General features: G+C 50.6%; 2 long non-coding RNA genes across 3 annotated transcripts in view; one reads left to right on the plus strand and one right to left on the minus strand.

Moving 5' to 3' along the window:
• The window catches only part of LOC127493919 (uncharacterized), a 10042-nt gene extending 8714 nt beyond the window's left edge, over positions 1-1328 (minus strand). The window contains exons 1-2 of the long non-coding RNA XR_007924452.2: positions 1279-1328; positions 466-622 (exon numbers count right to left, since the gene is read on the minus strand). This is a non-coding gene — a long non-coding RNA (uncharacterized lncRNA). The remainder of the gene's footprint in view (positions 1-465; positions 623-1278) is intronic.
• A 25671-nt stretch (positions 1329-26999) lies between these two features.
• Positions 27000-49808, plus strand: LOC108177937 (uncharacterized). 2 transcript variants are annotated; one of them, XR_011388224.1, is made up of 4 exons: positions 27018-27231; positions 31541-31642; positions 33009-33476; positions 49514-49808. It is a non-coding gene; the product is annotated as an uncharacterized lncRNA (long non-coding RNA). The 2 variants fall into 2 exon arrangements; XR_001794599.3 differs by lacking the exon at positions 33009-33476 and having other exon boundaries at positions 27000-27231.
• The last annotated feature ends 4090 nt before the right edge of the window (positions 49809-53898 follow it).

Consider the following 53898-nt stretch of genomic DNA (forward strand, 5'->3'; position numbering starts at 1 on the left):
GACACCCCACGGCCTCCATGGCTTTTTCTCTGGTGATGCAAGTGCTTGGACCCCTGCACCCAGGAAGAAGCTCCTGGCTCCTGGCTTCAGATTGGTGCAGCTCCGGCCATTGCAGCTCTCTGGGGAGGGAACCAGTGGATGGAAGACCTCTCTCCTTTGCCTCTGCCTCTCTGTAACTCTGCCTTTCAAATAAATAAATCTGTAAAATAAATAAAACATAAGTTTATTTTTGGTGCAAAAAATAAAATCCATGCATAGTTTTTTTTCTCTCAATCTGTACTTTCTCTGAACTTTTTAAAGAATTTCCTGTCCGTACCCCTGTCATGTAGATTGGGGTCCTGGTTTGTGCTGGCTGCGTGGCTGGTTGTGCACACTCACCTGTGCCTCTGGGTGTGGGCTGTGCCCGGCTTAGCCAGGCTGAGTCAGGAGCCTTCGGGGCCCTGGCGCGATCTTGCTGTGACTAACCTTTGAATCACCCCGTCAACTCCGTCAACTCGGGGATCAGCTCAGGTGGAGGGGATGGCTCTCTGTCCAGATTCCTCATCTGGTCACTCCATCCGTCCTTCTTGGCTCCCAGACAGCCCAGGCATTTGGCAGGTGAAGCTTGACTGTTCTGAAATGGCTTTTGCAGAGAATTAGCCTGAACTAATCAGCCGCTTCCCGAAGCTTCCACCCTCTCAGGATGCAGTCCATTGCCTCCGGGCCCCCCCGCCCCCCGGCCCCCGTATTTTTCCTTCAGAAATTTCTAACCACTAAAACACAACTCAGGAAGCTGGAGAGTGGTTTAAATAAAATGGACTCAAAAGAATATTCTGGCTACCATGTGTTGTCAGCTTCCCACTTGCTGAGACCAGGCTCTCCACCTGACTCTAATTTCCAGGCCCCTCTGCCTGCCTGCGGTACTGGCAGGGACCTAAATCTAAAAGGTTTCGATTTTAGAATCGAAAATTCCTGCAAGAAAAAGAAGTGCACCAATCCTAGACACTCTAGCGTGGAAAGGGGAATGCCAACTATGGAGTTAATTAGCATCGCATGGCTCCTGCCACCCTCCCAGGGCTCCTACTGGGGTTCCAGTCCCAGCTGTGTGTGAGGTGGGCAGCTCCAAAGGAGAGGCCCCTCTACCCACCACTCAGCCCAGCGCCTCTGTCCTTTCCCCTGATCCGGGAGGAGTACAGCTGGCCTGGACCAGAGGCTGTGTTTGCCAGCTGCTTGCTAATGCAATCCAGCGCTTCCACCCACCACCAGCCTCCCCTCAGCCCTTTGATTCTAAAGCCACACCTCCTCAACCTGGGAGGCTCGCTCAGCCCCGGCCTGGAGTGGCTCTGAAGTAGGCGGGCACACAGGTTAAAATCATTAGGTTTGTGAGATCGAAGACCACGCCTTCGCCACGCCCCTGTGTGACCTCATGCCCCTATCTGGCCACACCTGGGTGCCCACCAGCCAATCAGGTTAATTAACCACTCCCCTTTGGAAGTGGGTTAAAAGCCTGGGACGCAGTGTGTCCTCCCCTCTCCTTTTCCCTGGCCTCTAGCCAGGAGGGGGCTGGCTGTAGCCCTGTGTCTCCTGGGCACGTGGCCTTCTGGCTACCCAGCCTAGGCTTCCTGACCTAGATGCTCCTCCACGTGGCTGGTTCCTGGTGCTCAGTGTGAACCCAGATTTACCTCTCTCTCTTAAATAAAGCTCTCACTCTCCTATGCATTTTTCGCACTAAATAAAAGCTAAAATGTACCATGCTGCCTCGTTTATTTATGCTGGTATTTAGAATTCTTCTCTAAATATTAGGCAAGAACCCTCTCGGGCTTATTAATATTGGGGCTTTATTAATAAGCATATGGTGATATATGGCACCCCAAATTCTGGTAACATGTGGCACCCCAGACTCGACCTCTGGGGAACTTTAAGGGGCCACGTTTTCATGTAGATTTTAGGGGGTCATTTCTGATATCGGCTCCAGGGACCTCCCCCAAGTCTCCAGGGGCCTGAAGGTGAGCCCGCACTTGCCCAGATCAGGAAGAGACTCGGGGAGGCCGCCGACCCAAGTTCTCGCAGCACGGCCTGAGGAAGGGCACTTCCTCGCTGACCTGGCCTTTCTTCTACTCTTACCGTCATCTGGATGCTTCATAGATGTCGCTGCCTTACCCCAGCCAGTGCCATTACAACTCTCCTTTCACACTTGCAGCGACTGGTGGACGGTGGAAGTGAGAGGTGCAAGGTGGGACGCATCTAAGGGCATCCCTGGATCTGTTTTCTTCAGAACCCTGTGGCAGGTGTCCTGTTCCTCGTTCCTCCCCAGCCAAGAGGCGGATACTGTGCAGCTCTGACGATGGCATGAGCGTGGTCACGGGCATGGGGTTTTGCAAAGACGGGTAACTACCAAATGTATCCCAGAAGGCCCTGGTCAGAGGTGCCAAGTGTTGGCGGCAGGGTCTGCCCTATGGGAGCAATCACATCTCACACACCTAAACCTGAGGTCCACCAGGGAGTTCTGAGCCCTGTGGTGACAGATATCTTAATATTGGTATCCATGTCCCTATGCGTGCATCTCCCATCCCAAATACTCTTTTTTTTTTTTAAAGATTTATTTATTTATGTGAAAGTCAGAGTTACACACAGAGAGAAGGAGAGGCAGAGAGAGAGAGGGGTCTTCCATCTGCTGGTTCACTCCCCAATTGGCCGCAATGGCCGGAGCTGTGCTGATTCGAAGCCAGAAGCCAAGAGCTTCTTCCGGGTCTCCCAGGTAGGTGCAGGGACCAAGGGCTTGGGCATCTTCCACTGCTTTCCCAGGCCATAGCAGAGAGCTGGATTGGAAGAGGAGCTGCCATATGGGATGCGGCACTGCAGGCAGCATCTTTACCCGCTATGCCACAGAGCCAGCCCCCAAAGTACTCTTTTAAAAATCTTATTTATTTGAAAGGCAGAGTAACATAAGGAGAGACAGATCTTGAATCTGCTGGTTCACTCCCCAAATGGCTGCAACAGCCAGGGCTGGGCCAGGCAAAAGCCAGGAACCAGGAACTTCTTCTGGGTCTCCCACATGGGTGCAGAGGCCCGAGGACTTGGGCTATCTTTTGCCTTCCCAGGCACATTAGCAGGGAGCTGGATCAGAAGTAGAGCAGCCAGGACTCGAACCAGCTCCCATATCGCTCCGAAATACTCTTAGACTGTGACCACGTCTAGTCCCACTGCAAGGCGGGGTGTGTTCCCCTCCCCCTGCACCCTGGGTGGTCTTAGAACAGGAGGGTTGTGATGCAGCGTGGCTCCAGAGGCTGGCTTCCAGAGGGTTCTGTCCCAGGCGAGGAGCCCAGGGAGAAGCCCCTCCAAGCTCACCCACGTTGCTCAGGGCTTCGCTGCTGGCTGGAGACGGCAGTTCTCGGCCACGGGGACTGCTCCACACGATCACGCGCAACATGGAAGCCTGCTTCCCCCCGTGAAAAGAATCCAAAGAGCAGGCCCAGAGGCCACCATCTTTTTTTAGCCTAATCTCAGAAGCAGCCTCCCCTCACCTCTGCCACGATCCGCACGAAGTCATTCACCAGATGCGCGCCCCATCTACACAAGAGGAATTACTCGCACAAGGGTAGGAACCTCAGGGGCAGGAGCCCTGGGGTCTCAGCAGGGGCTACAGCACGTGTTCCCTCATGGATCCTCTCACCCGGTGCTGCTGTGCCCGCTGCACAGATGCACAGTTACACATGGCAGGCAGGCAGTGCAATCTATTTCAATAAAAACATTCTGGCTCTGTGCCTCCTTGGGAATTTCAATTCTGGGAATGATTTTCTGCAGAGAATGCAGGAAAGTAGTTTCAGCTCTTCATTCTGCTGAACTTTTCATTTAGTTCCAAGACTCTAGGTTTGTGCGGATGTTCCCTGACTTACGCTGGGGTCAGCTCCTGAAAAGCCCGACCTACGCTGAACATGCCTGGGTGGGAAATGTGCAGGGCACCAATGGAGCAGCCCACATCCCAGTGCGTCAGCGCAGCGCTCAGCACCTTCTGCCAGGACGGCGGGGCTGCCTGGGCCCAGCAAGGGCAGAGAGGATTGGGCCACACAGTGCTAGCCCAGGAAGGATCCAGACACAACTCCCCCAGGGTGCTGCCTTCTGTGTGCGCTTGGCTGTTGCACCGTAGGAAAGTTGAAATAACTTGGCCCATTGGAGGTCAGGACTGTCAGTCGTGAGGTCCTAAGTGCTCCGGCCACCTTTGGGAGCTGGACCTCTGGAAGGCAGCTTTCCACCCAGCTAGAGTGGAATTCCAGAGGAAGACAAAGCAAACCCTTGACCTTTCTCTTTCCGCCTCTCTGCTCTCCCTCCTCTCTCCATATTGTCGGCTTTATTTTTTTTTAAAGATTTATTTATTTTTTCGATAGGAGGGTTAGAAAGAGACGGAGAGCAAGATCTTCTGTCTGCTGGTTCACTCTCCAAAGGGCCACAACAGCTGGAACTGGGCCAATCTGAAGCCAGGATCCAGAAGCATCTTCCAGGTTCCCCATGTGGGTGTGGGCACCCAAGTACTTGGACCATCTTCTGTTGATTTCCCAGGCGCATTAGCAGGGAGCTGGATCAGAAGTGGAGCAGCCTGGACTCGAACTGGCACCTCAGGTGGCAGCTTTACCTGTTAAACCATAGCACCAGCCCCCATACTATTGGCTTCTTTGTGATGTTTCCTGGGGCCTCTTGATTAGAACCTGAACTTCACACACATCCACACATCCAGCTTTGAATACCTCAGCCTGGAACACAGCCTTTCCCACCACGGTCAGTGACCTGGGCCTGATTTTCTGTCAAAACAGCCCATGAAGGGTGAGAGGCTCATTCTGCCCTGGCTGTTGTGGCCACCTGGGGAGAAAACCTGCAAATAGAAGATCTCTCTCTCCCACCCTCTCCCCCGTCTTTCCCTCCTCCCTTTCAAATAAATATTTAAAAACAGTACAAATAAACTCCTATAACTTTCCTTAAAAACAAATTAAAATCAATCCACATATTCTTTTTTTTTTTTTTTTTTTTTTTTTTACAGGCAGAGTGGACAGTGAGAGAGAGAGACAGAAAGGTCTTCTTTTGCCATTGGTTCACCCTTCAATGGCCACCGCGGCCGGTGCGCTGCAGCCGGCGCACCGCGCTGATCCGGAAGCAGGAGCCAGGTGCTTCTCCTGGTCTCCCATGGGGTGCAGGGCCCAAGCACTTGGGCCATCCTCCACTGCACTCCCTGGCCACAGCAGAGAGCTGGCCTGGAAGAGGGGCAACCGGGACAGAATCCAGCGCCCCGACTGGGACTAGAACCCGGTGTGCCGGCGCCACAAGGCAGAGGATTAGCCTAGTGAGCCGCGGCGCCAGCCCCACGTATTCTAAACCAGAGGCCTCTTGAACTTGAACATACATATAACACACATTTGCAGATGTGATTCTGCATTGCCTTTCACAAAGGGTTTGCTTGGGGATTTGCTTGGGATAGACACGCCTTTTAAAAAGGCAGATCCTTTGGGGGTGCTCTGGCTTAAGTTGCCCTTTCAGACTCTCTCATCCCACATCAGAGCCCTGGTTTGAGTTCCTACTGATCCAGCTCCCTGTTACTCTGCCTTGGAAGGCAGCAGCAGATGGCCCAGGTGCTTGGGCCCCGGCCACCCATGTGGGAGACCCCGAATGGAGTTCCTGGCTCCCCAGATATCTGTTGTGGCCATTTAGGGAGTGACCCAGTGGAGGGAAGATGTCTCTGTCTCTTCTTCTGTCTCTGTGCCTTCCAAATAAGTACACAAATAAATCTTAATTGAAGTCCTGATCTTTCCAAGGTTCAAGCACCCACTGAGTACATGGTGTGGTTCCTTACAGAGAGCACACTCGGAGCTCAGTGAAGATTAAGTGCGATGACTGAGTCACAGATTGGGAGAATGCACGGAAAGGCGGAACGAGCCCAGCTATCACCCGCCTTTGTATTTGCTGGGTTCCTCGCCATTGAGCACTGCAGAGCCTGACACGACAGGGCCTCAGCAGACGCCTGCTGACCTGAGCCGCTTGTCTCATGGCCCAGTCTGGGCAGCAGATGTCAAAAGAAATTGCCTCACCCTGAAAACTCCCTTTGGATTTTAGCCCAAACTCCATTTCAGCAAATACGGTCAGGATTAAAGATAGGCTTATTCATAGGAAAAAGTGAAATGGAAAGTCACTTTTTTCTTTTTGTCTTTACAAAAGAGATCTTGTGAGCCCCTCCCCTGCCGTTTCTTATCCATCAGCACTGCTGTGAAAGGCCTCGGATTAATGCTGGCACCTGATCAGGTGCAACGTCTGTTTCCATCAGACACCTTTAGACTCATGAGAGCTCACTTCAATGAGAAGGAGAAAATGCTTCCCTTTTCCCACCATCCCAGCCTCTTCTTGAGGTTCCGGCTGTCCTCCCCGCACAGGAGCTGCTGCTTTGTGCAGGGGCCGACTCCCTCCCTGTGACCCCCTCTCCCCTTGAGCGCTCTGCAGCCTGGGAGCAGGGAGGGCCGACCAGCATGGACCAGGTGGAAGGCGTGCAGAGCAGGACCTCTTGCAGATGACTTGGAAAACCTTCCCAGTTTTGTCCTGGGATTGCGGTGGGGGGAGGGGCAGTAGAGAAAAGGGGCATTAAGCTGATGGGTCATCCCAGGGCACACCCCAGAAGCTCAGCCCTGGAGCACTCTCTGAGCTCCTCCCCCACTGCTGCGAATCCTTAGCCTCTGTTGAACAAGGCTCGTGGCTCTCAAAGTGTGTTCAAATGCAGATAATAAAGATAGCTGTACCCAATATTTCTGAGCTTCGCTCTTAGGGACAGTCCAGGTGTAACTCAGTTACCTGTCAAGTGCTTTCAAAGCCCCATTTTGCAGAGGAGGCTCGGAGAGAGGAGAAAGGGTTTACCTAACCTGGCCCAGCTGGGAAGTGGTAGAGGAGGGTTTTGGAAAGCGTTTGGGGCCGGTGCTGTGGCTCACTAGGCTAATCCTCTGCCTGCGGCACCGGCACACCGGTTCTAGTCCCGGTCCGGGCGCCAGATTCTGTCCCAGTTGCTCCTCTTTCAGTCCAGCTCTCTGCTGTGGCCCGGGAAGGCAGTGGAGGATGGTCCAAGTGCTTGGGCCCTGCACCTGCATGGGAGGCCAGGAGGAAGCACCTGGCTCCTGGCTTCAGAACGGTGCAGCGCACTGACCATGGCGGCCATTTGGGGGGGGGGGGTGAACCAACGGAAGGAAGACCTTTCTCTCTGTCTCTCTCTCTCACTGTCTAACTCTGCTTGTCAAAAAAAAAAAAAAAAAAAGCATTTGGAGCCCATGGTTTGTGTTTTAACATTGTCCACAGCCTCCCTGCACCAGGCCCTGTGCTGAGCACTTCAAGTTCATGACTTACTGTTCCTGGTGACGTTTTTACAGGAAGCTGTGCTAGTGAGATGAACGGAGCTGCCTGGGGCTGTCTAACCTCAAGATGCAGAGCAGAGAATTAAGCTCAGGGCCCCTCCCTTGCACTGAGCTGACTCGGACTCTGATTTCCTTCCAGGTTTGTGTTTTCCTAGGCCGTTCCTGAAAGACTTCCTAAGGGGGCTGGCCTTGTGGTGCAGCTGTTAAGCGGCTGCCTGCGACGCCAGCATCCCATATGGGTGCCGGTTCGTGCCCTGGCTGCTCCACTTCCCATCCAGCTCCCTCTAATGCTCCTGGGAAAGCAGCGGAAGAGGCACCAAGTGTTTGGGCCCCTGCCACTCAGGTGTGAGACCCCTTGAAGCTCCTGGCTTTGGTCTGGCCCAGCCTGGCTGTTTCGGCCATTTTGGGGGTGAACCACTAGATAGAGGACCTCTCCCTATCTCTGTCTCTCCCTCTCTCTGTAACTCTGCCTTTCAAATAAATAAAAAGCATTTAAAAAAAAAGACTTCCAAAGAACACATCTGTATTTAAACATCTTTACTTATTTGAAGGGCAGGCGAGCAGGCAGGGAGTTCCCATCTACTGGTTCACTCCCCCAGATGCCTGCAATGGTCTGGGATCTGGGAACCTGTTCCAGGTCTCCCGTGCGCACGGCAGGAATCCAGCCCCTTGAGCCGTCATCGCTGCTTCCCAGTGTGCACACCGCAGGAAGCTGGAGTCAGAGGCTGGAGCTGGGATTCCACCCCAGGCATTCTGACAGGGGATGCGGGGCTCTTTTTTTTATTTATTTGACAGGTAGAGTTATAGACAGAGAAAGGTCTTCTTTCCGTTGGTTCTCCCCCCAAATGGCCTCCACGGCTGGTGCTGCACCGATCCAAAGCCAGGAGCCAGGTGCTTCCTCCTGGTCTCCCATGTGGGTGCAGGGCACAAGCACTTGGGCCATCCTCCACTGTACTCCCGGGCCACAGCAGAGAGCTGGCCTGGAAGGGGGGCAATTGGAACTAGAACCCGGTGCCCTGACCAGGACTAGAACCCGGGGTGCCGGAGCTGCAGGCGGAGGATTAACCAAGTAAGCCACAGCGCCAACCCGATGCGGGGCTCTTAACAGGCTTCTTCATCACAGGTCAAATGCACACCCCAAGAATACAGCTTTGATGACAGAACCTAGTGAGGAGCAGGAGACCACGAGGAATGCCAGCATCATGGTGCGAGGGGCTGGCTTTGCTCATCTCATTGTACTCAGACACACAATGCCCTGGCACCCATGGTCTCAGCAACCAGGGAGGGGCAGCTACCTTCACAGAGGAGCCCCGCCAGCACACAGGCCCTGGCTTCCCCCACTCACGAGTCAGAAGACCTCAGACAAGGTGTAGAACTTCCTCAGGCCTCAGTTTCCTCATCTGTAAAATGGGAATAACTACGGTACTGAGGACTCCTGGCTGTGGGGTTGCTGAGAGAAGCGGAACTAGCAGATGTAAAGGGCTCAAGTGGTGCCTGGTGAGTAACAAAAGCTCGTGTTTCCTGCTAGTGTTAAAAGGCAGACTGGAACACACTCTGGTCTCCTGTCGGACAAGCTCTCGGCAGTCTTCATGTCTACCTCATGTCGTCAAAAAGAACCCTTGCAGTCTGGGGGACGAGCTCTGTGTGAGCTGTGTAAACCCATTTCCAGGTGCGGTGGGGAAGAGGAGTCGAGGGAAACTGGCTTACAGCCCGCAGGGTGTCCCCCAGTCACCTCTTGCCAAAGCCAGCCTTTCCAATGGGTAGTCCTCCATCAAAATTCAACCCAGGGCCAGGCACTGTGGCGTAACGGGTTAAGCCACCACCTGCAATGCCAGCATCCCTTATGGGTACCGATTCCACTTCCGATCCAGCTCTCTGTTGTGGCCTGGGAAAGCAATAAAAGATGGCCCAAGTGCTTGGGCCCCTGCACCCGCATGGGAGACCCGGAAGACGCTCCTGGCTTCGGATTGGCACAGCTCCGGCCGTTGCAGTCATCTGGGGAGTGAACCAGAGGATGAAGACCTCTCTCTTTCTCTCTCTCTCTTTGCCTCTGCCTCTTTATAACTCTGCCTTACAAATAAATAACTAAATCTTTTAAAAAAAATTTAAGGGGCCAATGCTGTGATGCAGCAGGTTAAAGCTCTGGCCTGAAGTGACAGCATCCTATTTGGGTGCCGGTTCTAGTCCCAGCTGCTCCTCTTCTGATCCAGCTCTCTGCTGTGGCCTGGGATAGCAGTAGAATATGGCCCAAGTGCTTGGGCCCCTGCACCCACTTGGGAGACCTGGAAGAGGCTCCTGGCTCCTGGCTATGGATCAGCACAACTCTGGCTATTGCGACCTCTCTGTCTCTACTTCTCTTTGTAACTCTTTCAAATAAATAAAAGAAATCTTAAAAAAAAATTAAACCAATTGCCCCTAATTTTTCCTGTTGCTTTCCTGCCAAGCCCCAGTCTTAATACTCATTCTCATCAATTAATGATGAAAAAGTGAAAGTTACTCAGAATAAGTGAAAATCGTAAGGCAGTAGCAGCGACAGAACAGCGTGGCTGTCTGGCAGGCCCAGGCCCAAGTCAGTTTGTTGGTGGTGTGACCAATGATGATTTTGGTGGGGCAGGTCCCCACCCCCTCTGAAGGGTCATGGCAGGAAGAGAATTTCAGAGAAAAACGTGGATGTGCACCAAGACCTCCACTGAAGAATATTCTTTTTTTAAGTGCTGATTTTATTATTTTTTTGTATTTTTTTTATTTTGACAGGTAGAATTATAGATAGTGAGAGAGAAAGACAGAGAGAAAGGCCTTCCTTCCGTTTGTTCACTCCCCAAATGGCCGCCATGGCTGGCGCTGCAGCAATCCAAAGCCAGGAGCCAGGTGCTTCTCCTGGTCTCCCATGGGGTGCAGGGCCCAATCACCTGGGTCATCCTCCACTGCCTTCCTGGGTCACAGCAGAGAGCTGGCCTGGAAGAGGGGCAACCGGGACAGAATCCGGCGCCCCGACCGGGACTAGAACTTGGTGCCCATTTGGGATGCCAGTGCCACAGGCGGAGGATTAGCCAAGTGAGCCACAGCGCCGGCCCCTGATTTTATTTTTTAAAATAGATTTATTTTATCTGTTTGAAAGACAGAGTTACAAAGAGAGGTAGAGAGAGAGGGGGATTCCATCCACTGGTTCATTCCTCAAATGGCCACATGGCCGGAGCTGAGCTGATCTGAAATGAGGATCCAGGAGCTTCTTCCGTGTCTCCCACATGAGTGTAGAGGCTCAAGTATTTGGGACATCCCGCACTTCTTTCCCTGGCCATAGCAGGGAGCTGGATCGGAAGTGAAGCAGCCGGGACTCGAACCAGTTCCCATATGGGATGCCGGCACTGCAGGCCAGGGCTTTAACTTACTGTGCTATAGCACTGGCCCCGAAGAATAATCCTTAACTCATTGCGGTGCAGACAGCAACCTAAACTTCCACTGCTTTAAGACAGAATAAATACAATTAAAGAACACCCATACTGTGGAAAGAGGCTGCCCCGGACAGGAGGGCACAGATGCGGCCATGACCGCGAACGCAGCGAGGCACACTTTGAGATCTCAGTGAAGCTGTTTTTATACTCGGAAGTCACAGAAATGTGTGCTGGTGCACTCGGGCCATCTGCTGCTGCTTTCCCGGATGCATCAGCAGGGAGCTGGATTGGAAGTGGAGCAGCCACTCCCAGGGGATGCCTAAGCCACAGCACCACAAGGCTGGCCTGGGACTGTTCTAAATCGCTCAGTCATCATGAGACACACCGTGTTAAACTTCCCGTTTAACAGAGAGGGAAGGTGCTCCCCCCATCCTGGTCTCACAGGTAGGAGGCTGAGCCAGTGAAACCACGGAAATGCTCCAGTCCCTTGCCCCAGCTCCCTGGGATTGCTACAGAGACTCCGCAGTGGACTCCTGCAGGAATTTTGAGATCAAACAGGAAAGCACTTCAAAGGGCATAAACACCTCTGAGTAATTCTCAAGGCCAGCTGAAAGGTGGCCTGCGCATCTGGGTCAAGTTTGTTTAGGAGTCCAGGCTCCTGGCCCCGGGGCCTCCTCTGAGCACCTCAGAGCGCTGGGTGAGCCTGGGCTCCTCCATAGGGTCCCCGAGGAAGTCTGCTCCCGCCCTGCCCCGGGGCCATCGCGGGGTTCGATTGCAAAGCAGGTGGGAAACTTCAGCTGGGGGCAGACCCTGCCTTGTGGGCTGAATTCTTTCCAGGAAAGCCCCCGGATTCCCCTGGAGGCTGGCTGCTCCCGGTGCAGTGGTGCAGTGTGCGGGAGTGGCCTCGCCCCGAGAAGTGAGTGAATTTCGGGCGGCCAGCGGCAGTCACTGATGACGGTTAGTGATCTCAGTAGGAGAAACCGGCACGGGGCTGGGACGTGCAGTGCCCGCCTCCTGTGGGACCTGCTGAGTGTCAGGTGCTTTGTTTACCCTTTCTGCCACTCCCCTGCTCCCCTGGAAGGAGGTGTTAGAGGTGTTAGAGGTGACATCCGGCAGCCTGGGGAGGGGGGGCCTGACCCTCACCCTCTTCCTATTACTCTAGGGTGCTGCTCAAAAAAGGTGGATTTTTAAAAAGATTTATTTATGTATTTAAAATGGAGAGGCGGGGGTGGGAGGAATTATCTTTCACCTGCTGGTTTCTTCCCAAATGCCCCCAACAGCTGAGGCTGAACCAGGCCCAAAGCCCGGAGCCTGAGACTCCATCCGGGTCTCCCGCGTGGGTGGCAGGAACCCAAGTACTGGGGCCATCATCACATGCTGCCTCCCAGCACACATTAGCAGGGAGCTGGATTGGAAGCACAGAGCAGCTGGGATGCGAACCAGGCACCCCAGGCTGGTATGGGAGCATCCCAAGTGGTAACTTGGGAAAGCCCTTGGAATGTTGAAATAAAGGTAGCTGAGATTCAGAGGTGATAAAAGGAAAACCGAATAATATGAGCCTAGAAAATGTGGCTTTTAGGGTACAGCTCATTTGCTGGGGCTCTTATCCCTTCCACGCACACAGGACCAAAGAAAAGGGTGCCTCCTATTGTGTTCCCATCTGTTCCCTCTTGGGTCTCCGTGTGTCCCTTCATTCATGCATTCAACTAATCAGAAAATATCTACCAAGCAATTATTATGTGTCAGGCCCCGAAAGCATAACCTTGAACGAGATGGGTAAGCCCCGGCCCTCCTGGAACTTCCTTACGTGGTGTGGAGACAGATAGGCAAATGTATAAACCCTGACACGAGATAGTCTCTGGAGGTGATGAGTGGTTGGGGGCATTTAATTGTCAGGTGTTTAAGGCAGTGTCCTGGGGCGGGCATCCCGCCTACTGGTCAAGATTCCCACTTTTCACACCTGAGTGTTTGGGTTTGATACCCAGCTCCACTTCCAATTCCAGCTTCTTGTGGATGCTTGGGAGACAGTAGGTGATGGTTCAAGTACTTGGGCCCCTGTGGCCCACATGGGAGGCCTGGATGGAGTTTCTGGCTCTTAGCTTAAGCCCCAGCCATTGTGTGCATTTGGGGAATGAAACAGTGAACAGGAGCTTTCTCTGTCTCTGTCTCCCCTCCCCTCCTTTCTGCCTCTCAAATAAAAAAAAAAAAAAAGCCCTCACACAGCACATCACATACGTATGTGTGTATATCTATATGTCTGTGTAATTATACCAATTTTATAAATGAAGAAATCGATGTTCAGTCAAGCAAAATGACTTGGCCAGAGTGACAACAGCAAAGCAAGATTATGCTCCAGGTTATCTCTGGAGTCCCAGTTTTTCTCACGATATTCTGCTATCCAATTTGTACTGTCGAGGGTCCATTTGGGCCCCTCCAGCTGGGTGGAACCCAACAGGCTGGATTAGCCTATGGCATCAGGGTCACCAACACCTGCTGGGGACTTGTGCCGTGCCAAGCCTGAAGAGCTGGTTTGATCTGGCAGTTAAGATGCAGGCTGGATACCTGGCTTTAACGCTCTGCTCCAGCTCCTACCCCAGCTTCCTGCTACGGCACACCCGGGGAGGCAGTGCTGGTGGCTCCAGCAGTTGGGTTCCTGCTACCACTGTGGGACACCTGGACTGAGCTGCCAGCTCCCAGCTTGGCCTGGGGTAGCCCTGGCCATCGTGGGCATTTGAGGAACAAAACACTGGGTGGGAGCTAACTCCTTTCTCTAACTCCTCCTCTTTCAAATAAAAAAATTTTTTTTCAAACTTTTATTTAATGAATATAAATTTCCAAAGTACAGCTTATGGATTACAATGGCTTCCCCCCCATAACGTCCCTCCCACCCACAACCCTCCCCTTTCCCACTCCCTCTCCCCTTCCATTCACATCAAGATTCATTTTCTATTCTCTTTATATACAGAAGATCAGTTTAGCATACATTAAGTAAAGATTTCAACAGTTTGCTCCCACACAGAAACATAAAGTGAAAAATACTGTTTGAGTACTAGTTATAGCATTAAATCTCAATGTACAGCACACTAAGGACAAAGATCCTACATGAGGAGTAAGTGCACAGTGACTCCTGATGTTGACTTAACAATTTGACACCTGAAAGGCCCATGGAGAACTGAAGAAATCAGAGACCTATAGATGGAGAGAGGCTGCTTAACGCAAACCCTCTAGCACAACCATGTTCAAGAAGAAGTTGGTGTTGCCCGTATGTGCCCTGCTCCAAACCACCCACTCTTCGCTCCCCCTTCTAATTGCAAAGTGGCACCCAGTGCCTTTCTGGCCTCCAGCTCGTCCCTCTGGGGCCTCAGTATGGTGTCCACACTCAGGAACTTGGCTCAAACTGACCTTCCCCCCAGGAATGTGCAGGGGCGACTTCCGAATTTCTAAGGCAGCGGGGGTTGTGGAGGAGGCCTACAGACACCTCCACCAGTCACCGTCTGTCCTTGCTGAGAAGGGGTTTCCTGTGAATTGCCCGGAATACTCCGCTTGCGCGGTGCGTGTAAGCCAGAAGCGGTCTCTGTTGCTTGCAATCAAAAGAACACTGAATAATATTCGCAACTCTTGTCTCATGGTGAAACAAGCAAAAAGATGAGCACATGATTGCAACGTGTGAGGCTGTGCCCAGCAGGAAGGGGCCAGGAGCTAGGGGGGACTGACCATGGGACCACCTAGAGCTTGGCAGTCAGGGAAAAAAGTCTGTAAAAAACCAAAAAGATTGATTTTACTTAAGGTAGAATGACAATGAAAGAGACAGAAAGAGATCGGCTATCCACTCCTCAAATGATCACAACAGACAAAGCCAGGAGCCCAGAATTCCAACCGCATCTCCTCCGTGGGGGGCAGGGGCCCAAGGACTTGATCCATCTCCCACTGCCTTCCCAGGGGCATCAGCAGGGAGCTGGGTCAGAAGCCAAGCAGCAAGCACTCCAGTATGGGATCCCAGCATCGAAAGTGGCCGACCCCAGCGAGAAGGGTCTTTAGGGAGCTCATATTTAAATACATCTTAAAGATGAGGAGTCAGGAGTTTGGAGAAGGAGGAAAGACTGTCTTGGGCAGAGGGGATGCATGTGAAGATGCTGCCCACTGGGGAGACCCCAGCAGATTCCAGGAAATAAGTGGGGCTGGAGGGGAGGGTGTGGGGAGAGAGGTTTATGCTGTGATTTGGGTCCAGCGTGGTTTTCCTCCTCTTGGTTAGAGGATGAGTGTCTGCAGTTGTTTCCCTAGAAAATGGCAAAAATGCATATTGGTGCTTAGCAGTACCAGTGCGGGGGAGGCAGTAACGTGGAACCCATCTGGGGTCGGAAGTTTATTTTTCATATCACGTGGCTTTGGCACCTGCCTACAGGAGCCTCTGTAAAGAACTTGATTTCGTCAGGATTAACTTGGACAAATCTGATGGTGGAAATGTGTCCTGGGCATTCGTGGGTCTGTGGCAGTCCAGGCACACGGTGGTGTGTCTGGGGTGGCTGAAGGAGGAAGGTGGGAGTGACCGGAGGCAGCCGTTGGAGAGACTGTTGCACCTGCACACTGCCTGCCCATTCCAGGTCAGTGTAGTGTTTGGGATGCATAGGAGTTATCTACGGCCACCTAACAAATTGCCATCAACTTCACAGCGTCAGGCACCTGCTTGATAGCTCGTTGTGGGCCCGAGGTTGGGCGCTCTGTGGTCAGGTTCTTGCTCAGGGTGTCACAGGCTAAAGCCCAAGAATTGGCTAAGGCTGCATTTCTTACCTGGGTCTCAGGGTCCTCTTCTGAGCTCCCTGGTTGTTAGCACGATCCAGTTCCTTATGGCTGTAGGACTGAGGCCCCGTTTCCTGCACAGTGTCAGACAGGACCCACCCTAACTGCTGGCATCCAGCTCTACCCGTTGATGGTTCACAGCTTGGGCATTTGCCCTTCTCCAGGCCAACTGGAGAGCCAGTTATAGAAATCTCTCTACATTGAAAATGTTTTTAGGGTTAGGGTTAGGTTATGACTTTTTTTTAGGATATGACCTATCTTAAATCAACTGATAGTAACTTTACATCCGCATAAACTCTTTGCCACACAGAGTAACACAACCGCACAGGGAAGGTCACGAGCCATCTTGGAAGCCTGCCTACCCCAGGATGGCATTGCTGTTTGCCAGCTCCCAGAATCTTTGCATAGCGACGTAACAAAAGGACCTGGTGCCCTTGAGTGTGTTTTTCAAAGCCAATGTGGGGGTAAGCATTTGGCCCTGCATTTAGAACTCCACTTGGGACGCCCACATCCTATATCAAAGTGTCTGGGTTCAAGTCCTGGCTTCCCTACAGCTCTAGCTTCCTGTTGCTGCACACACCCTTGGAGGCAACAGGTGATGGCTCAAGTACTTAGGTCCCTGCCACCCACCTGGGAGACCCAGATGGAGTTCTTGGCTCCTGGCTTCAGCCTGGCCTAACCCTGGCTGTTGAAGGCATTTGGGGAGTGAACCAGTGGATGGGAGAGCTCTCTCTCTCTCTCTCTCTCCCTCCCTCTCTGTCTCCCTTTCCTTCTCCATCTATCTCTGTCTCTTTATTTCTCTCTCTCTTTCTCTTTCTCTCTCTCTCTCTCTCTCTCTGTGTGTGTGTATGTATCCGCCTTTCAAATAAATAAAGCAAATTAAAAACATTTCCTTTCCTCCCTCTCTCTTCTGCACCCATCATCCACTCTGTTTGTCTCCTGTGACTGCTGAAACAAATGACCACAAGTTCTGTGGCTTTAACCAACAGAAATGGATCTTCTCCTGGTTCTAGAAGCCCAAAGTCTGAAGTGGAGGTGCTGGCAGGGCCACACCCCCTGCAGAGGCTCCTGGAGCTTCCTGCCTTGTCCAGTTTGGTGGCCACAGGCCTTCGGGGTGTGGCTGCACCTCTCTGGTTTCTGCTTTGTCTTCCTGCCACATGGTCGTTCTCCTGCGCATGCGTCTGCACTGAACTGCCTCTGCATTGTGAGAACACAGGAGGTTGCCCTGAGGGGCCAACTTGCTAATCCAGGACCAGTTCCTCCCACAAAGTTCCTACAGAAGAGTCACTTTTGGTTGTGTATCATACAATATTCACAGCTTTTGTGCATTATCACAGGGACACATCTGTGGGTGGCATTTTCCTTGTTTGTAAATTTTTATTCATTTTCATTTTATTTGAAAGTCAGAAAGAGAGTGATCTCCCATCCTTTGGTTTACTTCCCAAATGCCTACAACAGCCAGGACTGGGCCAGGCCAAAGGCAGGAACCTAAAACTTAATCCAGATCTCCCATGTGGATGGCACAGACCCTCATCTGCCGCCTGCCAGGTACAGGAGGCATTTGTCAATCGATGTCACCCACTGTGTCCAGTCCCCGGACCCAGGCCCTGAGTGTGCCGTTAGAAGACAGTTGTTTGTGCCATCCTGGCTCGCTGTGTGTTCTGACTACTGAAGGTGCTTTGTTTCTCTCTTTGTCATGGAAAAAGAAACGAAACAACTTGATATCAAATATGGCATTTGCATTTAACTTAGGCAACCCCCCAGTCTTCTTGGCAATCCTTGACAGTCACCTCCAGATCCAGTTTTCTCCTCTTAGGGGCTTTGTGAACCTTGATCTTGTCACCTGCAGACCAGCTTTGAGCCTGGACTGCATTGGCCACGTGAGGTCTCCCAGGTCCCCAGAGCCCCGCCCCCTGGCACATTTGGTGGCTGGGACCATCTGCTTTTGAGGTTTCTTCCTGAACTGCAAAATCACTGCAAGCTGTAGGTCTTCCTGCCTTTGTTTTTTTTTATGCTTTTTTAAAACTGTACCTATTTATTATGGTTTAGTTTAAAAGCTATTTTTTAAGAATTAGAGGACCTTAAAGTTCAAATGATGCATACAGATTACTTTTCAACTCATTTCAGAATATATGATTTGTAAATATTTTTAAAAGATTATTTTTTGAGATTATTTAGAAAGGCAGAATAACAGAGAAGGAAAGACAGACAGATCTTCCATCCGCTGGTTCACTCCCCAGAAGGCCACAATAACCAGGGCTGAACTAGGCGGAAGCCAGGAGCCTGGCACTCCATCCTGGTCTCCCATGTAGGTGGCAGGGGCCCACGTGCCCGGGTCTTCTTTCACCGCTTTCCCAGGTGCCTTAGCAGGAGGCTGGATGGGAAAGAGAGCAATCAGGACCTGAACTGATACTCCAGGAGGGGCTGCTCCACAACACTGGCCACTTTTCAAAATTTTTAAAAATCTATTTCTTTGAGAAGGAGAGACAAACACAGAGAGCTTCCATTTCTGATTCACTCCAGAAATGCCCTCAATGGCTGAGGCTGAGGCCAAAGCTGGGAAGTGGGAACTCAATCCAGGTCACCCCTGTGGGTTGCAGGAACCCAACTACGGGAGCCATTACCTGCTGCCTTCCAGGGCAGAAGTCACAGCCTAAAGTCAAACCCAGGGCATCTGATAGGCAATGCAGGCAATCTTCACTGCTGGGCTAAATGCCTGCCCTCGCAAGTGTTCTTAAAATGTGATGATTCCTGGTTAAATCTGAGATCTGATTACCCATATCCACAACTGAGAAAGGTTTTATACAAAAAAGAATACTAAAAATAACGAGAGAAATGAGCCTACACGAACTGATCACTGTATGCCACAAAGCAACACATCCTCTTCGTAAAAGCGAGTCTTGCAAGGAGGGCTGAACGGCACAGGTGGGTGCGGACACCGGGCTGTGGGGGAGGGCTGGCGGCCCTGGAGGTCCTTGGAAGGAACGTGGCTCCTGGCTTGTTAGTTCACCTGTCACGGTAGCGCTTTCAAAGTTGCAGATGTATTTATTTTTATGGCAGACTTTAAAATACTGTTTGAGAAATATATCACATAAAAGGTATATATAATGTATAGGTGCAGTTTAAGATTAATAATGAAAGGAACATAAAGCATTTTTTTAAAAGAAAGGCGCATTTTTTAATAGAAAGGCTTACTAGCAGCGGAGTATGAAATATTTGACATTCTATTGTGGAAATGCCAACACACAAATTATCCTCGTTCGTTTTTATTGCTGGAGCTCCGTGTTTCCCCCTATAATGCTGTGCAAACATTTTATCAGGAACGGCAGAGGCAAGAAAACACATTGTGAGCCACGCCTGATAAAGCCGCTGGGAGCAGCTCGGCAGGCCGACGGGGCTGGCGTCTGCACTCGGAGGGGGTGAGAGGAAAACAGCCAGGGTGGCCGTACGGAAGCCCCGTGCCCTCGGCTGCCCACCTCCCTGGCGCCCCCCAACCCAAGCCCACTGTGCAGATACCCAAGCGCCTGGTGTGCTGATGACCCAGGGCTTCCATGGAGCCCGCGAGGCGCTGGGCGGATGGGTCCGGAGTGGATGAGGGAAGCGAAGGTGGGGTTCCACCTGTGCCCAGAGGAGGAAACGGGGTGAGGAGCCCCCAGAGAGGCTGGGCCGTGGTGCCGAATGGCCAGTGTAGCAGCTGTTGGGTACCCCCAGCTCTTTGCCACAGCCTACTAGGCCAGGCCTGCAGACTCTGTCCCCTCACCCCTCACCCCAGTGTCGCCGGCCATCCTTCTGCACCTCTCTCTCAGACCTTGAGGGGCTCCCTCCTAGTTCAGCAGAACCCTCCTCCAGCGGCTCAGCGCTGCCCACTGCTGCCCCTCCGCCCCGTCACCCTCTGAGGCTGCACTGGCCCCGTGTGTCAACCAACCACAGAGGAAATACAGACAGCGCGTCCACGCCGGACACAGACCGACTTTCTTCTTTGCACTGCAGTACACTATAGCATTTCCATTGCATTAATATTGAAAGTAACCTGGAGGTGATGTAGCAAGATATACTTAGGTTCTACGCAAATACTCTGGGACTCTCTGAGTAATGTGCATTTTGGTAACCACCGCGGGTCCTGGAACCAGTCCCCCAGGAATACTGAGGAATGACCATGTGAGGGCACTCAGAAAGTGTACGGAAACCCAGAATTAAAAGCTTATTTTGGTGCAAGGAGATTTTCAAATGTATGCACAACCTTTTCGAAATATGCATTTTTCCATGAGCTTTGGAAGACCCCTTGTTAACTGTAGGTCTCCCACGGCAGAGTGGGAGTGGCCCGCTTGTCTCAGCGTGTGCAGGGCTTTCTCCATTGTAACTCTGAGAGCACCACGTCCTGGGACTGAAGGGACACTTGGTCACCTGCTTGAATGTCGGTTCTTAGAGCCAGGGACTTTTGTTTTTACTTATTTGAAAGGCAGACACACACACACACACACACACACACACACACGGAGACAGACAGATCTACCATTCGTTAGGTCACTTCCCAAATGCCCACAGGAGCAAGGGCTGGGCCAGGCCAAAGCCAGGAACAGAGACCTCAATCCAGATCTCCTGCGTGGGAGGCGGCGACTCCAGTACTTGAGCCATCACCTGCTGCTTCCCAGAAGGTGCGTTAGCTGGAAGCTGGCATTGCAGGCGGAGCTGGGACATGAACCCAAGCTCTGTGACCAGGGATGCAGGCATCCCAAGAGGTCCTTTAATCCTCGTGCCAACCTCTGCCCTCAAGGTCAAGGACTTCGCCCGCTTCACCTCTATCACTAGTACTCAAAGGGTGCCTGGCACAGAGTAGCCCCACAGTACATGTTTGTGAAATGAATGAAGAGCTAAGCAGCTGGATGAAAGTGGAGACATAGTTGATGAAAGAGAGATGTGGGATTCCTACTTTCATCATCCGCAACACAGAATGACAAGGCCAAGTCAACCCCGCTGATGCTTCCCACCTAAGACTGGCCGCCTGCTTCCCCACGTACCCACTGATGTTTATATTCCCGTCTCCATAGCTACCGAGACGCCTCAGCAGCCAGCAGCTGTTTTGCATCCCAAGATCAACACACTCAAGTGTCTGGAGACGGGGGTGATCAAGGCCAGGTGGAAGTTCTGGAAGCTGCCGCGGCTGCACATGCTGTTTCCTCCTGGATGCACTGAATGCCTGGGGCCGGCTCGCCGCGGAATCAAACTTCGCTTGTCGGGGCTCCGAGCTGTCCTCAGCCTGCAAGCTGGAGATGCCGAAAGGGCTTGCAAAGAATTGCTCTAAACGACAGCAAGACGGGCTGGGAAGGAAGCAGAAGTGCTCAGCAGGGAGGGGAGAGGGGCTGCACGGTGCGCGCTCCCGGAGCCCGCGATGGTGACAAAGCCCAGTAGCTGCTTGGCTTTCCTGTAGGGGAAGCAGACACACAGAGATGCGGAAAGGGGCTAAAGTCCATCCTGTTCCCAAGCAAGCTGTGTGTGGAGGTGATGCCCTGGTGAACACGTTATTAGGCTGCTGTGTGAGTGCAAATATCAGACTTCATTTTCCCATGTTCAATACTGAATGGGGGAATGGTAATTGCTCCTCTGACTTGCTCGCGAAGACTCCCTGTTATTATGCAGTAATCAGCGGGGTCCCAGGGAGTAAGCAGCTCCCCTCCTCCCCAACGGTGAGGGATGGGGGTGGTGCTAAGTGGGCCGGGTCATTCCAGTTGAGTGAATAAATCAATTGCAGTTGACAGCCTGGTTTCCTGCTGCTCCCAGAGTTTGTGCAACAGGGCAGAATTCACTTTCTCATAACCCACAGAGACAGCTGGCGCTCAGACTGTTTGAGATTGTCCAAGGTAATACCCTAAGGAACCACGGTTATCACTGAACGTTGGTGTGCACTACTCATCCCTTTAGTTATCAGGGCAAAATAATTTAGAATCTAGCCTTGTGATTGGAGGGCAGGGGCGGGCATGGACGGTGCACCGCGCGATGGGGCTCCCCCCTACCCCGCCAGTCACAAACCCAAGTGTGGCTTCCCCTCTGAGGAAGTGCCTCTGAGGCTCCGCCTCCATGCGTCTCAGTGACACCTGACTTCTGTCTCCCTCACAGCGCCAGGCTTCAGGGTGACCCTCTCTCCACACCTTTGCTTGTCCTGACCTCCCACGAACCATTTCTGAAGCCCTTGAGGGCACAGCTTACAGGCTTCCTGCTGCCCGAGCTGTGCCCAGCTGTGCCCAGGCCTCCCCTGCCCCGGAGCACCTCCCCAGACACCCTCCTCCACCTTCATGGCTACTCTGCAAGACCTGTTTGGTCTCCTCTGACGTTATAGAAATGCACACATATTCTTTGCTCCTAAACAGCAAACTCGCCAAAGCTACAGCCTGCATGTCATGCTGTGTCCCCGGGACGCTGGCAGAGGGTGTGATGAGCACTGGAGGGCTCAATCATCAGTCATCGCATTGAATCCAAGTGGGGCAGAGTCTGAGAAATCTGTAGGCATCATCCGAGTGAGAGCGCGCCGTCCACAGTGGACCCAGCGATCAGCCGCTGTCTCAGCCTTGGTCCTCAGATGGGCGGGCTGTGCTCTGACATCAAAACTGTTCTGCATCGATGTCGTCTGTGTGTGCCTTTCATGGTGTCCTGTTTCTGGGGGTGCAGGGCTTCTCGCTGGAATCTCACTTTGTTCCAAAGCCGTTCGCAGGAGAGCTTCATGCCTGAATCTTGGGAGGTACTGAGGGCGAGGGCTGTGAAGGTTCTGTTTCAATGGTAGGGGCGAGGCAAGCAGGACTGAAAGCAAACCGAGAGCCATAGGGATTTGTTTGATCCCAACAAATCACGGGGAGGAAGAGTCTCCCATCTCCATGGAAAAACTGACACCTTCCTGCAGCCAGCTGTGTGCGCGGAGGAGCGAGGAGGAAATTTGTAATAATTTGCAAGTTTGCCCAGAGGATGAATTGTGTCATTTTTCCAGCAACAATCTGCTGCTGGCTGACAGCGTGGAATTCCTCCCCGACTGAGTTGGCAACTACTCACAAAAATAGCCAAGGAGGCTGTGCAGAGCCAAGAACGTGGCCGCGGAGGGAGGGAGGGAGGCGGCGGGCGGACGGCCACGTCACAGCTTTCTGCGCTCCGACCTCCCCTGGCGGGCGAGGCACTCTCTGATGTCACCTGGCCCCCTGGCCAGCTGGCCCGACAGTCCCTGGGCCCAGGGGCAGCCTTTTCCTCCCACCTGCACGGTGCCTTTCCCTTGCAGGCACCTGGGAGACAGATGGCCCGGGAACCTGGGAAACACGGGATCCAAGCTAAGTGGCGGAAGGAATCAGATGGCTCGGAGGGATGGAGGGATGCTGTCAGTGGACCCGCAGGGGCAGTTCGGAGCCTCCCCGATGGACCCGCATTTTAGAGGGGTGGATAGCAAGGCTGAGAGGGGCTCCTCCCAGCCACTGGCAAGCCCTCCCATTCCTGAAGTCTCGGGCCGAGTTCTCTCGGACACAGTCCCTCTAGGACAGGCTGCGTGAGCGCCGAGAGCCTGCCCTGCGTAGGCATGTGTTGCCCGATGGAGTTCGGAGGAAGTGACCGCTTGTTTTCTTGCTCGTGTTTTTTCGCGCAGGCGCACTTTGGCACCGGGTGCCAATATTGTGACTCTTGCAAATCTGCCGGAATAGCGCTGCCAGGTGAAATACAGGATGCCCAGTTAAATGTGTGATTCAAATAAAGCACGAATCTTTTGTATTAGGACGCCCCAAATATTACATGGAACCTACTTATACTAACACATTACTGGATGTCTATCTGAAATTTATTTTTTAAATTTTAAAAATTTATTTGAGAGGCAGGAAGAGAGAGAAAGAGCAAGTGCGCTGTCATCCACCGATTGCCTCCCCAAATGCCCACAGTGGCAGGGGTTGGGTCAGGGCCAGGGCCAGAGCCAGGGGTTAGAAATCCAGTCCAAGTCTCCCACATAGGTGGTAGCAAGTCAGTTCCTTGAGCCATCACCACTACCCCGCAGCGTCTGCATTGGCAAGAAGCTGGAATCAGGAGCCAGGAATAAAACCCAAGTACGCCCATGTGGAATGTGGGTGTCTAACAGCTAGGCTAAACTCCCACTCCTATCTGAAATCTAAATTGGTCAGGGTCCTGTGCTTTTAATTTGCTGGTGCCGGACACCCTAGCCAGGCAGATCCTGAGCTTCTTCATTCCTCCCAATCATCAGTCATCCGGGAATTTATTTTGCTGGCATGCATTTCTAGGACAGGCATACCAATTATCTCTTACCGTAAAAATGCTGTGTGACCAGCCACCCCAAAACTCTGTGTCTCAAAACAACAGGCATTCTTTTGGACCTGGGGGGTGGGCTGGAAGTCTGCTGGTGTAGGCTCATTTGCTCCACGTTCTCTCTTCCTCTTCCTGAGACCTGTGGTGTAGCCCAGGGGAGGGCCAAGGTGCAAGAGAGGAAGACCCAAGGCATTCGTCAGTCCTTTGGGGCATCACACAGGCCGCATTCCCTGTTGTGGTTCAGGTGTGATCTCAGTATCTCTCTCCAGGCTTGGTCTCCAGTAAGGCAATATGAAGAGATAGTGGGGTCCAGAGGTGGGGCCCAGTGGGTTTGGGTTAGGACGCTATGGGCGCTGCCTTCGGAGGGGATTATGGTTGCTCCTGTGGAATGCTGGGTTAGTTTTCATGAGAGTGAGTTGCTGTGAGTGAGCCTGAGCCCTGAGTCAGTCTCTGGCTCCCTGTCACATGCCATGTGGTCTCTCCCTCTTGCTCAGGTTCCAACTGTTATGATGGATGGAGCCAGGCAAGCCGGGGGGCTCCACAGAGCTATTGGGTCTTCCAGCCTCCACGACTGTCAACCAAATAAAGTTCTTCTCCTTATGAAGTACCCAGCCATGGGTATTTCATTATAGTAACAGAAAACAAACTAATACATTGCACTAGCCAAAGCAAGTGACATGGTCAGGTGAGAAACAAGGTCCCAGAGCCCAGGAGGGCATGGATGCTGGCAGGGAATTAGGCCTAAAGGTGTCTCGTGCTGGGCAAAGGCACAAGCAATGCCAGGAAAGCCTAGGGTGACACCCGCTTTGTCACCCACCAGATGTGAGACCCTGGAGGTCTCGTCGTCTCTCTCAACTACTGTTTCCTCACCCATAGAAAGGGTTGTGGTCGATGTTAGGTGGATGCTAAATGGAAGCGGTCATGGTCAAGAACAGGTGTAACTTGAGGAAGCCGAGGCACAGCGCTGGCTCCCTGGTTCCAGCCCCCGCCCCCGCCTCTGAGCCCTAAACTTCTGATTGTGCCCGAAGCTCCCAACAGGAACCTGGAAGAACGGAAGTGTCTAGCCCAGCAGGTGAGGCTGCTTGTCCTGGGGCCTCTCTGTGATGGGAGGAGCCCCAAATCTGCTCCTCCTCTCACTTGCGCTGTACTCCACCATTACTAATTCTTGGCTCGGTGTCGCACAGTTTAATCCACTTTTGAAAGCGATGTCCTTGCTTTCTGCTTCTACAATGACCCTGACTTGCAGTGGTACGACTCGGGATGCTTTGACTTACTGGTGAGGCAAAGGCGATGCACCTGCAGTAGAAGCCGTACTTTGAATCTGTAACTTTGATCTGTCCAGGGTTAGTGGGGTGCAGGGCAGTGCTGCCTCCTGAGGCCATGCAGGGCAGCAGCTGCCGCCCCCAGCCAGCACTGCGGCCGCCAGGGGAACCTCTGATACTCTGTGGTGCCCTGTGCTGTTGAGCGTGCCGTTTGGTAGGCTCGGCGGATTAGATGCACTTTGAACATAGGATATTTTTAACTTGTGATGGGCTTATCGGGACGTAACCCATGCATCTGTGAAGGGATCTGTTTACAGCATCCAAAGCCTTCTTTCCCAAGAGATCCAGCTCTGGGTTCAACCTTAGGCTTTCCTACTTCCCAGGGATAACCCTGGAGAAGTTCCTAAATGTCTCTATAAAATAAACCCGGTAGTAGAACCTGCCATCCAGGGGCTGTTTCGAGGGTTCGATGAATTACTGCATACACAGTTCTGTTGAGAAGGGGGCTTGTCACATTTCCTGCTCCTGACATGATCATTACCATGGCATCCTGGTCTTATTTCCAGGTTGTAATAGTGTAGCTTTCTCTCTGAAAAGTTAATCCCCTTTTTAAAGTTTTTTTTTTTCCTCTGATTCTTTGTTTTGTTTCTCCTTGTTTCACTCTCTTTTTTTCACTTTAGAAGCTCTCCTCAAAGGTCTGGTGGTCTTTGGTTCCAGGCTGTGTGGAAGGGTGGAATAGAGGAGGGCGGTATGGCTGTGGTCTTCCTGATGGCCCTTGCTGGGTGAGTGTGTGGCGCCGGGCTAGGTCACCACTGGGATGCCTGTGTCTCCTTTTGGTTTGACTCTTCCAATCCAGCTTCCTGATAATGCACACCCTGGTTTGCACCAGGCGATGGTTGAAACACTTGGGTCCCTGACACCCACATGGGAGACCCAGACTGAGCTTCTGGCTCCCAGCATGGCCTGGTCCTAGCTATTGTGGGCTATGGGGGAGTGAACCAGGAGACGGAAGATCTCTCTTTGTCTCTGTCTCTCTTTCTTCCTCGGTATATGTGTGTATGCCTTTCAAATAAATAAACTACTTTTTTTTAAAAAAAAAAAAGATAGCTCCTAGTAATTCCCAGTTTCTGGTGTATTTCCCATATTGCATAGCACTGGCCTGGGTACCCAGGGTTACAGTGCAGAAATGCTGGGTTGTGACTTTCAATGCCAAGGCGTAAAAGACGCTGCAGCTTCCACCTTGCTGCCTGGTGCAACTTGAAACTCGCGGCCATGTCATGAGGACACTCAAGCAGCCCAGTGGACAAGTCTACATGGTGAGGAGCTGAGGCCTTGACTGGCAGGTGTATGACCGGGCCCTCTCAGAAGTACATCCTTTGGGGCCAGCATTGTGGCGTGGTGGGTTAAGCCTCTGCCTGCAGTGCCAGCATCCCATATGAGCACTGGTTGTAGCTTTGTGGCTGCTCTGATTCTGATCCAGCTCTCTGCCATTGCACCTGGGAAAGCAACAGAAGATGGCCCAAGTGCTTGGGCCCCTAACACCTATGTGGGAGACCCAGATAGAGTTTCAGATCCCTGGCCCCAGCCATCTGGGGAATGAACCAGCAGATGGAAGACCTCTCTCTCTGTCTCTCCCCTCTCTCTGTAACTCTGACTCTCGAATAAATAAAATAAATCCAAAAGTGAGACAGAGAGGGAGAGAGGGAGGGAGAGAGAGGCTCCCCCAGTCCCAGGCAAGTCCTCAGATCCCTGCAGCTCAGCCAGTGTTCAGATGCAGCCTTCCGAGGGTGAGGGGCCCTGAGGGAGACCCGCCCAGCTAAGCCCCTTGGGAATTCTTGGCCTGCAGAAGCGATGAGGTAAGCAGGGTTTATTTTTGTTTTAGACTGCTCAGTCATGAGGTGCTTCGTCATGCTGCAACAGATAACTAACCCAGGAAGGGTAGTAGACTGGTGGGACGCGAGGAGCGGATCTGGGTGTCTAACTACCCCCCGCAGTGAAACTTTCCACCAGCCCTGCTTCCTAGCTCCACCCTACACTCCAGCAAGTGAAGCTGCTTGATCCCCCCAATTCTGAGACATTCCAGAGTTCTGCCAGCAAATATGTCTCCAGTTCTCAGGAAGACGTCTTCAGCGTTTGTCCTGCCAAGTCAGTTACCAATTTTCCTTCGTGTTTGCTTTTCCAAAATTTTACTGACATTGCTCACCACTGGCATCTCCTGTCTTGTTCTCCCTCTCCCTAGGGGCTTATTCCATTGTTCTCGGCTTACTGTCATTTTGCCAGGGGTAGGGAGAGGGGAGAATTAACGTGTGTGCTCTGTCAGAAGTCGAAGTGATCTCGCACCGTTTGGAAAGCCTCCGTGGTGGCTGGAGATGGCCACAGCGTGTCTAGAAGGCGGCTGCCTCGACACCCAATGTCTGCAGCACCCTGAGCCTCTTAAGATTTATTTATTTATTTGAAAGGTAGAATTACAGAGAGGCAGAGGCAGAGACAGAGAGAAGGAAGTCTTCCATCTGCTGGTTCACTCTCCAGATGGCCCAACAGCCAAAGCTGGGCCGATCTAGAGCCAGGAGCTTCTTCCAAATCTCCTACATGGGCTGATCTGAAGCCAGGAGCCAGGAGCTTCTTCCAGGTCTCCCATGTGTGTGCAGGCGCCCAAGGACTTGGGCCATCTTCTACTGCTTTCCCAGGCCATAGCAGAGAGCTGGATGGGAAGTAGAGCAGCCTGGACTCAAACTGGTGCCCATATGGGATGCCAGCACTGCAGGCGGCGGCTTTACCCTCTGTGCCACAGTGCTGGCCCCAGCTTCCAGGGATTCTTAAACTTGTGGTGTTGCCGTACAGGAAAAAATGTTTGTCTAGCTATTTGAGGAGGATCATGTAAGATGATAGCAGAGTAGCCAATAACAACTGAAATTTGATATGATGGGTGATAGGAATTTTAATATAATGGGGCTCTTCTATGTAAGTAGGCTTTGTGTGTGTGTGTGTGTGTGTGTGTGTGTAAGAGCAGTTTTATGTTCACAACAAAATTGAGAAGGAACTCTAAGAGAGTTCTCATCTACCATCCTCCACACCAACAGCATCCCCACGATCAGCACCTCACGCCAGCACAATGCACTTGTTACCACATGGTTACCACCCAGGTCCCCAGTTGACAGTGGGGTTCACTCTTGGAGTTGCACATCCTGTGGGCTTGGACAAAAGTGCAGCGACATGTATCCAATATTATAAAACCAGGCAAACAAGCTTCACCGCCCTGATGACCCACGCTCTCCCTAGTCATCCTCCTCGCCCCCGGCCCTTGGCAGCCACTGATCTCTCTCCTGTCTCCATAATTTTGCCTTCTCCAGAATGCCCCACAGTGGAACCCTGCAGTATTACCCTGTGCAATTGGCTTCTTTCACTTAGCAATGTGCATTTATGTTTCCACCCAATCCATTCATGGCCTGATAAGTTATTTGCTTTTAGTGTTAAATAATATTCCGTTGCTTGCGGTGCACAATTTTTTTCACCTGAAGAAGGACATGGTTGCTTCCAAATTTTGGCAGTTATGAATAAAGCTGCCACAAATATCCACAAGCAAGTTTCTAAATTTCTTAAAAGATTTTTATTTATTTATTTGAAAAAGTGGCAGAGAGAGTTGGAGAGACAGAAAGGGAAAGAGATCTTCCACCCACTGGTTCACTCCCAGGATGGCTGCAATGGCCGCGTCTGGGCCGGGCCGAGCCGAGCTGGGAACCAGAAACTCCATCCTGGCCTCCCATGTGGGTGGCAGGGGCCAAGCACTTGGGCTGTCACCTGCTGTTTTCCCAGATGCATTAACAGGGAGCTGGATTGGAAGCGTGGGAGCCACTTCTCAAACTGGCACTCTGATACAGCAATGCTGGCATCCCAAGTGATGGCTTAACCTGCTATACCACAATGCCAATCCCTGTAAGTAAATTTTGTGTGGACATGGTTTCAGTTCCTTTGGTTAAACCTTAGGATGCATGATTGTTGGATTGTGTGGTAAAAGTAGATAGTTTCGTAAGAAACCACCAAACTGTCTTCCAAAGTGGCTACTATTTTGTCCTCGCCCAGCGGTGAATGGGACTTCCTGTTGCTCCAGATCTTTGGCAACATTTGGTGTTACCAGAGTTTTGTGGATTTGGGCCATTCTGAGAGTTGTTTATCTCGCTATTGTTTTACTTTGCAATTGCCAAGTGATGTGATGTTGACTGTCTTAACGCTTACTTGTCATCTCAGTATCCCCCTTGGCAATGGGACTGCTCAGGTCTTTTGCTCATTTAAAATCAGATTATGCTTTCTTTTTTTTTTTTTTTTTTAATTTTTCCCTCTTTAATTTTTGATTTGGCAAAGGAAGAGACAGAAAGAGAGCTCCCATCTGGGTCACTCCCCAGATGCCTGCAGCAGCCAGGGACTGGGCGGGGCTGAAGCTGGCGGCTGGGGACTCAGCTCAGGGCTCCAAGTGGGTGGCAGAAATCCAGTCGCTTGAAACATCACCACTGCCTCCCAGGGTCTGAATTAGCAAGATGCTGGAGTCAGGAATCAGAGCTGGATATGGAGCCCAGGTACTCTAAATTGGGAGGCAGGTATCCTCACCAGCATTTTAACTGCTAGTCTAAATGCCCACCTCAGATTATACATTTTCTTGTTGCGTTTTAAGAATATATTGTAGGCCGGCGCCGCGGCTCACTAGGCTAATCCTCCGCCTTGCGGCACCGGCACACCGGGTTCTAGTCCCGGTTGGGGTGCCGGATTCTGTCCGGTTGCCCCTCTTCCAGGCCAGCTCTCTGCTGTGGCCCGGGAGTGCAGTGGAGGATGGCCCAAGTGCTTGGGCCCTGCACCCCATGGGAGACCAGGAGAAGTACCTGGCTCCTGCCTTCGGATCAGAGCGGTGTGCCGTCCGCAGCGCGCAGGCCGCGGCTGCCATTGGAGGGTGAACCAACGGCAAAGGAAGACCTTTCTCTCTGTCTCTCTCACTGTCCACTCTGTCTGTCCAAAAAAAAAAAAAAAAAAAGAATATATTGTAGAGGCCAGTGCATGGTGCAGGGGTTAAGCTGTGGCCTGCAGCACCATATACCATAAGGGCCTGGTTCGAGCCCCGGCTGCTCCACTTCCAATCCAGCTCCCTGCTAATGCACCTGGGAAAGCAGTGGAAGATTGCTCAAGTCCCTGGGCCCCTGCATCACCGTGGGAGACCCGGAAGTAGCTCTCAGCTCCTGGCTTTGGCCTAGCCTGCTCCTGTGGTTATGGATATTTGGGTCTGAACCAGTGGATGAAAAATATCTCTCTCTAGCTCTGCCTTTCAAATAAATAAATATCTAAAAAAGGAGTATATTATAACTTTTGGATAGCAGTTCTTTATTATATGTCTCATATATATTTTTTTCTTCCAGTCTGTGTCTTGTCTTAGTCTCTTGAAGTGTCTTTCACAGAGTAAAAGTTTTTAATTTCAGTTCACTGAATTTTTTTTAATTTCAGTTCAGCTTATTTTTTTTCTTTCGTGGTTTGCACCATTGGTGTTATATCTAAAAAGTCATTGACATGCCCCAAATGACCTAGATATTCTCCTATGTCACTTTGGAGTTTTATGGTTCTGATTTCATATTTGTATCTGTGATACATTTAGAATTAGTTTTTGTGAATGGGGTAAGGGTATGAGTCTAGGGTTTTCTTTCCCCTTCTCATGGATGTCTACCCTTGGTTGAGAATGATGTCTTCGCTGCATTGTATCACTTTTCCTGTTTGTCAGAGGTGAACTGACTACATGTATTTAGGTCAGTTTCTGGGTTTTTCCTTCTGCTCCATAGGTCTGTCCCTTCTCTCACTAATACTGCACTGTTTTAATTACTGCAGCTTTGTAGTCAGACTTCTACTCGGGCACTGTCGGTCCACTCACTGTCTTCTCCTGCTTCAATATCTGCTAACTGTTCTGGGTCTTTTGCCTCTGCATAGCAGTTTTAGAATCAGTTTGCTGCATCCACAAAGTAACTTGCTGGAATTTTGATTGGCATTGCACTGAATCTACAGACCAAGTTGAGAAGAATTGGCATTTAGACAATATTGAGTCTTTCAACTGTGAACATGAAGTATTTCCCCTTTAATTTAGTTCCTCTTTCTTTTATCAGAGTTTTATAGTTTTCCTAGCATAGATTTTCTTCAGTCTTGTATTTTGTTAGCTTTATATCTAAGTTTTTCATTTTTTAGTGTAGTAAGTAGTATTGTGCTTTTAGCTTCAAACAGTTCTTTTTTTATTGCTGATCTATAGGAAAGCGATTGACTTTGGTATATTAACCTTGTGGCCTACAATCTTGCTACAGTTGCTTATCAGCTTCAGGATTTTTTGTTCCATCTTTTAGATTTTCTGTTTGGACAATCATGTCACATGCAAACAAAGACGGTTTTATTTCTTCCATAACAATAGGCCTTCCTTGTCTGGTTGCATTAACAGAGACTACCAGTAACGATGTTGAAGAGGAGTAATGAGAAGGGGCATCTTCGCTTCGTTCTTGATCTTGACACGAAAGCTTCCAGTTTCTCAGCCTTGAGTAAGGTATTAGCTATGGGGTTTATTTATTTAGTTTTAACTATTTAAGTTTATTTGAAAGGCAGATGGATGGAGAGATCTTCCAACCACAATAGCTGGGGCTGGGACAGGCAAAAGCTAGGAGTCTTGAACTCAGTCCAGGTCTCCCATGTAGGAGATGGGTAGCCAATTACTTGAACTCTATCACAAGATGCCTCCCACAGTACACATTAGCAGGAAGCATCTCAAGTAATATCCTAATTTCTGTGCCAAATGCCTGTCCCTTTTTAAAAAATGGATTTTAAAATTTTATTGATTTTTAAAATTTGCTGGGGCTGGCGCTGTGGCATAGTGGGTAAAATGCCATCTGCGGTGCTGGCATCCCATATGGGCGCCAGTTCGAGTCCTGGCTTCTCCACTTCCGATCCAGCTCTCTGCTGTGGCCTGGGAAAGTGGTGGAGGACGTCCCGGGTCCTTGGGCCCCTGCACCCGCATGGGAAGACTCAGAGGAGGCTCCTGGCTCCTGGCTGCAGATCGGCACAGCTCTGGCTGTTGTGGCCAATTGGGGAGTCAACCAGCGGATGGACCTCTCTCACTCTCTCTGCCTCTACTTCTCTCGCTGTGTAACTCTGACTTTCAAATAAATAAATAAATCTTTAAAAAAATTGTTGTAGATTTTTTAGTAGTTATTCTTTATCAAGATGAGGAAATTCCACTTTATTTCTTATTTACTGAGTTGTGGGGGGGGGTGGTTTAGGACATCAATGGGTACTAGGTTTTGTTAAATAATATTTCTGTATTTATTGACATGGTCATGTTATTTTTCTTTAACCTGTTGATGTAATGAGTTACAGTAATGGATTTTTTGTGTCTTTTTAAAAATGAATTATTTATTTGAAAATCAGAGTTAAAGAGAGAGAAAGACAAAGATATTCCATCCATTGGTTCACTACCCCGTTGACCACAACAGCCACTGCTGGGCCAGACATAAGCCAGGAGCCAGGAACTTCATCCATGTCTCCCATGTGGGTGGCAGGGGCCCAAGCACTTAGGTCATCTTCTGCTGCTTTCTCAGGCCACTAACTGGGAGCTAGACTGGAAATGGTGCAGCTGGGATGCGAACTGGTGACATTACAGGATGCCAGCATTGCAGGTGGCAACTTTACCCACAAAGCAACAATGCCATCCACACATCAAATGATTTTTAAATTTTTGAACCATATTTGCAAGACAGGAATAAATCCCACTTGTCTGTATTGTAGAGTTCATCTTAAACATTACTGGATTCAATTTGTTCATATTTTGTTGAGAATTTTACATCTATGCTCATTAGAGATATTGGTCTGTAGTTTGCTTTTCTGCTAATGTCTTTGAAATTTTTTTTATTTGACAGGTAGAGTTATAGACAGTGAGAGAGAGACAGAGAGAAAGGTCTTCCTTCCGTTGGTTCACTCCCCAAATGGCCTCTATGGCCGGCGCTGCGCCGATCCAAAGCCAGGAGCCAGGTGCTTCCTCCTGGTCTCCCATGCAGGTACAGTTGTCCAAGCACTTGGGCCATCCTCCACTGCCTTCCCAGGCCACAGCAGAGAGCTGGACTGGAAGAGGAGCAACTGGGACTAGAACCCAGCGCCCATATGGGATGCCAGCGCCACAGGCGGAGAATTAACCAAGTGAGCCACGGCACCAGCCCTGGCTTTGAATTTTGTCCCCATAGAAGGAATTAAGAAAAGCACCCCCTCTCCGTTTCTAGCATCTGGAAGAGACTGTATAGAATTGGTATAATTTCTTTCTTAACTGTCTGGTGGACTTCACTTGTGAACCCGTCTGGAACTGGAAGGACTGGTGCTTTCTTTTTTGGAAGGTTAGTAATTATTGAATCAATTTATTTAACAGATACAGTCCTGTTCAGAGTACCTTTGTCTTGTGTGAGTTTTGGCAAATTGTGTCTCAAAGAAATTGGTCTCTTTTATTTGGCTTATCAAATCTGTGGTCATGAAGTTGATCAAAGTATTCTTTATTATCCCTTTAATCCATAGGGTCTGTGGTGATGTCCTCTCTTTCATTTCTGATATTAGTAATTTGTACCCCCTCTTATTTTTTTCTCCCTGGCTAGGATTTTACTAATTTTTTTATCTTTTTAAAGAACTAATTTTTTTCAGTTTCATTGATATGTGCTTAATTTTTATTAATTATTTTATTCTGCTAATTTAGATTGAATTTGCTTTTCTTTTTCTGATTTCCTACGGTAGAAGCTTAGCTTCATGATTTTAGTTCTTTCTTCTTCCTAACATATGCATTCAATGCTATGAATTTCCCTTGAAGCACTGCTTTGGCTGCATCTCATGGATGTTAATCAGCTGTATTTTCGTTTTCACTTAGCTCAAGTTATTTTAATTTTTTGAGATTTCTTCTCTGACCCATGAGTTATTTAGGGATGCACTGTATAGCCTCCAAACATTTTAAAGTTTCCTAGCTATCTTTCTGTTATTGGTTTCTAATTTAGTTCCACTGTGGTCTGAGAGCACACACGACATCATTTCTATTCTTTTAAACTGACTAAGGTGCTATTTAGTGGTGCACAGGTGGTCTCTCTGTTGTATGCCCCATGTGAGCTTGAGAAGGGTACGTATTCTGTCATTGGACGAAGCAGTCTATAGATGTCAGTTATATCCACTTGATGGACAGTCCCACTGAGTTCAGGTGTCTTCAGTCTCCACAGAGAGAATAATATACTGCACATATTATTTCTGTAAAATATCCCTGCAACAAAACAGAAACAGTGACGGACACAAGGCCCTACAGGGTGGCAGGTGTTTGAAGATACTGGTTAGGATGCCCACATCCCACACTGCAGTACCTGGTTTCTGTTCCTGGCTCTAGCTCCGTACTCCAGTTTCCCGTCAGTGTAGACCCTGGGAGAGAGTCCTGATGACTCAAGCCACTGGGTCCCTGCCACTCACACAAGAGACCCGGAGTGAGCTGCTGGCTCCTGGGTTTGGCCATGGTCCTGCTGTAACTGTTGCAGGCACTGGGGGAATGAACCAGCAGACAGGAGCTCTTGTGCTCTATATGCTTATCTCTGTCTTTGTCTTTCAAATAAAATAATTTAAAAAAAAATAAAGATCGAGCGCAGAAGGCATGTTGCTAGGAGCTTTGCAGTCCCAAGCGCTCATCCACTCACTCTGCCAGCCTCCCCGATCCAGCAGAGCCTGTGGGAGCTATGGCAACTCAAGACCTCGGACCACAGCACAGCACAGTTAGGCCAGAGCAGGTGCCAAGGGTTGGGGTTTTGCTGGGGAGAGGATGGCAGAACCGGGTCTGTGAAACTCTCTCTGCAAACTGCTAGTGATGGATGTGTGCAGTGGAATTCGTACTCAGGATCCAAGCTTGTTTGATTAAACGGTTGAGGGCTTGGCCTTGTGTTTTTGGCAGGCACTAAGTAGGCCAGCTCACAGAACCAAAGGTACCTACTAGAGCAAGGGAAAACACAACAGAGGAACTGCCTTCCCAAGACTTCTCCTAGGCAACCATCATCGACAGACATTTAGATATTTAACTAGGAGCTAGGTATTTAACTTGTGCCACTCCCTCTTTACTAATGGAAATGGACTCTAAGAGGAAGCCACATCAACCAAAAAATATCTAGTGAATGACCTTACCTTGAATGCAAATAACCTAGCGTTATTGCAGGCTGTTCTACCCAGCACTCTGCCAAAAGTTCTCTCCTTTGTTCCTTTCTTTGTAGCTCTCATTCTCCAAACGGAAGAATTTCAGGGCCAGCATTGTGGCATAATGGTTTAAGCCACTGCCTGAAATGCTGGCATTCCTTCTGGATGCCAGTTCAAGTCCCAGCTCCCCCCCAACCCCTTCCAATCCAGCTCACTGCTAATCGCCTGAGAAACCAGCAGAGGATGGCCCAAATTCTTGGGCCCCTGCACCCATGTGGGAGACCTGGAAGAAGCTCCTGGCTTCTGGCTTTGGTCTGGCCCAGCCTTGACTGTTATGGCCATTTGAGCAGTGAACAAGCACATGGAAGTTTCTCTCTCTCCCTTTCTGTGGGGAGCAACTCGGACTATACTGTTACTGGAATTAAGACTTATTCTATGCATCTGCTCTCCCACAATATGGCGCTGGGAGAGAAGAAAACAGCTTCTACACAGCTGCCTCCAGTTCAGCCAATAAACTGTAGGACTTGCTCCTGATTGGAGAGCAGTGTGCTCAGCGTGTGGGCAGCCGAGTTGGGATTGGCGGAGGAGGACTATATAGGAGGAGAGCGACGGCATGGTGGTGTGGGTTGGTTGGAGAGTGCGTTGGAGAGTTCGCGGGGAAGTTCGTTACTTCGTTCTTTCTCATTTCTCTCTACTCATTCTTGCTTTGGGAGTTTGCTGTTTACTTATTCTTACTTTACTATAGAAAGGACTTGTAAAAAAAGGGAACAACAAGCGCCCGGTCCGGTGCGGCTCCTCCGCGTGCGGAGGAGCAGCAAATGGTGCCGTGACTCGGATATGAAGCCTAGGCAGGGTTTAGTGTCGTTCCTCCATGAAGAGGGGGAGCGACACCTTTCTTTTTTTAAACTTATTTATTTGAGAAGTAGAGCTACAGACAGAGGGAGAAAGAGAGAGAGAGAGAGAGAGAGAGAGATCTTCCATCCGCTGGTTCAATCCCCATATGGCCACAATGGCCAGAGCTGGGCAGATCCGAAGCCAGGAGCTTCTTCTGTGTCTCTCACGTGGGTGCAGGGGCCCAAGCACTTGGCCCATTCTCCACCATCCCCTTCCCAGGCCACAGCACGGAGGTGGATCGGAAGAGGAGCAGCTGAGACAAGAACCGGCATCCACATGGGATGCTGGCGGCAGGTGGAGGCTCATCCCACCACACCACAGTGCCGGCCCCTGTCATTCTGTCTTTCAAATAAATAAATATTAAAAAAAAAAAGGAACAATTTCACCTATAAGGAGGGGCTTAAGGTCCTGCTGAATTAGTCGGTGGCACCATTTTCCAGTTGTTAGGTTGCTCGTCCATTATCAGTTTACCTTGTTAAAAATTAGCTTCTGGGTCTCATGCCCACGTGCTATAGACACATATATATTCCAGTGACCTCTGTTGTATGACGCTTCTTGGTGAATGACTTCTCTAACCATTCATAAATCTCAGAAGCAATTTCTTTTTTAACTCTGTAAAACATTTAATTGTTTTCCCAGAGACATTCAAAGGTACATGTAATTGCTCCAGAATACCAACATTTCTCTTAAATTGTTTTTTCTTGACAATCATAGAGGCAGAGACAGATAGATATAACAGAGGTCCCATCATGCTCCAGTCCGTACATTCCCACAGCCGTGGTGCTGTGCCAGTGCAAAGCCAGGAGCTGGGAACTCAGTCCATGTCTCCCATGTGGGTGGCAGGCACCCGACTACTTGAATTGTCATCTCTGCCTCCCAGGGTGTGCCTTAGCAGAAAGCTGGAACTTGGAGTGGAGCTGGGACTCAATCCCAGGTGCTCTGATCTGAGACGCAGGCATCCCAACAGGTGTGCTAACCACGAAGTCCGATACCTGCCTCCCTAAAATGTTTGATGTGGGAAATCCTGGTTTTGTGAACTGACAAGTATCTATCAGAGAACAACATTTACTCCTGCGAACATCCTCACCTCCTGATACTGCTGCACTAGGGATGAGATCTCAACACAGGAATTTGCGGAGAGGCGAGGGGCACAAATGTGCAGCCCTTAGAGCCCCACTAAACAGACTCCTGGGGCCGGGCTGTGGAGCAGCGGGTAAAGCCACCACGTGTGGTGCTGGTATCCCATATGGGCACCAGTTTGAGTCCCGCCTGCTCTACTTCCGATCCAGCTCTCTGCTATGGCCTGGGAAAGCAGTAGAAGATGGCCCCAGTCCTTGGGCCCCTGCACCCGCCTGGGAGACCCGGAAGAAGCTCCTGGCTTTGGATTGACGCAGCCCCAGCCATTGCAGCCAATAGTGGAGTGAACCAGCAGATGGAAGACCTCTCTTTCTCTCTGCCTCTTCTTTTTTTACTTTTTACAAAGATTTATTTTAAATAAATCTAAAAACAAAACAAAACAAAACAAAAAAACAGACTCCTGACGCTTCCCATTTTTTCACCGTGGTCTCAAGTGTGATAAACGCACGGGTGTCTGACGGCACCGGAAGTTCAGGAGTTCTGTGTGTCTACCCTGCAGTGATACTGGTGGTAAGGCATTGTGCACTGAGGGACGATGAGAACAACATCCCATTTTTTTTTTATTCTTTTTTTTTTTTTTTTTTTTTTGACAGGCAGAGTGGACAGTGAGAGAGAGAGACAGAGAGAAAGGTCTTCCGTTGCCGTTCGTTGGTTCACCCTCCAATGGCCGCTGCAGCTGGTGCACTGCGGCCTGCGCACCGCGCTGATCCGATGGCAGGAGCCAGGTGCTTCTCCTGGTCTCCCATGGGGTGCAGGGCCCAAGCACTTGGGCCATCCTCCACTGCACTCCCTGGCCACAGCAGAGAGCTGGCCTGGAAGAGGGGCAACCGGGACAGAATCCAGCGCCCCGACCGGGACTAGAACCCGGTGTGCCAGCGCCACAAGGCAGAGGATTAGCCCATTGAGCCACGGCGCCAGCCAACAACATCCCATTTTTAAACCATCCGCATGGAGGAATATTTTACCCACACTAAGATGCACAGCTTTCAAATGTACATTTTGATGAGTTTTTAACAAAGGTCAGCCAACTCCTTAACCGAGACACGGACACCACTTCCCGCGACCCAGCAAGCTCCTTCGTGTCGGTCTCCTGGCCTCCCTCCCGAACCCCAGGAACCCGCTCCAGAGGCGGCCACCATTCTCACTTCTAGAACTTCTCCGGATCGTCTAGAATTTCACGTGACTTGAATCACACAGTCTGGCCCCACCAAACTCTTTCGGTTTTATTCTCTCCCGTTCAACCTGCTGCCTCAGACCCAGCCACTCCCTTGGCGAACTGCACGGGCACACCACAGCGTGCTCACCCGTGGCCAGCACTTCCGCTTGCGCTCTTTCACTGCTGCAAACACGGGGCTACGTGTGTCCCAGGTCGTGTCTCATAGCAAGCAGAGGTCAGCAGCCGCGGCGGCTGCTTGGGGGAGATTTTCCTGTGAGACTTCTGTCTTTCGCTGTCCGGCATCAGTCCTTCGTCTTGTTGGCACCTGGGTCCATCACCCTGTGTGGGCTCAGGAGGAAGTGAGACGCAAGAGGTCAGACCTGCTGCTTGATGGGGAGGCCTTTGGCCTGGCCAGGCTGAGGCTGACTTTGAGCACAGTGGGGATCTGAGCCAAGTGACGTCAAGTTCAGTGCATGGGGCTCAGAGACGCCTCTTCCCGCCTCCCACAGGGCATCTGCCGGCTCCCACCTGCCCACCAGAGCGTGCTGGCTTCCTGCCCGCTTTCCACTCCTCCAGGCTTCCAGCAGTTCTAACAACAACTTCCCGTTTGGCTCCATGTAGGTAGGCTTGGTTTCTGTACTTGAACTCAAGGCCATTACTGATACACTGAGTATTGTCCCCATTGGACAGATAAAGAAACCGAGGCCCAAGGCCAGTGACTCGTCTGGCGCCACGAGGGGGAGAAGGTGACAGGACAAGGATGAGAGCTGGACAGTGTGGCTCCATGCCAGGTCAGAGGCAGCATCAGAACGGACATTGCGGTGCCAGCCTCATTCCAGCTCAGGTCTTTGTCTCCATTGTTTTGCAAGGGGACAGCATGGGTGGTGGTAGCCCAGGCAAATGGGGGAGCAGGAGGTCATTCCACCACCGCTCCCTTCTCAGCCCAGTGGGATCCCCACCACTTTGCTCTGCAGATCAGAGCTAAAACCCGGCGCAGGGCAGGCAACGTCTTCCGTGCCTTTCTGTGGCATAGTCCAGCATGACTGTTACGCCCTTACTCTGATCTCTGTCTAATGCTTACAGAAGTGGATTCCTTTGAGTCCTTACCCCTGACAGGAACAATCCCCTTGGAATCTAAGCCTTCCAAGAGCAGCCCCGTGGGTTCTATGAAAGGCAGCCTCCCTCCTCCTGCAGGGAGCCAGCTACGTGGGGCTGGCCCAGATCAAGGGGATGAAGCCACGCTGCGCAAGCTCAGGCAGCCAAGGGGCGGGAGTGCTCAGCTGCCATCCGCTCCCCACTCCCCCACCTCCCCTCCTGGTCTGGTCTGGGAGGGGCTGCTGGAGGCTGTCAGGGGGGGAGCAGGGACCTGTCCCCTGCAGCCAGGGCGGAGGAGGGTGATGACAGAGCCTCTCCTTTCCCCAAGCCCCAGGATAAGGGGATGTCAAGACACCCCAAGGAGGGTTAGGGTGCGGTGGCCAAGACAGGGACTTGTTGCACTGCTGCTAAGGGGACAGCCTCAGCCGCAGGGAGCCGCTGCCTTTCCCGCGGTGGGCTGCTGCGGGCATTGAAGGAGTGAACCAGTAGATGGGAAATCTTCCTGTCTCTCTACCTGTCCAAAAAAAAAAAAAAAAAAATGTTACTAAAGGCCTGGTCACATCAGCTCCACTGGGGACGACCCTGAAAGGTCACCTCGGGCTCCCTGTGGCATGGGCGAGGTGCCCGGGGCGAGTGAGCACCCTGCTCACTCTGCCCCTCCTGCTGCTCTTTGCCCCCTTCCCAGGGCTGCACGCCAGGGCAAGTCCTCGGGAGCTCCTGCACAACAGCGCCCTGCACGTGTGAACTACAGTGAGACAGAGTTGTACTTTTATAGGATCATTGTAGGTCAATTTAAGAAATGCTCTTTTATGGTGTGTGATCTCACTCCTTGGGGCATAAATCTGTATGTATCATTTGGAGATAAAATGTCCTATGAAATTACTGCTACGCTTTTATTTTTTTGGAAATGCGGAGCAAGGTGGGGCAGGGAGAGAGAGATGGATTTGCCGTGGCTCTTGCAGCCAGAGTTGGGTCAGATCGGAGCAGGCAGCCAGGAACTCCATGCGGGAGAGCTGGATCGGAAGCAGAGCAGCTGGAACTCGAATCTGCCCTCCGATAGGGGATACAGGTATTACAAGTGGGGGCTTAACCTGCTGCACCCCCACACTGGCCCCACTAGCACTCCCTTTTACAGAAGAGCCAACTGTGGGGCAGACAGGACAGTTCACTTGCCCAGGGTGACACACCTTAGGGCAGAACCAGGATCAGACCCCAGGCAGACTATGAAACTGTGTTCTCGAATGCTGTGTCCACCTGCCCCTCCTCACCCTGACTGCACTCACTGGCCTATCGCCTCCCGCCTGGCGGGGTCAAGAGGTCAAGGATGGTCTCTCAATCATGAACACTGTCAGGGTCACGAAAATAAAAATAAGAGTAAAAATATGAGAAAAAGAATACAGAGAGAGAGAGCTGCACACAAGCGAGATTGTCCATCTGCTGGTTCGCTCCCCCAAATGCCCGCAGGAGCTTCTTGCGAGTCTCCCATGCGGATACAGGGGCCCAAATGCCCCAAATGCCCGCAACAGGAGGGCTGGGCCAGGCTGAAGCCAGGAGCCAGGACCTCCATCTGGGTCTCCCACACGGGTCTCAGGGACCCAAGTATTTGAGTCATCACTGCTGCCTCCCAGGGTGTGCTTTGGCAGGAAGCTGGATTAAAAGTGGTGGTGGGACTTGATCTTAGGCACTGTGATAGGGGTGAGGGTGTCCCATGCCATAGCTTCACTGAGCCACAATGCCCGCCCCTCTAGCTAAAAGTTTACATGTGTCCTCATGCTTTTATTTTTCTGACTTGTGATACGAATTACTGTGTGGTAGGCCGTCACTACGATTTATTCTTGCAAAAACAAATTGTTTTAAGACCGAACTTTGAGTTCTGTCATATTTAAATAAATTTTTAAAATTAAAGGAATACCATGAACTTGTAAATAAATGACAAATCTCAAGGTAAAAATTTTTTTTTAAAGACTTCTTCATTTACTTGAGAAGTAGTTACAGAGAGAGGGAGGGACATAGAGAAAGGTCTTCCAAATGCTTGTTCACTCCCCAAATGGACACAACAGCTAGAGCTGGGCCGATTCGAAGCCAGGAGCCAGGAGCTTCTTGCGAGTCTCCCATGCGGATACAGGGGCCCAAACACTTGGACCATCTTCTACTGCTTTCCCAAGCCATCAGCGGAGATACTGGATCAGAAATGGAACAGCCAGGACTCGAACCAGTGCCAGTGCCACAGGCAGATGCTTAACCTACTGCGCCATGGCACCAGCCCTGACAAAATTCTTAAAAGTTAAAAATGTGACTCTCTTAGAAACAGCAAATGAGCACTACCAAATATTTGATTGCATTCATTTCGTGGGGCTGCTCACACTTGTGGAGCCAGAAGTCCAGAACCCAGGTGTGGGCACCCAGGCTCCTGACGGAGGGTCCTTCCTCACCTCCCAGCCCCCGGCTGCCAGCAGTCCCTGCTCTCGCTGCTCTTGGTCTCGGCCCCGGGTCGTCTCCTCTTCTGTCCCTTGGAAGGACATCGTTGCTGGAGCTAAGGCCCACGCGGGTTGTCCGGGATGATCTCATCTCAGAGCCGTGACTGAGTGACATCTACAGAGACGCCGCTCCCAGTAAGGCCCATCCCAGGGACCTGGACTTGGGCTGGTGTGTCAGAGGCCACCGTTCCAACCCCCACCCCGGGACTGAAGGTAACTGAAAGGAGCAGGTGCGGAACGGACATGGTGTAGTCAGCTGGCACAGGCGCGCTGGAGTAGCTGCCCAGAGTGCGAGGTGGTGTCTCAGGGCAGTGCAGCTGTGACCTCTGGGGTTAACATACTGGGGCAAAATATCTAATAGTTAGCACCTAACGTCACAGATTCTGGGCCCTCATCAGTAGTAAATTGAATGACGGTACATTTCCTAGACCAAGGCTCTCCAACAGAACTGTCTGCAGTGATGGGATGTTCTGTGCTGTCCAGGACAGTAGCCACAGTTCAAGTTCTCACAGGTGGTTAATGAGCACTTGCGATGTGGCTAGCAGGGGTCCACATTGCTGCGTGCAACACAAACAGCCGAGTCTGGGCTGCCCCACTCATGATTCGGCTTCCTGCTAATGTGTGTGGGGAGGCAGCAGGTGATGGCCCAAGTCCGTGGGCCCCTGCATACTTGTGGGAGACCAGGATGGAGTTCCTGGCTCCTGGTTTTGGCCTGACCCAGCCCTGGCCATTGAGGCTATTTGGGGAGTAAACCAGCAAGTGGAAGATATCTCTCTCACACTCTCTTTCTCCTTCTCTCTTTGTAACTCTGCCTTTCAAATACAAAAAATAAATCTTTTTAAAAAAGTGTTTGAGGTGTAGGTGTTGTGGAATAGCAGGTTAAGCCACGGCATCTCATATGGAGTGCCAGTTGGTGTCCCAGCTACTGTTTCCAATCCAGCTTCCTGCTAATGCCTCTGGGCAAGCAGCAGATGCTGGCCCAAGCGCTTGGGTCCCTGCCACCCTCATGGGACACTTGGATGGAGTTCTGGCCCCTGGCTTCTGCCTGGGCCAGCCCTAGCTGTTGCAGCTATTTGGAGAGTGAATCCACAGATGAAGTGCTCTCTAGCTATCTATCTATTTTTCAAATAAATCTTTTTTTGTGGTTTAAGTATTTATTTGGATAACACAGTCTGAGGACTTGCTTACTATTAGTTCAAAAAATATGTGTGGAACTGCCGCTATGAGCCAGACCCCACGGGGAACAAGCCAGATGTAGTCTCTGCCCACGCGTGGTAGGAAGCCTAGCTGGGAACCCTCACATGAGACAAACAGGCACACAAACAACTATATATTTAAAAGTTGTGATTAGAACTAAGAAAGAGTACAGAGTTCTTTGAAAATTTAGTGGCAACTGATTTATTCAGTGGGGCTACATGAGGCCCCTGAGCCAGTGACTTTTTTATTTAAGATTTATTTTCAAATAAATAAATCTTTTAAAACATTTTTTGAGCAGCTGAGGGAGACAAAGGCAGATATATATATATATATATATGTATGTATGTATATACACACACACACACACACACATATATATATACATAGAGAGAGAGAGAGAGAGATCCCCTATCCACTGGTTTGCTTCCCAAATTCCCACAGCAGCCAGGGATCCAGTTACTGGGATCCAGAAACCTAATGTAGATCACCCACATGGGTGACAAGGACCCAATTACCTAGGCAGTCACTGCCGTCTCCATCTCCCAGGGCTGCGTTAGCAGGAAGCTGGGAACAGGAGCCAGAGCTGAGGATCAAACCAGGTATCCTAATGTGGGACACAGGCTTCTTAACAAGTGTCTTGGGGCCCGTGTAGTGGCGTAGCAGGTTAAGCCTCCACCTGAGTGCCGGCATTCCATGTGGGCGCTGGTTCGAGACCCGGCTGCTCCACAATCCAGCTCCCTGCTAATGCACCTGGGAAAGCAGTGGAAGGTGGCCCAAGTGCTTCAGCTCCTGCACCTACATGGGAGACCCAATGAAGCTCCTGGCTTCAACCTGGCTCAGCCCTGGCTGATGCAGCCATGTGGGGATTAAACCAGTGGATGGAAGATCTCTCTCTGCGTGTCTCTATCTTTCCCTCTCCGTTTCTAACTCTGCCTTTCAAATAAATAAAAAATCAATCTTTAACCAGTGTCTTTCCCACCTATATTTACTTTTAATCAATTTAGATTTCAATATAATCAGCTGCAGGTGGCTGGTGCCCACACTATGGGATGGTACAGTCCTAGAGAATTAATTAGTCTCCAGCAAGGCCTGATAGACGATGCTGTAGATTGACATAGAGGACACGCTGTTGCCTTGCATCCAAATTCTCACAACTTTTCTCAATACGTAAACAGCAGATCTGAGCATGGGCAAACCCAGCCCTGTGATCTAGAAAGTACTTCCACTTAGGCCTATTGCTCTGTGGCCAAAACAACTCATTTTTTTGAAGACATGGGGTTTTGTACAAAATCTCTTAATATTTAGAGATTAGCTAAAGATTGGTGATTTCCACTCTAGGGGGAAATGGTACGTGCTAATTAACCTCTCATAATCTGCTTTATTTCCCGTTACTGTGCTAATATGCTCCACCTTTCACCCCTGTGCCTGGCGTGTATTAGATTCCCCCAGTAGTACAATTCATTTCGGTTTCGGTAGACATTTATCGAGTGCCTACTGCGTGTCAGGGACAGATAATTTTCAGGATGCATAAGATGCAAGCCTGGTCCTCACGAGGTCCTGCTCTGACAGAGACACAACACAACGTCCTTTGTCAAGTGTGGCGACGGAGGCCAGGCAGCAGTTAGGGTGGAGAAGATGCGGCTGTGCCCATTCCTGAGTGGGAGCTGACCGGGTGAAGTGAGGTAGAAAGGGCATCCTGGGCAGAGGCACAGAGAGGCATGCATGGGTGACTACAGGAAACCTCCAGCAGTCAGCATGAGCAGAGCTTGAAACTCAAGACCAGAAGTGGCAGGAGGTGAGGACAGAGAAGCCAAGGTCAGATCAGGGAAGGTATGATAGTTTATGACATGAAGGAAGTTTTATCCCTGGCTCATCAAGACCATGGAACGAATGAATGATGAACACATTCCTTTAGCAAATATTCTCCAACTATTGGCTTTAAAGACACTGGGGCTATGGGTAACTAAAGTTATGGTCTTTCTTCTCATGAGGTTTATATTCTGGCTGGGGGAACCAAGTGGTTAAACAGGTGCATAAGTAATACAACACTGAGTTCTAGATAGAACTCTTCAGATCTCAAGAAAAGGAAGCCAGGATGTGGGTGAGAAGGGTTGGGAGCCGGAAGCTGGGGTGGGTAGGATGTTAGGTTGTTTGACCTAGGACTCAAAAATCAACAAGCAACCAACCCAGTAATGATTTAGACTCTAAAACACCATTCTGGTCTCTGAACTCTAGGAATCATTTAGTAACTTTTTTAAAAAATACTTTTTTTTTTATTTGAAAGGAATAGAGACAAAGAGAGAGATCGTCCATCCACTAGTTCACTCCTCAAATCACTGCCACTACTGAAGCAGGTCTAGGCCAAAGCTAGGAGCCCAGAGCTCCATCTTGGTCTCCCATACAGGTGGCAGGGGCCCAAGCACTTGTCATCTCCCACTGCCTCCCCTGGCACATTAGCAGGAAGGTGGATCAGAAGCGGAGCAGCCAGAACTCAAACGGCCGCTCCAGTAGGGATGTCAAACTCCCAAGCAGCAGCTAGACCCACTGTGTCACCATGCCAGCTCCAGGAACATTTTTACAGCCAGCTTTAAAAGGTCTGAATAGGAAAGCAAAACGCATTTGAGGACGAAAGAAAGAAAATTCTCCTGACATCTTGGTAACTGCAGCCCACATGTGTTTTTAGTCACAGTGTATTCCCTTCGGTCTGGCCCACCCGCATATGTATTTTATGCAATTGATCATAATCAGCTATATAAACAATTTCATAGTCAGCTCTTTTCACTTAACATTACAAGAATTTTCTCTGATAACCACTCTGGTCTTGCTTATTATAATCTTCAATTTCTGCATATTTGTTCTTCTGGGAGTCTACCGTAGAGTCACTAACCTTTCCCGTGCTGCACACCGAGGTTGTCTTACAAATTTTCTTGCTTATGCGCATAGACATCTTTACATACACATATTTTTCAGCTTCGTTCATTTAACTTCCTCAGGATGAATGTCCTAAAATGGGAGGTGCTTGCATCAAAGGGAATGTTGACACTTGGAGCCTGGGATACAGGTTGCCGAACTGCTTTCCAAAAGGGCTGAGATGGTGGGGGATGGTGGGAGGATTTAGGCATGCAGGTATGTGTGAGACCATGAGCCAGCAAAAATGCCAGCGGTCATAGTCTGTGAGGGACAGGCCTGGTCTGTTTTGCTATTGCTGCGTATGCGGTTCCCAGCACCCGGTAGGAGCTCACTAATGGAGTGAGTGGCAGATTCCATATTCAAGTTTTGCAGCCTAAAGTTGATTTTTTAGCAAATTTGTTGCTGCGCTTCAAAGGACAAAACTGTGCCCAGTGGGAGTGAATACTTTGGTTCACTGTGCTTTCATCACTTGGCTTCTGATTAAGAAATCAACAAGTGGGGCAGGTGTTGTATGTCAGTGGGTTAAGCCACTGCCTGCAATTCTCGCATCCCATATAGGAGCTCTGAGTCCTGGCTTCACTCCTGGTTCAAGTTCCCGCTAATGCACACCCCAGGAAGCAGCAGGTGATGGCTCAAGTACTTGAGTCCCTGCCAGCCACGCGGGAGACCCCAGTGAAGTTCCTTGCTCCTGTCTTCTTCAGCCTGGCCCAGCCCTGGCTATTGTGGACATTTGAGGAGTGAACCAGCAATGGAAGATCTCTCTCTTTTTAAAAAAGATGTATCTATGTATTTCAAAGTGAGAGTTACAAAGAGAAGGGGAGACAATGAGAGACATATCTTCCACCCTCTGGTTCACTTCCCAAATAGCCCCAATGGCCAGGGCTGGGCCAGGCCAAAGCCAGGACCAAGAACTCCATCCAGATCTCCCACTTGGGTGGCAGGGGCCTAAATACTTAGACCATCTTCCTCTGCCGTCCCAGGTGCATTAGCAGGAAGTTAGATGTAAAGCAGACCAGCTGGGACTTGAACTGGTGCTCAGGAGTTGCTGGCATCACAGGAGGTAGCCATCTGGGGAGTGTCTCTCTCCTTTCTCTCTTTCTCCTTCCTTTCTCTCGTTCTCTTTCAGTGTCCCACATCTTTCAAGTAAATTGAAAGTATACAAGTATTTTTCCTAAAGATTTATCTATTGAAAGAGTTATAGAGAGACACAGAGAGGTCTTCCATCCACTGGTTCACTCCACAGATGGCTACAGCAGTCAGGCTGGGCTAGGCCAAAGCCAGAAGCCAGGAGCCATCTGGGTCTCCCATATGGGCGATCTTCTGCTGCTTTCCCAGGCGCATTAGCAGGGAGCTGGACAGGAAGTGGGGCAGCCGGGACTCAATCTACTGTGCCACGCTGCCAGCCCTAAAATTTTTTAAAATTTAAAATTAAAAAATAAAATTCTAGTTGGAAAAGATTGTGTGCATCAGGTGAAAATATCATTCCCATGGGAACAAATAAGAGGTATTTCAGGAAAGTAAGGGCTTGGGAAATACACCATTCACAAGCCCTGTGTGAAAGAATTGCTTGAAGAAGGTACTCTAACCAAACAGCAGCATTTAATTTAAGAAGAGCTGCAGCAAGAGAAGCGATAGGAAACTGTAATGAGAAAACAAACTGGTAGAATGTAACATTCAGAAAAACAACTATTCATCAGGATTCTCATTTATTGAACACTTACTGTGAAAATACGTATTACCCATAACACATAGTAACCTGGCTTACAGTCATCTTCCAAGAACGTGTCAAGCCAGCAGCATTTGCAGATGGGTAGCCTCTGTAATGTTTTAATCAATTTTCCTGAAATTCAGGAAATACACAAAGACAGGTCCATCATAGCCATCCCAAAATAACTCATTTTTAAAAATATGTGACACTGTGTTTTTTTGAAGATTTATTATTTATTTGAAAGGCAGAGTTACCGAGAGGCTGATGCAGAGAGAGAGAGAGAGAGCGCAGGCTCACTCCCCAAATGACTGCAGTGGCCCGAGCTGGGCTGATCCGAAGCCAGGAGCCAGGAGCTTCTTCTGGATCTCCTTCGTGGGTGTAAGGGCCCAAGCACTTGGGCCATCTCCTACTGCTTTCCCAGGCCACAGCGGAGATGGAACTCAAACTGGCGCCCATATGGGGTGCTGGCACTGCAGGCAGCAGTTTTACCTGCTATGCCACAGCACTGGCCCCCATAAGCGAATTTTTTTTTTTTAAAGAAGTGTTTTTATTTGAGAAACAGAGACAGGGAGAAACAGATCTTGCATGTACCGGTTCACTCCCCAAATGCCCACATCCAGGAAATCTAAATCTAGATTCCCCCAGGTGGGTGGCAGGGGCCCAGTCACTCCAGCCATCAGTGCTGCCTGCCCACGGTCTGTTCGCAGGCGGCTGGAGTGAGGAGCCGGAGCCAGGCATCCAACCCAGGCCCTCTTAGGTGAGACTAGGGTGTGCGAGGGACTAGGCTGAACACCCCCTCTGCTACCTCAGTGTGTGCGCATGTTCGCGATGAGGCTCCGGGCGCACCACAGGACTGGGCGGATGCGCACCTGCTCCCCCTCGCCAGACTCACTCTGCTCAAACCACAGGTTCTCTCACTTTGTCCAACGTTCAGTCGACTCAGAGTGAATTTGTATAACTAGCCCTTCTGGTCTCTATCCGAGGACTTCAGTTGTTCCACTGAAACTAGCCACACGTTGTCAGACCTCTCGAGCTCTGACTGGGAAGTGAAAGTGAGTGACACAGGCACCCAGTCACGGGGAAACTCTGCAGAGACAGCGCCAGGCGATTTCGCCGGTTTTGCCTCGGTTCCCCTATTTGTAGCTCCGCTGGGAAGTTGGGAACTAGTGCCTTTTCTCCAGTGATCTTCCACCCGCGGGGTGTAGCCGTGTCCTGCCGTGGCGCGCGGGGACCGAGGGTGGCCTTGCGTGTTTGTGTCTCCGTACCAGGGACTGCTGCACTCCCCGCTCTCTCCGGGGACTAGAGACTGTTAATTACTTTCTGTATAAAAAGGGAGCCCGCAGCGCTGCAGCCCGCAGGTCCTCTAAAAATAGAGGCTATCGGTTATTTTTAAAAACGCTCATCAAGGGACCATGACCATGAGTCACATTTATCTCCCGCTCGCCTGCTCAAGGAAAAACCACGGGACTCCAGGACATTTTCGGGCCTCCCCAAAACGCTGCCACCGCTGCAGAACAAACAGTCACATCGGCCCACCGAGGAGGAAATGAGAAGCCGCCGCCTGGGAACTGTTTCCTAAGCTCCGGCTCTTGCTAGCTCGTCACAGCGCGGTTCAGCCCTCTGGTCTATTGTTAGCATGTTTCTTTTCCTTTTCAGGGATAGTCCTAACCTAAGGAAGAAGTATCTGCTGAGGAGGAATCCCACGGCCTGGGAGGTATCAGTCTTTCCCGAGACATCGGTTTCACTTGCTTGTAGAACATTAAAAAGAAATTGGAAGTGATAAACGCATTAATCTACAGCTACTTATGATTAGGCTGTTCTGGCTAAAATGGAATACATTATCTGGAAGACATCTTTCAGACTCCCAAGGCACTTTAAAATAATGAAAACATATAAAATAATATCTAAGTAATTAAAGTAATGGCAAATAAAAACTTAGCACTATATAGAATTGCCTCTCGGAGTAATACATCTCTTTTTATAAGCCCTTTGTGCTATAGCTATTAATTTTTAAGTAAGAAGATATTGCTCTTGAACCAAAAATGGGATATTAACTAACACATACACTATTAATTGCTTTGCAAATGCAAAGTGCTAAATTCCGGTTTATAAAAATAAACCTTTGAGGGGATCTGATAAAATCTACCCACAGTGCCCACTTCTGAATGATCCAAGCATGAGAGGAGACTCCCCATTCTAGGGCCATAAAAACTGCTCCGGGCGAAAGGAGAGCCCGTGTCTCTTCTGCGAGTGGATTGTCATGCACCAGGAAGCCTGGGTTGTCACCCTCTGTCCCCACCTCACAGAGTCACTCTTCCCATTGGCCCAACCCTTCCTGCGACACACGGTGTTTATTCTCCCACCCCCTCTCCACTTGTTGGCCCTCTGAGCCACAAAGCAAGACCACACTAACACTTCCTAACGCAGTCTCTGCCTTCCACATGGCATTCTCCTCCCAGCCCAGCCTGCCCAGTGCTCTAGATGTCCCGCAGAATATGGGACTGACGGCCCCAGTTTTCTATATTCGCTGGGCTGTGATTGGGCATCTGCTGAGTTACTGGGTCCCACGTGAACTCGCTTCCCTGGGGACCTCACTCTTTGCTGCCTGTGGGTAGGGACCCCTCCCCAAGAGTGCACGGCTCAGGGAAGCTTTGGCTCTTGGATTCGTGCCACACGGAGGGTGAGGGCATTCTTCAAGTTGGCTCCCCACTCCCCAAACCCAAACCCTAACTTATTCAGGGCCCAGCCCTTCCAGTCCTCAAGTTGCAGGTACCTCTCACTGCAAATAACAAGCAAGAAGCAGAGAGGAGAGTTGAAATGCAAGGAAAGTGGGTAGAGGGCCCCTTTTTCTTGCCATTTTCTGCAAGGAAGACTTGCATTTCCTGAAAATTATATCCCTGGAACCAACAAAATGAACTCCTTAGCTTCTGAAACAAACTCCCTTCTAGACACACTCCCCCCCCACACACCCCAAGATTTATTTATTTGAATAGCAGTGTTACAGAGAGAGGAGGAGAGACACAGAGAGAGAGAGATCTTCCATCCACTGGCTCACTCCCTACAAGATTACAAGATCAGGAGCCTAGAACTCCATCCGGGTCTCCCATGTGGGGGCTGGGTCCCAAGCACTTGGGTCATCTTCCCCTGCTTTCCCAGATGCGTTAATTAGAAGTGGAGCATGTGGGACCTGAACCGGTGCAGGTATCACAGGCAGCAGCTAACCCACTGCGTCACAACATGGGCCCCATCAGCACGTCCATAAGCTATTTAGAGACAAAGCTCGCGCTGTGTGTGAATGAACTCATCAAACATTTTCAGGTTACCTATTTTTCCTCTTAGAGATTTTCAGGGTATACGAAAGGTTCCAAGGATTCCTGCAGGAGGGAAAGAGCAGTCTGTTGAAATGTGTTGGAACCAGCATTCGACACAGGACCCCCATGAGGAGAGGGACCATGGGTTGACATCACACAGAAATGGCGCTCTAGGAAACCAAGAGGGAACAGACTGGGCACTGGCCTTGGGACCTGCTCAGGTGCCAGGGACTCTGCGCCTCTCGCCCCCTGTTCTCGGGTCTGTAAATGGAAGGGGCTGTCCACCACAAAGGAGAGGACCCTCCCAGCCGTGAGATGTTGGTGCCTGCTGATTCTTCTCTTTCTTCCTTCACTGCTCACCACCCGCCCGGGTGGGGGGGGGGCGGGCTTCTGGGGATACAAGTGTGCCAGTCCCAAGTCGGTACTGCCAAACTCAGCTGCAGGCTGAGAACTTGGACGTCGCATTTCCCGAGGCGCCAGGGACGCAGTCTTAATGGGGAGACTTGCTCTCCTTACACAGAGCGGGGCGCCTGAGTGGTACCAACCCTCAGCCGGCTCAGAGGGCGAGAAGTTCCTCCCGGCACCAGGAAGACCCACCAGTTCCGCAACCCCCTACGCCCGTCACTATTTTTGATTCTAATTTTGTTGAGTGGCTTCCGCGGCCTTCAGCTTCCAGCACGCCTCGGATGTTAACAGCGATTATTTGTTCGCCTAATCTTTATTCAAATACATCAATACTTTTAAGGCTAACATAGAAAAGCAAATATTTGCCTCTTGTGTTAAAGTAGCCAAATTTAAACCATAAATAGACTTTGCTTAAAGCATGAATGACCATTTTTTATCATTTTTCTCCCACATCTTTGATAGATCTTGCCTAGCAAACTGTATTTACTAATTGTTTTCCCTTTTAAAAAAAATTGAATTCCAAACGCCTATCACTTGGCTGTCTTCCCAGCCAAGAGCAAGACGCTTGTTATCTGAGTTCTATTGATTGGTTCGGTTTTCAAGCTTTGCAGTTATTTTGTCTTGCTGTCGTTTATAGCTAAGCGAAGGTATTGCACGCGGAGGGTTCTGTTGAGGGAAATATGTAAGCAATAGCGGCACACACTTGCGGGGCAGCTGTCGCTGACGGCGATGTGAGGAATGACGCTCCAGCTCGCTTTAATTGATTCACTCATTGGCTTGTCAGTGTGCCCGTGAGGATCTTTCCTCAGGAGAGCGCGGGCCACTGAAATGTCCTGTCCTCAGTGTCATAAACCTGTCACCAAGATCCGAAAACCTAGATGGGGGCCTCAGGCAGAATGTGCGGGGAGCCCGGAGCCCTGCAGGCTCGGGTACAAAGAACCCCTTCCTCCCCACCGGCAGCGGCTGCCCGCCGCCCTTCCTCTCCCATTCCCCGAGATGGTGGGGTACAGTTAGGAGGCCGTTGGGGTTCAGGGTTTATTTCGTCCCAGGATTCAGTCACACATGTAAGTCCCAAGTCAGGGAGACCCTCAAGATAGTTGCAAAGATAAAGGCAGGCAGGTTCCCTGATGGAGGGTGGTACCCTGGCTGTGCATCCGCACCCCCACCCAGCCCCCCAGGCCTGCTGGGCAGAGAGCTCATCCCCATGGGGGAGGGATGTGCCTGGACCAAAGAGAGCACAGGCCCCTATGTTTGGAGGACCAATGCCTCCAGGCCTGGAGAAAAGCGGGGGGGGGGGGGGGGGGGGCGGGGGGCAGAGGAGCCGAGCATGGCTGCCTGTGAGCAGCAGAGCCTTCAAGAGCTTGGGGAAATCCAGGACCGGTGGGTGCCTGTGCCCGCTCCCCCTGGAGCCCCAAGTAGATGCGAAGACTTTGTGGTGTGTGCAGGCACATAGGACCCAGGTGTCTCCATGTGACCCGGCTGGAGCGATAGCCAGGATCCAATAACCACCCTCCGCTTGGCGGTGCATAAGCCCCTGTGGGAGAATCCCTCCACCCTGGGAAGAAGGGAAACTTGGAATTTCCTTTTTCTTTCCTCTCTCTTTTTAAAAAATATTTATTTATATATTTGAAATTCAGTTACAGAGAGAGAGAGGGAGAGACACAGAGAGAGATCTTCCATCTGCTGGTTCACTCCCCCATTGTCTACAATGGCCACAGTTTGACTCCCACATGGGTGGCAGGGGCCCAAACACTTTAGCCATCCTGTGATGCTTTTCCCAGGCCATTAAGCAGGGAGCTGGATTGGAATTGGAGCAGCCAGGACATGAACTAGAGTCCGTATGGAATGCCGGCCTCACAGGTGGCGGCTTTACCTACTAGGGCACAGCACCAGGCCCCCCCCAAAAAATAAGCTTCTAATTTCATTTTTTCACAAACTTTTTGAGGTTGCCTTGTATAATTAAAGTCCAGGACTCCACAGATGAAGTTTAGTAGGCTCATTTTCTTTGGAGAGGAAACAATGAATGCTTTAAAATACAAGGGAAGAATTTGCGTGGGTCATTCTCCATTGGCTATGGAGCTCCTAGCTTCCGCCTTCTGTCTGTGACACTTCCCAGAGGTTCAAAGACTAAAGAAATCTGGCGGGGCCGGTTTCTTGGCATAGTAGGTCAATCCTCCGCCTGCGGCGCCAGCATCCCAAATGGGCGCCGATTCTAGTCCCGGCTGCCCTTCTTCCAGTCCAGCTCTCTGCTGTGGCCCAGGAGGGCAGTGGAGGATGGCCCAAGTGCTTGGGCTCCTGCACCCGCATGGGAGACCAGGAAGAAGC

This window comes from Oryctolagus cuniculus, chromosome 4 (genome assembly GCF_964237555.1).
Source record: "Oryctolagus cuniculus chromosome 4, mOryCun1.1, whole genome shotgun sequence".
Lineage (NCBI taxonomy): Eukaryota > Metazoa > Chordata > Mammalia > Lagomorpha > Leporidae > Oryctolagus > Oryctolagus cuniculus.